The sequence below is a fragment of the Magnolia sinica genome, chromosome 4 (assembly GCF_029962835.1).
Source record: "Magnolia sinica isolate HGM2019 chromosome 4, MsV1, whole genome shotgun sequence".
Taxonomy (NCBI): Eukaryota; Viridiplantae; Streptophyta; class Magnoliopsida; order Magnoliales; family Magnoliaceae; genus Magnolia; species Magnolia sinica.
The window spans coordinates 26,169,474-26,241,562 of record NC_080576.1 but is presented as its reverse complement, the minus strand read 5'-3'; the positions used below and the strand labels follow the sequence as shown (position 1 = coordinate 26,241,562).

The window sequence follows — 72,089 nt, the reverse complement described above, 5'->3', positions numbered from 1 at the left end:
AGTCCACACTTTTGTTGCGTTTGAATTTTGATGACGAAATTATTATAAGGGTGGTAGAATGTAATGACCCGGGGTTTTGGTGTGCATCTGTACTCGTGCGTGCGTACAACTTGCTTTATCTAAACATACATACCTAGATTCATCCATGCATTCATACATGCACGCATCCTTAAACTTTTGCAAGTAGTAGCCATTAATGTGTGTGGTAGATTTGCTTAGTGTTAACCATTAAATTTTTGTAGTTAATGAATATATGATTATGTATGTGTGTCTATATATATATATATATATATATATATATATATATATATATATATATATATGGAAAAGGTACTATGCGCTCGACCTCACGAGTTCGTCCCATGAGGTCGAGCTGTGTGGGCCCCACCGTGATGCGTTTCGAACATCTACCCCATCAATCAGATGCATCATTCCATCATGGGCCTAGGTGTCAAAAATCAAGTCAATCCGTGACTTTTGTGGGCCACACCACATACAGAAGTGGGGAGGGGCCGTGCACCATTAAAACATTCATAATCATTTTTTGGGCCCACCGAGATGTGGTTTGCAAATCCAGCCCATCCATTATGTGTGTCCCACTTGGATGAGGGTTCAGACCAAGTTTCAGCAGCATTCAAAACTCATGTGGGCCCCACCAAGTGCTTTTATATGTTTTAACGGTGTCTTCACATGATTTTAGATGGTATGGCCCACCTGAGTTCCGTATACGGCTGATTTGTGGGATATCCCATAATTTAGAGGGGACCCATCAAATGCACGGTGTTGATGGTCGACACGCATCACGGTGAGGCCCACACACTCAACCTCACGGGAGCTTATCATGAGGTGGAGTGCATAGTACCTTTTCCATATATATATATATATATATATATATATATATATATATATATATATAGATATATATATATATATATATATATAGACTCTCACGAGGTCCCGGGCGAACTCTTTGAGAACTCAACGTACAAATTCGTCCAATCTTAACTGTTGAACATGCATTAAACTCACCCGAGCATCCACTTGTCTATCCATGCACACGATCATAAGTATATTTCTCTAACCATCAATCTAAACCTTTCATTCAATGGACCATTCGGCTAATCCATAAATTAAAAAAAAAAAAAAAAAAAAAAACCCCACTTTACACTTATTTATTCGTGAAAGTGATCATATAATGACCCAATTATGTGATCATGTTTCTAAATGTAAGATTATCCTACCATATGTCCCATTTAACTGTAAATCACCTTGCACTCGCCAACCAATCCACTCAAACATAAAATAAATCATCTACCTTATAACTCATGAAGTATACTTCAAATCTAATGGTTAGCTTGTATATAATATACTCACACCCATCGCAGGATCATGGAAGAATGAGAATTGTTGAATATTCATTTTGAGCCATATTTAATGATCATGGGTTGATATTGGGCTTATTAGATATAACACATCACAGAGGATCCGAGCATCAAGCTTCTTCTTGAAAGGACAGTTGGATTAGAGTCTACACACATTTCCATCCTAAAGGTTACTAAGAGAGACCTTAAGCCTCTGTGTAAAATATAATAAAATATTATGTCAAGGTAGAGGCATGTGTACTTTAGGATACACAACTGGCCTTTTGTAGGGCATCTCAGTCTCATCTAGACATAGAAATGTGGGGCCCACTAGTCAACTCATTCATCTAATATCAAATTTAGACCATTCAAATCTATCTTGACCACCATCATTACTAATATTTATGCCCTTAGATCAACCCAAACCATCAAATCCATTCATGCAACCAAACATCCATTTAAACCACATAATCTTCTTATCCAACCATGTATACATGCATGCATCACAAAACACATATACAATACGTCACACATACTCAGTGCACATATATTGATCTCATAGACGTGACACACATATACAACTCATATGCTTATGCACACGTACACCACACCGGCATGCACCCACCAAACCAAGAATTTGGAAGTGATAATCCAAATCCCTTATTTTCCTCCAACCTAAAACCCCAAAGTGCTTATGTGCTTCATCTGCTATCCCAAATAATGTGGGGCCCATTCAACATCCATTTAAGACAACTCGTGAGAATGCACGACACGTGAAATCTTCTCACATCTTCTAGTCCTCTACTCCTTCAACTACGGAGTTATGAATCAACAACCATCGATCATAACCATCTATTCCTTAAGCCTAAGTCCATCCTCATGACCCATTCAAAACCAACATCACATACCTAATTGCATAGGATCTCCAACGACATTTAAAGCTAGAAACCTCAATGACAAATGTTGAAGATAGATAGATAAAGAAAGAAATGGTATAAGGAGACCATCGATATGGCTATTTTCAGGTTGAATCCGAGTAAACTATGGGTCGTGTTCAAATCAATCCAGCGAACTAGGTGGGTAATCTTACTTACTTCTGAATTTTCTAACTTTATGTATTTTATGAGATTTACCTTTGAAATAATTCCTTTAGATTGACATTTTCAAAACATTTACACTCTTATGTTCATTTTTAAATTTTAACATTAATTGATCTGATTAGTTCATAAAGTTCAATTTTAATTTGATTTTATTTCTGAAATTTGGTTTTATGTGTATTAAATTAATTTCACTAAATTTAGACCTTAAATCTGATTTAAACTAATTGATTTAAAATTAGTTTGATTTATAATAAATACTAACTAATTTTATTTTATTGCTTTGAAAAAATAAAATAAAATAAATAATTTTGCTAAGTATATATTTTAATTTAGAAATTCTATAATTTCTTTTGTTAAGATTAAATTTAAATATAAGTTTAATCCAAATTTTAAAATTAAATTATTAAAATAAATTAAGTTGGAATTAATCTATGAATTTAACTTATAAATTTTAAGTTTTAAACTAATATATATTTAATTTCTTACACAATAGTTAATTTAATTTAGATTGGGTGTAATTACGAATGTTAGAATAATTGATTAATTTAAATTTAATGTATGGTGGTTATAATTAAAATATTAACCAGTGGTTAAATTTAATTTATAATTTTTTAAAATTTGAAAGCTATTATCAATTATTCTAAGTGGGAATATAAAATTATTTTTAAAGTGTATCAAGTAAATTAATCTAAATTTAAATCTAAGATGATCTTTGAAAGTTTTAAAAAATAATTGTAATTCAATTTTTGGTTATTTGGTGACTAATTTGAACTCTAATTTATATGATTATATAAATTAATTAAGTTAAAATTTAAAATGATATTAAATTAAATATTTAAGTTTTGTATTAATGTAAACTCTAGTTTAAGTTAAAATAAAATAATAACGATATAAATATAATGTCCAAAGAAATTTTTATAAATTATTAAATAGGAATTTAAATTTTAAATAAAGCAATCAGTTCATATTCACAAATAAGTAATTAAATTCAAAAATCAGATTTTGGGGACAAAATCGGTATTTCAACATTTTTCAGGAGTTTCTTTGTAAAATTCCATCACTATTACAGAAAACAACTTGATATTTCAGGAATTACAAGGATTAAATTTTAATAGTATCAAATTTATACACCTTGTATAGAATATACATTATAGTGTAGAAATCTGATTTATTAAATTATTTTATTGCTGATTTTAAAATCGCTAATACCATTCGTGCATCTCTATTGATTATGGAATTGTGGAAAAAAAAAAATGAAAGAAATGAAAGAGAATGGTAAAAGCAAGTAGTACAATCGTGTCCCTCGAGTGAAAAAACCTAAAGCTAGCTAGTAGGACAATTATGTCCTTTAGGTTAAAGACTTTAAATCCAGCGAGTAGGGCAATTGTGTCCATTTGGTGAAAGACCCTAAAACTCATTAAATCCTTCGGAGTCTCCTTTATGTATGACATATAAGTACAATTGTGTACGTAGACATACGTCATAAATACAACTTGAGCAGCAATTTGACCAACTAATGTATAAATGAGTCCATTACCATGAGATACCAATGCATAGGTGTTAATGCAACTTGGTCATCCACTTGAGTACGGTGTTATGAGAAACGATGGTTATTTGATCTTATTATTTTAATAGGTCTCACTAGGATGCAAAACTAAATATAAGCATTTCATTCAACTTATCGTACATATGTGCACCATCTGCAATGAAAGTCGTTGCCTTGAAAGTTTGGATTCATTTAACTATACATGAAATGCAGAGAGACTGTGGCCAAAAATTGAATCATATCCCAACCAGTGGTTGGCTTGGCAAGTGGATTGAGTGGTGACCCCAATATCCCTCTCGAACGGACTCGGTAGGGCCCACTTTGATTTATGTGTTTTATCCACACTATCCATCCTTTTTTGCAGCTCATTTTAGGTCATTAGCCAAAAATTGAATCAAATTCCAAGCTCAAGTGGACCACACCATAGGAAATAGTGGGGATCAAATGCCTACCTTCCAAAACTTCTCGGAGGCCACCAAAGTTTTGATCAAGCTGATATTTGTGTTTTCCCTTCATCTAGGTCTGTGTGAACCTATGAACAGGTTGGATGGCAAATAAACATAACTGTGAGCTTTAGGAAGGTTTCAAAAGTGGTGGATGTCATTATTCCTAATGTTTCCCATGGTGTGGTCCACTTAAGGATTGGATATACTTCAATTTTGGGTCCTTACTTCAAAATGAGCTGAAAAAACGGTTGGACAGCGTGGATAAAACACAGACATCACGGTGGCCTCCACAGAGCCAGGTCACCAGCGACATCGGTGGTGTTGGGTCCCCACCCAATCTGATTCCGTTGGTTTGCGGCTGTATGTAAAAAACAGTTGTCTGACAGTTGGATCTTGGATAAATGGGACACATCCATAAACTCAGATTGATCAGATGAAACTAACCTCTTATTAATGGACATTCTCCAGATCGCCGAATAAGTTTCATTTTAGCCATCCAATAGTTGTCCACCAATCATCCACTTAGGATCATGGGTGTCACTGTAAATTTTGGTATATCACCAAGTTATAATAGCCCTTTTAAGTGGACGGTCTGGTTGGAAGTATATATATTCCACGTGTACACTATCTGCGTGCATGATCACAGAGCATCACGGTCTGGCAGAGTATCAAGTTTTTTCACGTGTAAACTAAACAATAGTAAACATGCTTGCTTTCTTCTTAAAAATAAATAAATAAAGCGTTGATACTCCGGCAGGATGTGATGGATGATACTCAGGCACTTAGGAATTACTCGGAAATTGAGTAAGTTGCATACAAGTAATTTATATTAATCTGTCCAAGTTGTGGGCCCCGATTTAGATGTACCGTGAACCAAAATGAAGATCATTTGATTATCTGAACTATCGGATTGTTGGACATTTATTTATTGGACGTTTGAAAATAAAATATTCAATGGGCCCATTTCCACAAACAAGTGTTTACGAATCCGCGATGAGGATTGTTCAATGAATCTGATTTTCCTATTGATAGTCGCCTTAGCTTATGTAATTTATGCCAAGTTTATAATTTCGGAGTGCCTGTGTATGAAGCTACATGCTCTGCCGTTTATCAAATAACTACCTTTTGCTCTTTCCGACATTCCCGCGTTTAGAAGACGATCTATCAGTCGCAACTGACCGTCATGTGGGTCCTATCATGGATGGAAAATGATTCAAGATATACGTAAATCAGATGATCCTGTCCATCACAATAGTGGCCTACAATCCAACGCTACCGAAGAAAAATGGTTGATGCCCAGTGGTGGCTACCATCTTCTTATAAATATGTTCTTTTTATTTTAGAAATGGAAGCTGATTAGATCTACTGAGATGGGTGGGACCCCTAACTGTGGGGCCCACTGTGATGTATGTTACTACATCGACTCCGTCCATCTGTATTGAAAGCTCATTTTAGGGCATGATCCAAAAAATGAATCGGTTTCAAATTCCCAATGGGCTATAGTACAGGAAACAGTGGTGATTGACCATTAGAAATTTCTTGTGGGCCACAAAAGCTTTGGATCAAGATGTATTTGTGTGGTCTGTTCATCTATGTGTTTGTGACCTTATCAACTGGTTGGATGGCCAATAAACATTCCTATGGAATCCATGAAGTTTTTAATGGTGGGGATTCAATTACGACTGTTTCCTATGGTGTGGTCCACCTAAGATTTGAGTCAGCTTCATTTCCAAAATCATTGACTAAAATGATCTTTCAAAATCGTTGGACAGTGCGGATTTAAGGCACATACATCACTGTGACCCCCCGCAGTCAGGGGTCCCACCCACCTCGGTGGATCCCATTTTTCTTCACCTTCCTGCGCTTTATGTTGACCGTTAAGCATTTTTCTTCATTACATTATTTAGAATTCCATTAATCTGATGGCCAGGATCATTCAGTTTATATGTATGTTTAATTAATTTACATCCATACCATGGCCGACCAGATAGACAGTCCCGATCGGTGCATCACCCTTGCGCGTATACTGTTGAGCTATGGCCATACGATGTTCCGTTTCTTCAGTGCTCTACCGTATTATCTCAACCGCATGTCTTAGTTTAGATGCATCACAAACCAAAATTTTAGTTTATTTGATTATGTCACTATTGGATGGTGGACATTTATTGGACGGTTAAGAATGAAAAATTAAAAAATGGTCTTATTTCAAGAAACAAGTATCCACGAATCAGAGGTTAGAATTATTAAACCCATATGTTATTTGTATCTTGAATTGAAGATTATGAGTTCCACAACTTAGACGGTTTTCTTTGAGTTAACACATCCAATGTGTCCAACTTTTTAGTGCCTGCGTATCAAGATTCATATGCTGCCAGAGTATGAAACACATTAATAGCCTACGGTGGATGCTGTTGGTTCCATTCATTGCAGTCACCGTCGCCTATTAATGCATGCGCACGTAACAAAATGAGAAAATGATCCGGTACTTCCTTCAGTAACATAAGCTTCCCGTACGGCACCTTTTTTCCGCCAATAGATTATACATGTAGAACATCCTAGCCATTAAAAAGTTCTGACTCATAGCAAAGAATAGATGGTGTGGAAATCAGACCTATCATATCACCAGATGGGGCAAACCTGTATGTCAGTTCAGATCGGTGGCTTTCCTTTGACTTCTACGGTGTGGCCCACCTGATGATAGTGTAGTCCCAACTTCCACGCCCGATTATTCATGTTGTGTCAAACGTTTTTCACGGATTGGATGTTCTCCATGAGGTCTAACTAACTTCATGGGCCATAATGCTAAAATAAAACCCATGGCATGATCCTGTCCATTGGAGAACTTTAGCCTTCTTTGTTATAGCAAGCAGTTCTCTAAGAAACGATGGAAGTGTCAGGATATTCCTGTCAAGGTTATTCTGACCTTAACCAATTCAATCCAAGGAGGACTAAATGGACGGTCTCAATTGACAATTGCTACGTTTTAGATTGTTACAGTCATCGGATCAGTGTGATTTTTTCTGGGTTTCCTACAAAATGTCTGAAAGCTATAATGGACGGTTTGGATTGCTCGATTGCGCTGTCAACGTATCAAAACTCAATCGATAGCACCATATCTCACAGAATCTCATATGAGTAGTTAGTTGTGACTGTTGATTAAGCTCACACCAAAAGCCAACCTACCCAAAGCTCTTTTGCATGCACTCTCAGTTCACGAATCTCACGCAAAAAGCCAACCTTCCCAAAGGCTCTTTTGCATGCTCTCTCTCCACACATTTTCACTGTGTATACTCCTTTCAGCTCACTTGGGTCACTGTCTATCTTTCTTTTTGTATATACACGTCTTCGGCTCGACAAGCCACGTTATGATGGAGATAGAGTCGAGCAAGCCGGCAGGGAATGGCATTGCCGTCGGAGGATTGAGTCCTTTGAGTGAGAGCCTTTGGAAGGAGAAGACAGACACTGAATTCATCGGAGACGTGTCGGCAAGGCTGAAATGGAAGGATTTGACGGTTACAGTATCTCTCGGCAGTGGAGAGACACAGAAGGTCTTGGAAGGTCTCACTGGGTATGCTGAGCCTGGAAGTCTGACGGCTCTCATGGGACCGTCGGGCTCAGGGAAATCTACGCTACTTGATGCATTGTCCAGTCGGCTCGCTACAAATGCATTCCTGTCTGGTACCATACTCCTTAATGGCAGGAAAGCAAAGCTCTCATTTGGAGCTGCAGTGAGTTCTTCGATCTAATCTGTTTTATGGAATGCACACAGCTTCTCTCTTCTATCTTACTCTGGTTAGGAATGGGAATCTCATTTCAGTTTTGATTCATGTACATTTTCCTGATTTTTGATGCCCGGTTTTTGTTGGTTTTTTTTTTTCCTCTACCTGTTTTTCATCTTGAATCAATTCCATTATAGCAATTCATCCAATATGTTGCGAAATATTTCCAGCCTATTCCCTGTTTTTCTCTGTTTCAGGTTTTGATGGTAGTGAGGAAGTTTCTTGTATTCTTTCTGTATTTTTGGATTCTAAACAACATGAATCTTGTTGGGCTTCTGTGAATTTGCAGCCTGGATTTCTATACAAAAGCATCTTTCTTTTACCGTTATTTTGCTATTCATAAGATGCAGCTTTCTCTTCCCTGTTTTGGGTTATGATAGTCAAGCAAGGATGCATATTATATTCTCTTTTCAGAGTTTTTGGGCTTCTAATCCGTAAGAATTTTGTTGGGTTTGTATGTTTCTATAGCCTGGATTTCTATATTGAAGCGCCTTTCTTTTACTGTCATTTCACGATATGGTATACATACAATGCAGCTTTCTCTTCTCTGTTTTGGGTTTCCAAGACAGGCGAGGATGCTACTTGTATTCTGATTTCTGAGTTTTTGGGCTTCTAATCCATAAGATTTTTGTTGGGTTCTCCGTTTCTGTATCCTGGATTTCCATAAAAAAGTGTTTTTCTTTTACGGTCATTTCACAGTATGGTACACATAAGATGCAGCTTTCTCTTCTCTGTTTTGGGTTCCGAAGGTAGTGAGGTAAAGAAATTCCTTGTATTCTCTTCTGTGTTTGTAGGCTTCTACTCCATATGAATCTTGTTGGATTTCAGTGTTCGTGTATCTGACTTTTTCTATGAAAGTGTCTTTCTTTTACAGTCATTTCATACGGTATATGTGCGATGCAGCTTTCTCTTCTCTGTTTTGTTCTGTTTTGAAGGGTCCGTCGCATTTCTGTTTTCCTTTCCCTCCTTTTACCTAAAAATTTCATTATTTTTACTACACTAGTCTTGCCTTGTTTACAGATAGGTTGATAACAAAAAGAATGTAATAACAAGATCATTTTGTGTCCAACATATTCGTATGATATCATAAATTTTTATTTGATTTAGAAGGAGATGCCACCGGGCAACTGACACATCTTTTGTGCAATCTTAGGCATATGTGACACAAGACGATAACTTGATAGGTACTTTGACGGTGAGGGAAACGATATCATACTCCGCTCGCCTCCGTCTGCCCGACAAGATGCCATGGTCAGAGAAGCAAGCTCTGGTAGAGAGCACCATTATTGAGATGGGCCTTCAGGATTGCGCCGATACAGTGATTGGCAACTGGCATTTGCGCGGGATCAGCGGAGGAGAGAAGAGGAGAGTCAGCATCGCTCTTGAGATCCTAATGAGACCCAGAATGCTCTTCCTCGATGAGCCCACGAGCGGTCTTGACAGGTAGAAACCAAACTGCGCAACCTTTTCATTTTATTTTATATATATATATATATATATATATATATATATATATATATATTGAAAGAAGACGCCATGAGCATTCGCCAACTGAATCAGACACCATTGCTATTTCTTCTTCCTCTTTTTGTCCTCCTATATATATTTTTGGGTCTTATCTGACTCTTAAAGATCCTTGCTTCGATTCATTTCTCTTCCGGTACTTTTGGTTGTACCAGATGTCATGATGTTTAATGATATGAAATTTATGAAATTTCTTTCATATCATGAAATATCATGATATTTGGTCAACCAAACGCACCCTTCCTGTTCAAATTCTATTGCATTTGTAGTAAATTACTTATGTGGAAACAGCGACTTCTCTATGAGGTTTATTTCTTCAATTTGAGATTAGTTTGATCTGTTTGAATTCAGTTGTCCTTCATCTGCTTTCATGGTTTGGATCCTTTTTCCTTCAAAGATATCTTTATCTGAATCCTCTCTCTTTCGTTTTGGACTCCTGCTGTTCATGGGCAGTGCTTCAGCATTCTTTGTGACCCAGACGCTGCGTGGTCTGTCTAGAGATGGACGGACTGTTATAGCATCGATTCACCAGCCCAGCAGTGAAGTCTTTGAGCTATTCGATCGCTTATACTTGCTTTCCGGAGGCAGAACAGTCTACTTTGGGAAAGCTTCAGAGGCATATGAGGTAAGAAATGGGTAGTGTTTTGTCTCCTTTGATTCCCAACGAGAGCTATGATCTTGATTTTTATATGTAGTTTTTTGCTCATGCCGGATTCCCTTGCCCGGCGATGAGAAACCCATCCGATCATTTCCTGAGGTGCATAAACTCAGATTTTGATAAGGTGAAAGCTACTCTGAAAGGTTCAATGAAATTGCGGGTACGAATAGTTTCTTTTCATATCTTCTTTATTTTGATAGCCATTATTTGATATTTTGACCTCCGGGCATACTACAAATCCATGAACTTGGATTTTTTCCTTCCATCTTCAGTTTATGATGAGTGAAGATCCTCTAGAGAAGACAACCACAGCTGAAGCGACCCGAATGCTGATCAGTTTCTACAGTTCTTCTCAATACTACTACACTGCCAAAGAGAGAGTCGAAGAGATCTCCAAAGTGGTAAGTTCCATTTACCACTTGCAATCTTTGTTATACTCAGATGGGTTTTTGTGAGCAGACAAGAAACAATGATTGGCCTTGTTGCAGAAAGGAACCGTGCTGGAATCAGGAGGCAGTCAGGCTAGTTTCTTAATGCAAACCTTCACTTTAACTAAACGCTCGTTTGTAAACATGTCGAGGGATTTCGGTTACTACTGGTTGAGGCTTTTGATTTACATCGTCGAGACCATCTGCATCGGTACCATCTACTTCAACGTTGGAACCAGTTACAACTCCATTCTGGTATTTTTCGAGTCTTTTAAGTATAGTTATAAGAGAGAGTCGAAGACCATCTGCCTCGTCCAGTTACAAACATGCCGAGATCGCCTCTTTTGAATGGGTGATGCCAAGAATTCTCTAAAATGTTGAAATGAAAAAACACATATGCCACCCAAATTCAGAACAAACTAAAGAAAACTGGATGAAGATGAGCTCAAAACAATTACAAACATGAATCATAAATAGATGTCTTGAAAACTTTACATACTAAACTATAAGGAGTAACATATATGATGACTAGATTTGAATTTTGAATTTTTGAAGCAGCCCAAATGACTAATCTACCCTGAGAAAATTTCCCAATTGTCAAAACTTCTGTTAAATTTTCCATGGTATGCACTTCATGAGAAAGCATAGAAGATAAACAGTTGGGAGTGCCTTTAATGGTGTTCTTCATAAATGAATGCAAACTCGCATACTGATCGATTTTTTCACAACATCGATCATATACAGGCAAGAGGTTCATGCGCTTCCTTCGTCTTCGGTTTCGTCACCTTCATGTCAATTGGAGGTTTCCCTTCATTTGTGGAAGATATGAAGGTTGGTGTGAGAATGCAATGCTCTTCCAATTATCCACTGTAAATCCCAATGCAAATCTAAATTGATCAGTCTAACCATATGATCAATTCGTGCAGGTTTTCCAAAGAGAGAGGCTCAACGGCCACTATGGTGTGATGGCGTTTGTCATCAGCAACACAATCTCTGCAATGCCATTTCTAATCATGATTACCATAATTTCTGGGACCATATGCTACTTCATGGTCCACCTTCATCCTGGATTCATGCATTATCTGTTCTTTGTATTGTGCCTCTACGCAAGTGTAACTGTAGTTGAAAGCTTGATGATGGCCATAGCTAGTATTATCCCCAACTTCCTCATGGGAATTATTATCGGTGCAGGGATCCAGGTGAATTGCATTCATTCCTTTTACTACATTTCATCCTCAGATCTTTACACTTTCTGCATAAAATGTACATGGAAAATGAAAATTTTCCAAAACTAGGATCGACTAAGTGATTGAATCAATGTAGTGACTAAGTGATTGAATCAATGTAGTAAGGACACCCCATTTTTAAAACAGGCGTGGGAGCATCAACTTACAGGGTTTTGTTAACCATCTGTACCTGGGTGAAGTGTTTTAACCTTCATCAGCACTCATCAGTGAAGATGCTCATTGATCCAGGCCATGCACTACGTCAGCCACCTGCATATTGATTGGATGATTTCAACCATGAAATAGTTGCCTACAATTACCACTAAGTGGACAGTCGAGAAAATACATGCTAAAATTGTAGTACCATCAAATTAATGGATGTTGTAGGCTATTTTTGGATGGTTGGGGGCTCTGACCATTCTGGGTTTCTGGCAGCGGCCTAACCAAGATGCGGACGTTCCGGTGGAGGACAAGTATCAATGAGCACATTTTGACAGTAAGCACCCCTGTAGGTTAGTGAGGGTTAATGCACTTCACCCATGCTATGAAAAGGTTAACAAAACCCAATTATTTAAAAATACCTCTTTATTACCATCTAACTTATGGACTGGACAAAGTGATTGATTTTTCAAGGTCATCATGTCTGACACTTCGTGTCCATGTCCAAATTCAAGAGATCAAATGCTATCTACAATTACCAAATTATCATTTGTTATGGGATTTTCAAATAGCAAGATAAATGTTGGACTATTGAGGAGTTCATGACTATTAAACCTAATAGTGAGAAATTGAATAATTCAATCATGGTTTCTATTGTCTCAATTGTAGATTTGTAGGTTCTTCCTCTTTTTTCTCTGTGAATTCATGAACACTACCACCAAATTCTAAACCCAATAACCCATTTTAGTTGGAATCATAGAAAACATTGCTAGCTTATGAAATTTCCACATCAATCTGGACTTCCAAAAGACTATGAAAACCAAAATCGATGCAATATGAAGGTTAATGCTTTGCAAGAAGGGCAACTTGGTCATTGACTTAGAACTCAGCTGAGTCAACTCAATTTAGTCAGGCTTCAACTACTTAATCCAAATCCTCATCTTCTTTTATAAAATTTCTGAGTTTTCGTGGAAAAACCGAGTGGAAATCCAAGCTTCAAACAATGAATCACAATGGAACAGTAGAGAGCAGCCAAAAAAGTCAATTCCATGGTAAATCCCCCCATTTTCCTTTTTGACAGGAAACTGAATTTGTAGGTGTAGAAACCTTTCAGATCATTTGATGAATCCTGAAATTTTATTTTTATTTTTTTTCGTCTTTCAATTTCTGGATACATAATGTTTCTTTTCTTAATGGTTAAGCTGAAGTTCTTAACTGCATCTGATGAGTTGATGACGGTTTCGTGTTCTAAACATGGACAGGGAATTTTTATGCTGGTTTCTGGGTATTTTAGGCTCCCAAAGGACATCCCAAAACCCGTCTGGCGCTATCCAATGTCTTATATCAGTTTCCACTTCTGGGCACTTCAGGTACTCAAGAACCACTCTTAATTCTTTAGAACATGGCAGTGGCACCATTTTTTTTCCCTTCATCATCATCATCTAAGCCTTGCAGATGATATAGTTTTGATTGAAAAGATGAAGGAGGGCATAAACACAAAGCTAGATTTATGGGGGGTGCTTTGGAATCCAAAGGAGTTAAAATTAGTCAGACTAAAACTGAGTATGTGGAGTGCAATTTTATTAACAATAGGAATGGGAACAGGGAATTTGTTAAGATTGCGAACAAAGAAGTTTCCCAAAATAATCACTTTTGATATCTTAGGTTGATAATTCATGAGGGTCGAGAGATTGAGAAGGATGTTTCCCATAAAATTCAATCATGGTGGAAGAAATAGAGATGTGCCTCTAGAGTTTTATGTGATCATCATGTACCACTCACACTGAAAGGAAAATTTTATAGGATGGCTATAAGACCAACCATGCTTTATGGAAAAAAATGTTGGGCAGTTAAGGAACAACATGTCCAAAGGATTAGTGTAGCTAAAATGAGAATGTTGAGATGGATGGGTGGCAAGACAAGGAAAGAATAAGAAATGAATGCATTCGAGAGAAGTTAGGAATAGCAAAAATAGGTAACGAGATGAAGGAAAGTAGAATTAGATGGTTTGTTCATGTGCAATAGAGACCAAGAACTGCACCAGTTTGGAGTTCATACAAAGTTGAAGTACTTGAAAGGGCAAGGGGAAGGCCCAAAAGGACGTGGGTGGAAGTATTAAGAAAAAACTAGATTACTTATGGTCTAATTGAAGTTATGGCCCTTGATAGAGTGAAATGGCCCTTGAAGATGATGGTCATCATCCAAGCCTTATCCCAACTAATTGGGGTCAGCTATATGAATCCTTTCCGCCATTCCACTTTATCAAGCACCATAACTTCAGTTGGGCCATAGGTCATCAAGTATTTTCTTAATACCTTCCACCCACATCATGATCATCATTTGGGCCTTATCCCAACCAATTGGGGTCGTCTACATGAATCATTTCCCCCATTCCACTCTATCAAAGGCCATAGCTTCAGTTAGACCATAGGTCTTAATACCTCCACCCACATCTTTTTGGGCCTTCCCCTTGCCCTTTTGGAGCATTCGACTCATAGAACTCACTCCTTGCCGCAGTTCTTGGTCTCCATTGCACAACCAAACCATCTAAGTCTACTTCCCTCATCTTGTTACCTATCAATGCCACTCCTGAATTCCCTCAAATGCATTCATTTCCAATTCATTCTTTCCTTGTCCTGCCACTCATCCATCTCAACATCTTCATTTCAGCTATAATCATCCTATGAATATGTTGTTCCTTAACCGGCTAACATTCTGTCCCACAATGGTCTTATAACCATCCTATAAAATTCCTTTCAGTTTGAGTGGAAGACGATAATCACATAAAACATACCCTCTTATATCCTCTACTTTCTTTTCCCACATGACCTTTTTTTCCCTTAATTTCTAAAAACAAATCAGGAACTCGGCAAAACTCACCTAGTCAACTTGACTCTATCAAGACTTGGATTGAGTTAAGTACGTTGGTATATGTAAAACCTGCGATAACTCAATCTCAGTGCTTGAAAAAACCTGAAAAAAAAATAGAACATATCAAAACACAATTTATAAAGTTCTCTAAGCTTCAAAAATCAGACTACAACATAAGATTTTTAAACTCGAAACTGAACTCAGCCCCTTCTTGGGTCAGTGTTTTTAGTATTCTTCTTTTTTTCAAAGCCGTATAATATTTGTTGTTTCTACTCCTCAGGGCCAATACCAAAACGATCTGAGTGGCCTTCTATTCGATAACCAATCACCGGATCTTCCCAAGATCCCGGGCGAATACATACTAGAAAACATATTCCAAATAGACGTGAACCGATCGAAATGGTGGGATCTAACTGTCCTCTTCAGCATGATCATCGCCTACCGCATACTATTCTTCATCATGATCAAGATCAGTGAGGATGTCACTCCATGGATAAGGGGATACATCGCGAGGAGAAGGATGCAACAAAAGAAAAGCACCAACAGTCCTGGAACCTCTTCAGCCCTGGGCCACCTCACCCAATCACCTTCCCTCAGGACCTATGCAGCCCACGCGGGCCACAAGCCCGAGTAAAATTAGGACCCAATTCAGATTTCAGTTTAACAGTTAGCTAAGAATGGTGTGAATGATCTTACTGTAAAATTCAGAAAAAACTAATGCATTGCATGCAAATGGTGAAAGTAGAAACGGTAGGCAGCAATTGAATTGCTGAAAATTGACACAGGTTATTGTGTAATGCATAAATAATAATTTCAAGAGAATTTTCAGGACGTTTTCCACATTCTACATTGTGGGTAAGGATCAGTTCTGGCTACCTATCAATGCTATGCTTTTTATTCACAATTCTTTCCTCGGTATACTGAGGACCATCAAGGCATTGGCCAGTGTTTTTTCAGAGGCAGGAGTGTGCATCTCATGAACATCATTTGGCAGCAGATGAATTGGTTTTGGGTGGGTGATGGCAGGTAGAGGAGAAAGGATTACTGGCAAAGTTGCAGTTGATGACTAGAGAGCAAGGTGGCTGGTTGGACCAATTTATGGAGAAGTGTAACGTACCATTTGGACTTACCCCAAATCACTGTTGGATAATCAGACAATACCATTTGCAAAAGTTTCATTTCTGCCCCAAATCAACATCCAGATAATCAGGCAGTTATCTAAATCAGAACTGGTCCAAATCACCCTCACAATCATTTCAAATCCAACCTGAAATGCATGGAATTGTGCTTAGGTTTACAGCTATCATCGAGAAATAAAATGGCAACACACCCACTTGGTCATTCGCTCTTATTGATTTTAAAATTAATACCATTCAATTCAATTGAGCATCCAAACAGGCACCTTAGCCTAGAAGATAAAGCAAGTTTCTTGGCAAAAATAAAAGAAAGCTTCTGAATTTCCTACCGTTTGATCATTACCCAAGAGATGACATTACTAGAGTAAGGCATTGCACTTCACTAGATGAACAGGAGAAACGATCATTCATGATTCTTGTTTCCTATTTCAAGCCTACTGCACAAGGCCATGGCTGTCAATGATCTTTGACTGGCCACAGACTTCAGTCTCCAGAGCTAAAAGGCCAACTGAACCATTTTTTATCATTTCATTTCAAGCAATAGATGAAAAGATGAGATCTGTTCTACCATTAGCCAGTTATCAAAATAGAAACAGCTATGGCAAATGTGCAGACTAGAGGTGTCTCATCTTGACCAACCCAAAGTATAGGAAGAAGAAATGAGATGGCTGCTCCAAACACTGTCCATGTAGCACATGCTCCCAAAATCCACTGTTCATCTGATTCGCTCAGGCCGTCTAGTCATCGGGTGAGCCACGGAAGTGCAAATGGTAAAAGAAATCGACCAAAGGTTTGCGTTCGATGTGTACGCTTGTAGCCCATCGAACAATCAACCTGGCATGATTTTCAAGCCACATCACATACAAAGCTGGACTCAACAGAATGAATGATCTAGATGCGGAAATCGAATAGGTTGGCCAAATTACCATTCGAAGAAGCAACTTCAGCCAAGAGTGGGGGCCACCACCGTCTCAGCAGTAAGTGTACCAAACTTGAAAAGGGAGCCAACATCAGAGGAAGTGAAACCCATCCCACTTGGAAAACACACCCATACTATAATGGAAATACTGAAAATTAATTTACCCAATCCATATCATTATGATTTCCAATCTCACAACCTTCATGATTTGCAGAATAGTTGCCACGAAATGGCCTAGATCACTCATCTACAACTGAATTAACTGCCGACCCAGTGACCCATAAGCCCAATACAAGCTCTACTAACCACCACAAGTTTCATGATGCATTCTCCATATGGCTGTATAAAAGATAAAATTAAATTATTCTAAAAAAGAAGGCAAAACAAAGGTCCCTATAATAGAAAAAATGATTTTCATTTCCTCAGGTTCAGGGACTTGTTGAAGAGATGTCCTTGAGATGGTTGGGTTGGCAATAACACCACCCAACTGAATACAGGTTTCATGGTTAGGTTGGCAATAACACCTCTGTATTGGAAAGGTGGAGTGGTCTTGATGGAAAGTCTCTCTCAAGACATGGGCTTTTTGGCTTTTAGCTTTTGGCAATTACACCACCCAGCTGAAAACAGGTATCATGTTGGTTCTGCTACCAGAACAACGGGTTTTCTGGCTAGGCAATTCTGGATTATGCTAATAAGCCCACAGGCACCTCCCTTCAACATCTGAGCTGTGCATCAGGCTCGGTCCTAAAATGCACATGGCCCAGAAATTAGGCCAAACAATCATCAGTAGGGCCACCCTTGTTCGTTCCCAAATTCTTAAAAACATTCTGAGGCATTTCACAGTTTTTTCTTCTTAAGCCACCCATCATTTTTGTACATGTGAGGCATACAAAGCTGATGAGTTGACCCACATAGCTCCTTGACTGGGTCATTTGCATGGTGGGGGCCCACCTCAATCAGTTCGCAAAATCGGTTCCTACACAGTGGGTCATGCAGTGGGGCCCACCTCAATTAGTTTGCTATATCAGTTCAGTACAGCCGTACAGCAACCATGAAAGCAACAGAAACCAATCAACAATTGAATTCAGACATGGCATAGGTTCAGTAAATGCTTTAACCAGCTTCTTTTATTTTATTTTTTTTCTTGTTTTTTCTTTGTTCCTGTAGCTCTGCTGCATTTAAAGGGAAACCAAAACCTCCGGATCGTCCATCACTATGCAACCAGACAAACGTCAACAGGCCTATAAAACAATGGGAAAAGGAAAAAAAAAAACCAACTAAAAGAACAACAAAATCAAAAGCCCCCACATCGTGAATATGTATCAGATCTGATCTCTCTTTAATATCTGGCAATAATAGTACAAGTAGGCGAGCATCCTACTACAAAGAAAAAAAAAACAGCTGAAATATCCACCAAATGCTTTGCAAGTCAGGCTTGGCCATTGAGCTACGAAGGCGAAACCATCGATCCAAGGGCAGGATGAAACACAGCACGGAAATCGCATTTCATAAAAGAATTAAAAAATTGATGGGAAATGATTCCCTGCAAAACTTGAATAATATGTGAAAGCTATATACTTCATGTCGCCGCCCTATTCCTTCTCATGTGTTTGAAGGGATCAATCCAATCCTCATCTTCCCTCACAGCTCGATCCCACCGCTGCCGGAACATTTCAAGCTCCACTGTTGACTGTCTCCTTACCTATAGTTTTTGCAAGTAAAAGCCATGGTGAATGTAAGAATGTAGAATTTGTGAACACAATCCCCGCCATACATTTTCAATTGATAAGATGTATTTTCTGTGAATTAATTTCTGAAAACTTACTATTGGTTGGATGAAAATGACAACCTATGAAGAGAAATTTTCTTTTTCTTTTTCCAAGTCAAGAGGGACTATTGTTTGGTAGAGTTCTATGCTTGCTGGAAATGTGGGTACTTCTGAAAGGATTCACAAAGATTTTCCAATGGCAACCATTGCTGATTATTGCCCTTCATATAGGTAGACAATGGCTAACATATCCTTAAAAAATCTGAATTAACTCCTTGAGCTAAGCCCGCAGATGTGTGCAACAAAGCTCATGTACACACCACACGTGCCAGTATGGCACATCCATGCTAGATCAAATCCATTCAGCAGGTGGGTCCGACCTTGTACATGTTTTCCCAAGAATAAAATCTGGTCCAATCAACATGTAGGCCCCAATCTTGGAAACAGGTGGATGGGTTAGAAAACTTCAACCGAGTTTTTCAGATCTGCACATTTGTTTTGCAAACTGTGGCCCACCTGACCAGTGGATAAACCTGAGTCTTGGGCTGGGGCACCAATATAGTGGTGCCATCCTGACGGATGGATTGGATCTCGGACCTATTATGCCATGATGGCAGATGTGGCATGTACATGAGCTTTATAGCACATGTATGTGGGCTTAGCAAAGCTCTAACTCATTATATTAATCACTAAAAGAAACTTATTTTTTGGGTTTTTTTAGCATTTAAGGGTATTCCATTATCAATTTTAAATAGGTTAAAGATTGTGAGTGCACATATCTCCCACTATCTAATGATGGGAAATTGAACTTCAATGGGAGTTCTAGAGGCAATCCTGGTCTTGCAGGCATCGGACTGGTCACCAAAGGAGACCATTGTGTTATTTGTAATGGCTATGCTGGTCCTGTTGAGTTCACTGACTCAAATGAAGATGAGGATGCTGGAGAATTGATGAATTCCATCTAGGTCCCTCCCTCTCTCCCTCCCCCAGTCCCTGTTTTATGATTTTCTGCTTTCAATAATAGTTTGCTTATCCCTTTTCTGAAGGAAATAGCCATGGCCCTTCCTCCCTCTCACCCTTTAAAAAAATACCCATGCCATGTCCAATTCCAATGCATGTGCACATATCCAAGTTATATAGGAAATAGGCAGCCAAAAACGATACCAATGCAGAAATGTTTCTTACATGGGATCTTGAATCGATGGATCTGTCGTTTTGTGCCTGTGTAAAAGAGAAATAATGATGCATGCATTATTTTTGAGCAGTAAAATATTGTGATCACATAGAAACATAAACATGAATTATTTATAGTGCAGGAATGAACTGCATTTAAAGGATCTACCTTCACAGCTGCACGTTCTGAAGAACCACGACGAGAACCACGACGAGCACTATGACGAGAACCACGATGAGAACCACGACGAGAAGGCTGCAGCAATCCAAGAGCAAAGTTTCATGATCTGGGGAAAGCACAAATCCTGAGAAGGGAATTGACACGTCCACATTCGATGGAAATTTTTCCAGAGATTGAACAGATGATGGAAACTTTCATGGTGTTTGGCACTGGCAGACATCATCATCATCATCATCATCTATGTCAAATTGTTCAGATTCATGATGAAAGTTATTGCATAAGTTTGATGCCGGCTGCCAACCTGATGCACTCCTCCTTTATCAGGGCTGGGGCCGGCAATAAGGACACGAAACTCCCACATGCGTAATGTAATAGACTATTACATCAGTTGATTAGAATCTACCGCTATCTAATAGTTTATTACATAGGTTGATTACAATCAACGAGTTTGGCACTAGCAGACATACAAAGAAAAATAGATTATGTAAAAATGAGCAGATATGCACATGCAACAAATTGCAGATTTCTGGTCTTGAGTTACATACACCATTACAAAAAGAGAACCTCATTTATTATTATTATTTTTTATTTTTTAAAAAAAGAGCCGACTAAACAGGGCTTGGAATGGTAGGGAAGGAGAAGCTTGAGAGTGTGGTCAAGGCGATTGTGGTGCAACTCAATGACCGTTTTCAGTAGGCAAACCTTCCACTTTCATAGCAGACCATCTTAATATGCGGTGCGTGTAACCTGGTTATCGATTCAATGAGATATCAATACCTGAATGTAAGAATGCACAAAAGTACAAAAGTACACCCATATGAATGTTTGAGTACAAAAGAATGAGCAATTTTATTGAAATTGAAATTTCTCCTTACAGTGATATCAACTAAGACTAGTAAACTTAGAAATGTTGAATGCCTACCTCCCACCACACCCCTTTTATAAACCCCAAAGACAATTCCTATGCATCTTTAATGAACATCCCCCCAACTATTAGATTAACTTCAAGTTGAGCTATAATTTATTTAAGATAATAAAAATCCCGTTAAAAAATTTGGCCTAAAATAGCAAAAACAAATCTACTAAATACCTCTAAAATTTTCAATCATATCTTCCACATCAGGCCCCCTATCTTCCAAAAATGGCAAACAATCCAAAATCAGCACATGTTGCGCCCCATGGTGAGACATGGGCCTACATCATTTCCCCCGTGTTGGAAAGAACTTGACTCCGGCCAGTTGGACGCTTCATACTAGTAGAGGTCCGGATCCAATCTTTTCAATTCGTCATCTGCGATCCATGTGCATTTAGAATGGGCCTCGTTCCTCGATTTCCCAAATAATGATTGTATCTTGTCGAGTATTAGTAGTCTTCATGCGCAACACTTGTTCAACTTCTTCCTTCTTTTTCTTAGGGAATTGTTTACCCATATCAATAATGATTTCATCTTGCACATCAAACATCTCACCATGGTATCCGAACAAATCCTTCATATTGAAAGTCAGCAAGATATCTAAGTCATCCAGCAACTTGATCTCATAGATATCATCACTCAACTTCATCTTGACTCGACATGGGCCAATCATCTAGTTTGAGCTTGTTATAAATTCCCCTCAGGAACTTTTCTTTGTGAAAATAAACCATAAACAAGTCATCTTCTTTATATATGTTCTTGTAGAGATGTTCATTTGCAACTTCTGAGTAGTTGGTTCTACTCATATCCTCTATTTTCTTTTTCTTCTCTCTTTCTTTTGAACTTTTTTATGCCAGACCATTTAAACAATAGAGTTTCACTTGTTTGGTTAGACTTATTCGATAATGCGCAAGATTCGGCATATACGTACATGGCGCCAAGTCAATACAATGTTGAATGTTCCACATAGGAGGAAATCCAGTTAGGAGCTCTTAGGGCACCAAGTCTTGATATTCATGAAAGAGCTATTGTATAGGAAGCAGAACATATGATAAGTTTGTATCTTCTTTTGCGACCAAGACATAAATGATGCCAGTCTCCTTACTTTCATCTTTAAAATTTTCTACATTGATGAACAAAATCTGACCCTTGTCTTTATTAGATTTGGGTGTTGGAAGATGTTTCATTGGATACAATGTAATATTAACACCACCCTTGACGAAAGAATAGGTGTTGGCCCACGTTAAATGCACAATATCTCAGTCCCATAACCAAGATTTCCCTAAGCACTTTAATTCGAAAAAGTTCCATCAATCTGTAGATCAACCTCTAAGCACTCTGACGTGAATTTTTTTTCAACCTCTAATTGCAAGTTAAATGGGTGAAATGGAAGAAATTTCGGATTTCCCCCACTTTTCCAAATTCGAAAATCGAAAGACGAAATTCTTGATTGAGCACGCAAAACATCCAAAATCATGAATTACGAACTTCATTCCATTGATTCCAATGAATTTAAATGAGAAAAAACTGTTCAATTTTGCAAAAACACACCAATTTGGGTTCCAATACTAAACACTCTCCAATTTCGGTTTCCACCACCAAATCCCCTTTCCTTTCAAAATATTAAAAAAGTTGTCAAAATTTTCTTAGGAATGTAATGAAAGCAAAACGTTTCTTTAAAAAACAGATTTTGGGGGATTTTTGGCAATTTTTCTAATATTTTCACAAAGGGGACTAACGCACTTAAGGTATTGTTGATATATTGTGATACATGGCGATGCATTCCTTGTAATACATTTTAATACATAGCAATACAATATGATACATAACGATGCATTGCGACATATCAACCGATGCTGGGAAGTTTCCCAACTAAAGCCCAATATTGTATCGGTACCATGTAGTATCAATAATAACGAGCCATATCATGGATACAACAAACATTGTGTTCAATTACCTCAAGAATTGAAGATTTGGCTCAAGCACATTCACAAAATATGTGCAATGCCAGGAAAGGGAAAAAAAGTTAATCATCTCATTATTAATCACAGGTGGGTATTAACTTACTTTCATTATTGTTTTGGAGTTTGGAATTCATGGCAAAGATAGAATTTGACTGGAATTCAAGGTAGCTCAACCTATTTTGAATTTCATCTCATATAATTCTCTCACCATCATATCATGGCTTCTGGTCCTCCTTTTCTGCTATTTCTATGCCTTCACATGTCAAACAAGTTCTCACAACCTGAGTGGAAAGGAGCTATGCTGGACACAATGCATGACCTAAAAGAGAATCAAACCTAGGAACTTGTCCCATTGCCTTCAAGAGAAAAGGTTGTAGGATGTAAATGGGCTTTCAGAATCAAGGACAAACAAGCCCAATGGAGCAGCGGAGCCCTACAAAACCCATTTAGTAGTACAGGATTTACTCGGCCCCACGATTCACAAATTGAATTCTATGCATGTTTTACTTTATTTAGCTGCAAATCTCTCTTGGCCCTTACATCAACTAGATATAAAATGCCTTACTCCATAGGGATCTATAAGAAGTGTACATGGCACCCTCACCATGATTTCTTCTTTCTTTTGGAAAGGTAACAGTTCACAAGCTCCACAAGTCCATTTGAGTCTAAAGCAATCACCAAGGGCATGGTTGGTGTTATTTTTCCTTATCTTCAGCACGTGTGGACCCCAAATGTGGTGATGAGTGATCCATTTTGGTTGGTCCACTTCCTATGCTTGGGCTCCATATGTTTTGGGTTAAGTTTTAGGCCCATAGGCCTTAGTTTTGTAAGGGATTAAGTAAGAGGGGCAATTTTGTAATTAAACATTACTATTGTTAGCCCGGATCTAATAATACAAGGGGCAGGGGCATGAGAACTACTAAGTTGCTCTCACCTATCTTTTCCTTTTCTCCAATCTCTCCTCTTCTCCGATCTTCTCCCTACGATTCTACATTAGTATAAAAGCCTTGTGATCCAATACCTTTCTCTTCTCTTTCATTCCTCTCCCTCCTTTTATTTTGATCTCTCTCTTTTTACCAAGGTGAAACCCTAATGTGTTTAGGCTGATCTAACCTAGTCACGTTTTCTCGTTGTACCACCACTCGGTGGGTAGTGTGATCATGTTCAACAAAGGCAATGTAAGGCCCACTTTTATGCTCTAACCGTGTGATGGGTCAAAGTTGGCCATCTCTTATCGACGGTTGGATCTATGGTCAGATTTGAAGGTTGTCGTCAGATTTGAACACTGAAGTTGTGCCATGAAGATTATTGATGATTCAGATTGAAGGAAAAAGGTGTACAAATGGAAGCCAAAAAGGGTAGGTAATGATTAGTTGATTACGTTCTACATGTGTGGCATTCAATCCAATTGAATCCTTTTCCCTAATGTGTATTTGAAGTTCTTCTCCCTGTCAAGATGGATACTAGAAATGAATCAAAGAACAATGTTATGTTTGCACCTGAGATGATGCATTTCCAAATCACAACAACTAAACTAAATAGAACAAAATATTTACGGTGGGCCACATCTGTAGAGGTCTTTCTAACCGAGGAACGAAAAGTAAATATCTAACTTCCCCCAAACCTGATACAACTGCAACAAATTATGATGATTTGGTAGCCGAAGACACGCAAATTTAGGAATTTTTGTGGAACAGTATGGAACCACATATTAGCATGAATGTTATCTTCTTCAAGACCGCCAAAGAAGTCTAGGATAACTTGAAGAAGTATTTGAGCAAGAAGAATCTCACACGTATGTATGAACTCCTACAGAGTATATTTTCATTCCATCACAGAGATAAGAGTCTGGGGAGTACTATTCTGCCTAACAGGGCATGGGAGAAGAATTGAATGTGTATAAACCAATGTCAACCAATATTAAGATTTAAGACTAGGGGTTTCATGTTGCAAAATTCCTCTCTGGCCACCGTCCCAAATTCGAGCCGATGAGATCACAAATTCTTGAAGGGAGTAAGATCCCATCTATCACATAAACATTCGCAAGAATTCAAAGTACAATCAGTATAACCACACAGAGCTCCTCATCTGATCGGTATGCATTTATCTCTGCATCTAGCAAAGGAGATGGGGAGAGTAGTGGCAGTCAAGGTCGAGGTCAAGGTGGTCGATTTAGAGGTAGAGAACCACAGAGATGTCGTGGAGGCAGAAATACTTGGGGTGGTCATAGCATAGATTTTGGAGGTGGTCGTGGTCGTGGTCATGATAATCAATACTGCACACATCGTGGCCTTAACAATCACACAGTTGATACTTGGGACCTAGTGGGAAAGCCCTCTTGGGCTAATCAAGTCCGTTTAAAGGATGGTTCTAAAAGGCATGTGAACAAGTCTACCACTCATGCTAAACCAAGTACTTCAGGTGACAATTACGATGTCAAAGGAAGAATATGCCAAGCTTCTAAGAAATCACTTCACTCATGCCTCTTCCTCTATAGCTACTTTTGCTCAGTCAGGTACAACATGTTTTACTTCCTCTAACAATTTCCTATGGATTATTGACTTTGGTGCTTCCGATCGCATGCTTGGTAAGCGTAGTCTGTTGTCTCAATTAGTTCAGTCTTCATCCATCCTCTCTATGACCCTAGCTACCCTAGCTAATGGTAGATCTACCAATATATTTGTTGTTGGTACTATCTATCCTACCCCAGAGCTCCCATTATCTTCAATTTTGTATATTCCTAAATTTCTTTTGAGTTTGTTATCTGTCAATAAACTAACCGAAGCCCTAAATTGTTCTATCAAATTCTATCCTTCCTATTGTGTTCCAGACACTAAAGACGAGGAAGATGATTAGTGGAGGACATGAATTAAATGGACTCTACTATCTCGATCGTGGAATAAAGGGAATTGAAGCAACTTTGCAGACCAACGTTTCACCTCATTTCAGGCATAGTCACCCATCCCTGAATAGTTTAAAGAGTCTTGTCCCATCTTTGTCAAGTGTGTCTAGGTTAGAGTGTGAAGCTTGTGAGTTAAGCATCATAAAGTGTCTTTTCTTTCTCGTGAAGATAAAGTCAGGATAAACCATTAGTACATTTAGATGATTGGGGTCTAGTTCATGTTTTTTGTTTGTCTGATTTTAAATATTTTGCTATCTTTGTGGATGATTGCTCTAGAATGATATGGTCATACTTGATGAAAGACCGTTCTAAGTATTTACATGTTTTAAAGAATTTCATATGCAAATGCAAACTCAATTTGATGCTAAAATATGTATTCTGAGATCTAACAATGCTAGGGAATATAAGTCGAACTTCTTTCATTCCTATCTTTCCTCCCACAGCATCATTCATTGAACGTCATGTGCACACATGCATCAGCAAAATGGAGTTGTGAAGCGTAAGAATTGTCACTTACTTGAGGTTGTTTGAGCCTTGTTGTTAAATATGAATGTTCTAAAAGGTTTTTGGAGTAATGCAGTTTTAACTGCATGTTATTTGATAAACAAAATGCCTTCATCAATCTTTGGTGGAAAATTTCCTTTTTCTATCATAAATTCCCAACGTCAGCTCTTTCCTAAAGTTTTTTTGTGTGTGTGCTGCATACATCAGTTTGACCATGTTTTTTATAAATTCGAACCCAAAGCCGTAAAATGTGTTTTTTTGGGTTACTCTTAGACTCAACGAGGTTACAAGTCTTACAATCCAGTCACTCGTGGGCGGTATGTATCAATTGATGTCACATTTTTCGAGAGTACTCCATACGTTTTTGAGCGAGAAAAATCTTTACAACTTGAACAAGGCTCTGTCACCCTTCCTTTGGTGCCAGACACAACTTCATCCGTTAAGCAAGTTCATGTGTAACATTCATGCCCTTCTCCACTACAGTTCTACTCCCTGTGTTCCAAGAAAGGTGATGGAGAGCATACCAACATGTCCTCTATCAATCAGGCCACCCTACCTAAAGATCCTTCTCTTGAGTCTTCACCAATACAGCCCAATGACGAAGATCTGCCCATTGCTCTCCATAAGGGTATATGTTCCCGTACCAACCATCTGATCGCTAATTTTGTTTCTTTTAATGGCTTATCTCCTTCTTTTCGGCAGTTTACTGTCTGTCTTTTGTGCCTATTCTTCGTTCTATCAAGGAGGCTCTTCACGATAATGGGTGGAAACGAGCATGTTATGGAGGAAGAAATGGCTACTCTTCATCAAAATCAAACAAATGGTAGTTGAGTTACCTACAGGGAAATGTGCAGTAGGGTACAGATAGGTATATACTGTCAAGTACAATCCCGATGGCTTAGTGGATCGTTTAAAGGCTCGACTAGTTGCATAGGATACACTTAGACATTAAGGGTTGACTAATCTGAGACCTTTTCCCCCGTGGCCAAGCTTTATTCCGTTCATATGGCGATCTCCATTGCTGCTTATTTAGACTGGCCTCTGCAGCTACTTGATGTGAAGAACATGTTTCTTCAAGGTGATTTGCTTGAAGAGGTGTATATGGAGCAACTGCCTAGCTTTGTTAATCAGGGGGGGTCTAATAAAGTTTGTTATCTAAAGAAGTTAACTTATAGGTTAAAACAATCTCCCCATGCGTGGTTCGATAGATTTTGTGAGGTGGAACTTCAGTTTGGGATGAAATGCAGTCAGGCAAATCATTTTGTCTTTGTCCGTCGAAGCATGACTAGAACTATCATCTTAGTTGTATATGTGAACGATATTATTGTTACTAGTGATGACAATACAAGTATCTCTGAGTTAAAGAAGTTCTTGCATAAACACTTCTGCATGAAGGATTTAGGCTATCTTCGAGACTTTTTGGGTATTGATTGTGACAAGGTTGAAGATGGTAATCAACTTCTTATAGAGGAAGTATGTGATGGATTCGTTAGAAGAGGCAAGTTTGTTGGGGATAAGCCAGTTGACTTTATGGATATTAATGTGAAGCTGAGTATAGATGAAGGGAATTGTTTAATGATCCAGGGAGATACCGTCGGCTTGTTGAAAAATTGATCTATTTGACAATTACATGACCAGATATCACATATCTAGTCAGTGTAGCGAGTCAATTTATGCAGGCTCCTCAGGTGTCTCATATGAACTTAAAGGGAACCCCTAGTTGTGGAATTATTTACAAGCATAATGGACATCTTCGAATAGAAGATATTCTGAAACGGACTAGGTTGATTCCGCCTATGATAGGCATTCGACCACAGGTTATTGTACGTTTGTGGGAGGCAACTTGGTTATGAGGAAAAGCAAGAAGCAAAATGTTATTGCACAGTCAAGCACAGAAGTAGAGTACAAAGCTATGGCCCATGAAACATGTGAACTCATTTGGTTGCAGACATGAATGTGTAAGCTTGGGTTCGTGGTGGATAATACCGATGTGGTTGTACTGCAATAACCAGGCTGCATCTCACATTGTCAACAATCCAGTTTATCACGAAAGAACCAAAAACATTGAAGTTGACTGTCACTTCATTCAGGAAAAGGTGGCTAACAAGGAAATATACATGTCGTATGTCAAGTCCCAAGATCGTAGCGAACATGTTTACGAACGCTCTCTGTCATGCTCATCTAGATCAGTTCTTTGTCGAGTTGGGTATTATGCTCTAGCTTGAGGGGGAGTGTTATTTGTCCTTATCTTGAGCACGTGTGGATCACATGTGAGGTCCACAAGTGTGCCACGTATGGTGATGAGTGGTCCACTTCTTATACTTGGGATCCATGTGTTTTGGATTAAGTTTTAGGCCCATGGGCCTTAGTTTTTAAGGGATTAGGAGGGGTAATTTTGTAATTAAACATCATTATTGTTAGCCCTAACCTAATAATACAAGGGGTGAGGGTGTGAGAGCTCTTAAGTGCTCTCTCCCTCTCTTTTCCTTTTCTCCCATCTCTCTTCTTCTCTTCTCCAATCTTCTCCCTACGATTCTACAATTGGAATGCCATAGTAATGCCATATTGCAATTTGGATATTGTTGAACTTGAACTAATGCAAATCATACTCTATTCTTCAAGATAGGTGTTGGTATCACTGTTGTCATTGTTTGTGTTGGTGATATTATCATTATGGGAGTTGATGTAGAGGGTATTCAGTTGTTGAGGAAGTTCCTAAGTAAGGAGTTTGATATTAAATACCATAGGTCTCTTGGATATTTCTTGTGCATAAAGGTAGATCAATTGCAACGAGACATCATTATTTCTCAAGGGAAGTATACTCTAGATTTTCTACAAGAATGTGGTCATTTCGGAGCTCAACTAGTAGATACACCCAGAGTTTTAAGCATCAACGATATTGGCCGATATATCTCACGATATATCTTGTATCCCACCTGTGCGATATGAAAAACACTAGTGGGATATATCCCACATGTTCTATCCAGTGAGCATTTTCGATTTTCAGTCATTTTTTTCTATAAATCGTGTTAAATAAGTGTCAAATTGTTACATATCCATGATTTTTCACGTTTTCCATGAAAAATCATGGATTGGGAGCTTCAATTTCTAGATTTGGAGGAGATGGGCCAAGTGGCGGAAAATTGAAAAAAAAAAATCAAAATTTTCCAATTTCTCGCAAATCAGTTGCAATCTTTGTGTCCAAACATAAAATCAAACATGTATGTAACCTGATCTAGTGATTCTTCCTTTGCTTTTGAATGTATTGCTTGTGTTTCCACACATCTTCTTACATGTATAAATTATATGAATAGACTTTGAATATACTTGCATCAATTTAGTTAGACAATGCATAGATTAGGACCCCATACAAAGAAAACCTATTAAGTTATCGCGTGTGCATTGATGTCTTTTTTAACAATCACTGAAGTTTCATTGAAAATTTTGATCAATTTCTCAATGTTTCCCCATGTATCCAAAACAATGATACATTATGCAATACAACAGATATATCCCACGCGATAACCAATATGTATTTGTATCCCAGGGGTGCGATACATGACGCGAAACCGATATTTCGAACACTGGATACACCTATTAAACAGAATCATCATCTTCAGTTTGATAGTTGCAAGTTACTACTTGGTGCAGGATTATATCAGCAGTTAGTTGACAAGCTCATATACTTGACAGTTACTAGTCCTAATATCGCTTATGCAGTCAATGTTATTGACCAGTTTATGTATGTGCCTCGTACATTTCATTTGGATGCTGTCTACAGCATCTTGAAGCTTTTTAAATGGATCTCCTAATAGAGGACTCTACTCCCAAGCATGGTCATACTTGTGTTAAGACATATACAGACATTGTTAAGAAGGATCTCTCATAGACCGATAGTCTACTATGGAGTTTTGTACTTTGGTCGGTGGAAATCTAGCTACATGAAAGAGTAAAAACTCATTCTAGTGCCAAGGTTGAATACCATGGCTCATGGGGTGTATGAATCCCTTTAGTTGAAGACATTTTTAGCCGAGTTTATCATATCCCTATGACTCTTCCAATGAAATTCATTGTGACAATTTCGCCACCATTCACCCTTGAAAAGAAAGAAAGAAAGAAAGAGGGGGGGGGCTCTTTGGCATTTAGCTCTTCTCGCCACCCCATGGTCTATCTAGGGAGAAAGGAATAGTAGATGTTTCCAGAATGTTTCTTCAAAGACCAGAATTGTTTTGATGCAGGACTAATGCATGAACTAAGTAACATGTGAGATCAAATAGCCGAATTAAAATATTTAACAAAAAAACACAAAAATCGCTATAATCATCACAAATATCATGAAAATCAAAAGAAAACTATGCATAATCCCAACCTAAGTTACCAACATCGTAACACAAGATCAATAAATAAATAAATAAATAAAAACTATGATCTAATGGATGTAAGGACATCCAATTAGCATAGGTTATAGTCTATTTGAAAATAAGAAACCTAATACAACCTAAGGTGAAAATTAGGGTTTGGGTAATTTAGAAAATTAGGAATTTTAGGTTTAGGATTAGGGTTTCGGGGATGGAAGAAAGGGGTGTTGATATAATGATAGTAGGAAACCAAAAAGAGCAGGTAGGATTCACACGTGTGGCCATACGGTCACACGTGTAGCATGGGAGGATGGATTTAGGTCGGTTAAGGTTTGGATTGTGGATGGGTATGGGAAAGTAGGGGTTGGAAGAAGACAAAGATATGTGATGGAGATAATGAAGAACTTGAAGAAAATACCTAGATGGAGAAGAAAAGATAAGATGGTGTGGGGATAGATGGAGACATCGTACCTTTATTGATGAAGATTAGCCTCGCACCAATCTTCCTTCCAAATCGCATGGAAGTATCTTCAAATCGCATGAAGATGGGAGAAGAAAGCAAGAGCTTTTTCCTCTTCTTTTTTTAATCACAAAATCCAATGGGGGGAAGTCACACACCCCTCTCTTTTTATGGATCCAAGAAGTTTCAAAAATTACAATAATTCCCCCGTCTTGTGAATCTTAACGAAAATAACCCTAGTCTAAATAAAATCAATCAAAACACTCATAATGCGTCCAAATATAAAATAATAAAAAACTAAATCCTAAAAGATGATAAAGTCTAAAACTGATGTGGATGATCAACGATCAATAGCCCGATCATGTAATCCATACGATCCAATGGCCCGATCGTCGCGTCCCTCCAATCTAACGGTCTGGATCACTCCATAAAGTAGCCCATTTGCATCTTCCTAGTGTGGGGTCTTCCAGATGCCCACACATGCACATGGGGTCTTTAGCACGATCATGGGTACTCGCCTAGCCACAAGGAAATCAGTGCGGCCCGCCTCCTCTGACATGCACGTAAGGGTGTACGTGACATGATGTCCTCATCATGTTTCCTCTAAGGTTTCTAATTCTAATTGTGGATTGGGCTTCTTGTATCTCTCTTCTCTAAAGGATTGTAATTTTTCTATTCTTTTCTTTCCCTTTTTTTTTTTGTAAAGGCAATAATTTATTCGAAAAAGGCCGAAGCCAAAGAAAACAAAAAATAAAAAGCAAAGAAAAGAGAAAAATGAATGAAACTAGCTTACAACTTTACAAGCAATCGCCCACTCCATTACATTCAATTTAGCCCTATTAAATACTTCCACTACCTGGCTTCTTCGATTCCAAAAGAACCTTTATTCCTCTCCTCCCGCACAACCTAGATACTGGCCAACAAGGATAACTTCCATATTGCCTTCCCTTCGTTACCAGTTCATCCCCTGTGCCATGCCCTAAAGAAGCTTTTTATAGATCCTAACATAACCCAAGATATTCCAAGAACTTCCAAAAACTTTTCCCATATGACTCTTTCAAAAGAACAATGGAGGAAAAGATGATGCACCAATTCTTCATCTTGCATATGCATCAGACATAAAATCGGTCAAGACCATCCTTCTCTTTTGAAGATTATTGATCATGAGCACCTTATTCCTTGCCATAGGCCAAGCTAAAACCGCCACTTGGAGGGAAGCCCTATAATGCCACACAAAAGTTGTTTGGCTTAATTCTCTCACCAAAGAAAGCCCAAACGAGAAGTAATAAAATGATTTAACTAAGAATTTCCTAGATGTATCTTTACTCCACCCCATAGAATCTCGCCTCACCCACCAATGGCTTAACCTTTTGAAGCATTCCCAATGAATTAATCATTGCCTCCACTTCATCTTCCGATAAATTCCTTCTACATAAAGGCATCCCAAGAGGCAATGACTGGATTGGATTTCAGTATACCCCTACCACAATGGACTGAGCCTCATAGCCAGCCATTAGTAGCAACCATCAAGCCATGGGTTCAATCTCACAGCCTACCCACCAAAAGATATGCCAACTTCATATACACAAGTTGTCACTGAAGATTCTGGGCTTTCTGCCTATATTGAATCATCAGAGTCGCTTCTCTCAGGCTCACCACCGTTCATTCTTGCCTCCTCCGGAGCCTCTGGCTTCTATGGCTTCTACATAAAGGAGCTCAAATCACCTCATTTCCTACGATAGAATAACAACAAACAACCGGGATATTCAGATCCATCAATATTCTAGCCAAATTAGGGAAAGCTTCTTGAAGGAGCTAATTCCCCCAACCAAACATCAACCCAAAACCGAATACTCTTTCCATCCCCTAAAGAGAAACCCACCCCCTCCTCAAATTGCTCATTTAGCCTTGCTATTGCTTTCCAAGCCCCCGATGCTTTATATGAAGAAGACACTCTAAACCTTCTACCTCCTTCCTCTATCTCACATTTCTTAACAATGACCTGTTTCCATAAATAACCTTCCTCCCACCAAGCCTCCATAGCCATTGCCCCAAAAGAGCGGAGTGCATCAATTCCAAACTTCTTATGCCTGCTCCCCTCTCTTGAAAAGGCTTGCAATCCTCCTCCGATTTCATTAAATGGAATTTATGCTTTTCTTCGACTCCTTGCCATAAAAATTCTCGCCTAATTTTTATCAAACAATCCAAAACTGATATTGGGCATCTTGGCACTCTTTTTTGTTTCAGATGTAGCCAGGTTAAACATTTCACTTAACCTCATGAGGAAGGAATCAAATGAGGTAGCTCTACTTTTGGTGAGAGGGCTCTAATCACCCAGATTTGTATATTGGGACTTTAGTTGGCCTTTGATTTTCAACAAGATGTTTTCTTTGATTGCTTGTTCAAAAAACAAAGTGCAGCAGAAGAAATTTAAATTTATATAAAAAAAAAATCAAAATGCAAACTTCAATTGACAAGTGAAAATATAGAAGCATCCAAATTACATAACCGAATGTACATGAGTTTCTCTATCAAATGCCAAACATCAAATTGAGTTGCTCTAAAATGCAGAATATTTAGTACGTTTACATCCCTTACATAAAAATAAAATAAAATAATTTAAATAAAAAAAATTAAAAATTAAAAAAAAAAGCCCTAACATCTATAAGTAACAGTCAATGGGGGAAAAAATCCATATAATTGCCAAGGCCATTTCTACTTCTAATTGAACCTTATCTGCAGATGATCCTCCCAAAGATGGTATCCCCTGATGAATAATGAATTCACTATCAATCACACCAATTTTCTTTGTCCGATCCCCCTGAAATTCATAGGTATATATCATTTAGCACATACATGGAAAGTGAAGGAGGAAAGATAAGGAGCAACCAACTACAGCTACATACAGCCTGCAAGTTTTGAACTCCACTGAGAATATGTACAATTATATGCTTTGTTTACAATCAAGCATAATAGCAAACTGTATACAAACGACACAGGACTGATGCATGAAATAAAGCTAAACTTATCTGAATTCAGGGACATGATAACATTTTTTCTTTTATTATTAGCCCTTCCAGCACATATTAAAAAATAGAAAACTTGACCACCAAAAAAATTTGACATTTCCATCACCTGATTGCAATATTAAATTAACTGTAATTGGTCTATTGCCCTGACCATCAATTCGCATAATCTGATATGTGCATCCATAATCAAACTATATGGACAACAAGCCTCACCTGAGCACAATATCCAAGTTTCATGTCCAAGCCCCATCCATGTATCAGATCGTTCTGCAAGAGATAGAAGGGAACATTCATTAAGTGACTGCTGCAATTTAATGAAAATGATGCCATTCCTTAAACTCACAACAAAATAAACACAGCATGCTTTAATATGAACATAGAGAAGAAGGCACATTTGTAAGAACAAAAAAAAAAAAAAAAACGCTAAAACTGGGAAGAAACAGATCAGTAGACATCCAATGAAAGGATCTAGATAAAGTCAGGTATGCATCAATACTGACTATATCGTTAAAAATATATTATAGTCACCAGCATTTCCTCAGTCCCAGTGTATAATTCAACAGGATTTGTGAATGTATATGCACTAATGAATTTATTTGCATCTTATGGAGCTGAGATCAGCATAATTTACTCAATTTATTTTATTTTATTTTCAATTGTTATCAGTAACCATAATAGCTGGGACAAGGCTATTATGGTGTTGGTGGTGGTGGTGGTGATGTTTATGATGAATAAACCATATGTCCCAAGTATTGCCTAATTAGAGATCTCACACCATGTGCTGTTCAAGCTTCAAAGTCTAAACAACACATCTGACTTCATCAATAAAGGGCTTGATGTTTTTTGTAGATCTGACTTCCTGTCAAATGCTTTCTTATTAATCCCCACCATTTCTAGCAAAGTTATTCCACACATCAAAGTCTACCACTAACCTGCATCTGTTGGCAAGCAATATCCCACACTTCAATATATCAGCATCTTCGCTGAGATCAATATCAGATCCTTACCATATTCATAGACACTACCAACCATTATACTTAACAACTTAATTCAGAAAATAGAACCGGTCTTTGCGGATCCCATTGAAATGATTAGTAAAACACCAGTATACCTTTTCTGTCAGCAGCAAGTACCAAATCTCTAGTCCTTGTATATTCATTAACAAGATTAAGTGTCTGTTTAATGAATAAACAACAACAACAAAATTGGGGACTTGAAATAAAATCAGTGGATTTGATTTTATTTTTTTGTATTTTTATGATTGACACTTGAAGTTCGAGTTGGAGCCTGCTCGCCTCTTCTCTCCTTTTTATTTGTGACCTCTACTTCTCCCTTTCTCAGGCAGAATCTGCAGTTGATCATCTCCCACCGCATCATCAATCAATATAAATAAATAAATAAATAAAAATAATTTGTTGAAGTCTGTTCTCCCTTAACCACAAAAGCCCCATAGCCTAGCTTCTTTCTTGACATCACAAGAAAATGCCCAGGCTCAAACTTAATGGATGACTCCTGTGTTGGCACCTCTCCCCTGATTAGACACGTGTAGATAACTGCTGAGGGCATAAACCAGTTCAAGATTCACCCCTTCATACTGAGGACAAACAAAAGCTTTGATTTAAGGTATCCAATCAATGAACCGTGAATATGTTCTTGTTTAAATAGAGGACTAACATGGACTGCAACTTGTAATAGAAAAGGGTTCAAAAGAGTGGAGTCTAGAATTAAATCACGTATTAGTATCTGAGAGAACGACAATTGGGGAGTTCCATAGAGAGATGCACAATACCGTACAGGGGAGAAACAATTGCTAAAACGTGGTTCAGAAGAATCAAAACTAAGAATCTACTACAGATACCAAAATACCAATAGAACTTCTAGCAAGTACCCAATAAAGACGTCTGCATTTCCTTGACAAAAGGCAGATGAAAGATTCATTAAAACCGAAATTTTTGAAGTTGAACCTGGATGAGATGCCACACACAACGCCAGGCGGCTCGAGAAAACACAGGTGCCATCCCTTCCACCCATCTGTGCAAAATATAAATTTGTCAGTCATCAAGTTCACATAATTTCATAGCAAAACACTTTCAACAAACAGCCGCTGATTAACATTTTGCAAAGATGCTCATTATTAATCTTAGAAAATGACATTAACACACTTTAGGAACTATACCTAAGCTGGTAAGTCAGGCCATACTGGAAACAGAAAAGGAAGCAAAACATCGGTGAAAAACAAAAAGTCTTTTGTTTACAAGTAGAAGCATAGGTTGTGGTTTTCATTTTATGAGATCCTGGCTACAACAAAGTGTTAAAACAATTAACTCCAAATGTATCTAGCCAAAGTAATATCAAGAAACCCCATTAAGTGTAAATTTTGTGCACCAGCTCTGTAGAAAAGGGCCAGCCAAAGCTGATAGGTTAGTCATGTCAGTGGGTCCACTAGCAACCATTGGCACCTGGAACCCAGCAAAAGGACTGCCAGGAGTCCTGCACCCTCATTATCCTACAAATCCATCATTTTTTTTCTTTGTAAATTAATAAGACCAAACATCCAAGTTACAAATTCATTTCTATAAAAACCCATACACCTTCATGTGTATGGTCAAGAACATATAATTTCAGTTCAGCTCCCATATAATACTTCTCAGCCTACCTAAGTTCCAGTTTCCTGAATTACACTTGCTTCAAGGAACCACCACTGATTACACCCAGCTTGGTAGCTGAGCTAGTAGTGAACCAGCTCTCCCAATGTGTGGTCTGGGATCAAGTCTCTTTAGTATTGCATTCAGGGGAGTGGCTCTGATGCACTATGTGGAGAAAAAAAAAAAAAAAAGGACAACCGTTGGTCCAAATAATTGAATGCCGCCGCACTCAAACCATCACAAAGGGTGAATGGGATCGATCCAATCCTAGAGACATTTTTGTTTTCTTTGGAAGATCTATGAAACATAAAACCACTAGTTCAAGCTGTAGTTTTTGTCAAATTTCTAGTTAAAGAATACCATCCAGACCACATCACACCATTAAAAAATGTCAAAAGCACCCTCCTCATGCACTCACTTTGGACCACCTTATCACAACAATTAAGGACTCAAATAGTCTCCAGCATGATACTGAAAGTGTATTAGCTCAGGGCCCCCTACATTCCTTGCAGATCAAGAAGAACAAGAGTGATGCGGGGACATGTGATGACCTAATCCTAAATGCATGTATAATCAAGTTAGAGAATGTTCAAATAAATACACCAATTAACTAATTGTTTTCAATCAAAGGGATTAAGTAAACTTCAAAACAAAGATGAGGTCATTCCGTCAGGATCATGCCCCTTATCATAAAATCGTGTAAACAGTAAAAAGGGAGGACCTAGGGATATGAGAATATCCCGGATCTAGCATAAGTCAATCCACAATTAAGTTTGGATCTAATTCTACTGACTAGCCATCCCTCTTTTCCGTTTAAACTAGAAAGGGGATATCTAGAGAAGAACAAAAGGGGTGAAGAATGAAGGGTTCGAGATGAAAAAAGTACAACGTCAAAAAAAAAGAATGATGATGATTCTTACCTTTTCCTACACCTCGAAGATCTAGAAATAAAGAAACCTGAAATCGGGGTAGAATCCTCAACACCCAAGGGCCAATCCTAAAACCCTAATCTCTTGAATAAAGAGAAAGAAAATAGACGATTTTCTATTCATTTAATAATGATGAAAATAGGGTTTCTCACAATGCATATATAAGCTATGGAAAACGTAAAAGTGCACCCAAGCCCCTGAAAATAAGAAAAATAACAAAAAAAAAAAAAGACGAAAAGTAAAGAAAGTGCAATAAAGCCCCTAAAATAATGAAAAGACCAAAAACGCCTAAAACTAAAACACTCATGTGGTAGGGTGTGAAATCCAACCCATGGATCTATGGTCAAGGTACGCTCATGCCGCTCCTGCACTCGTAGCGTGTCAGAAAATGGGTCCCAATAGACCCAACGTCCATCCACATCAACTCCTCCAATCCAATACTCTGGCGGTGATGCCTCGTCCTCTGGTACACTCTAAAAGGTGCACCACTGATGTCTGCATCAATTCTCCCTGGGTAGGAAGAATTCGTTACTGGCGAAAGTGAACTCCTGTATCTCTCGGGCAAATCGAGGTCGATGCGTTGCAGCTCTACCTCTGTGATCCAAGAGTTATCTGTAATGGGCCTGTTCCTCCATTTGACTAAGAATTTCTGGAAACCCCCGGAGCGAGCGGAAACCGCCTCGAAGTCCAAAATTTCCTCTACCTCGTCTCTTCTCGGTGCAGGTGGAAGAGAAAGCAAGATGGGTACAGGAAGATCAGGCCGTGGCCAAGGTCCATATATAGGGAGGGTCTGAGAAGAAACAGGGGAACCAGTGAATAGAGGTAATGGCTCGTGAAAGGAAACTAGATCTTCCATGTTAAATGTAGAACTGATGCCCATGGTAGCAGAGATATCAACAACATAAGCATTAGACCCCAACCTTTTCACAATTTTATGTGGGCCTATGCTAAGGGCATGAAGCTTCTTCACGGATCAAGGTGGAAACCAATCAGACTTAATACAAACCATGATGTCATCTCCATGTTGAAATTTTCTAAATCTCCTGTGAGTGTCAGCAGAAAGTTTATAATGTTCAGTACTTGAATTAATCTTCCTCCTGATCTCATTATGCAATGCATGTATATGTTGGGCGAAAGACTCTCTTAACACTGAAGAACGTTGTGGGGTAGCCATGGGGATCAAATCTATGGGGGCTCGGGGTCTAAGACCTGAAACAATTTCAAACGGGCTCATTCCTATGGACCTATTCACTGAAGAATTATACGTGAACTCTATTGTGGGAAGAGCAGTGTCCCAAGTCCTGTGGTGGTCTCCAACCAGACATCTTAACAAATTCTCTAGGCTACGGTTCACTACCTCTGTTTGACCATCTGACCGGGGATGATATGTTTAAGAAAACTGAAGCCTCGTACCCAAAAGATGCCAGAGAGTCTTCCAAAAATAACTAGTGAACCTAGTATCTCTGTCAGACACAATGGATCTAGGTGCTCCATAGAGTCGCACAACCTCCTGAAAGAATAACTTAGCAACATGGGAGGCATCTGAGGTCTTATAACAAGGTAGGAAATGGGTCATCTTAGAAAATCGATCAACAACCACGAGTATGGAGTCATACTTACGAATAGTCTTGGGAAGCCCAAGCACGAAGTCCATACTGACATCTTGCCACGAGGCATGTGGAACTGGCAAAGGAGTACAAAACCTGTATTTTGCTTCCTCTGCTTCGCCAGTTAACATGTCCGACACTGCCCTACAATCTTAGCCACATCTCGCTGGAGATTAGGCCAATAGAAACGATTAAACACAAGGACAACTGTTTTATCTCGACCAAAGTGACCTGCCATCCCTCCAGCATGCAGTTCCCAAACTAGAAAATTGCGGAGGGATGTTCGTGGGATACAGAGCTTGTCCCCTCTAAAAAGATATCCATCTGTAAGGACGAACTCCGCACTCCTCGAGGGCGGGTCACTAGACAATGACGCATAAATGATCCCAAAATCAGGACAGTTTGAGTACTGACCTTTAAGTTGCTCAAAGCCTATAACTTCAATACTAATGGACCACAGCGTCATAATACGATGACTAAGCACGTCAGTAACCTTATTCTCTTTTCCAGCCTTGTGCTTAAGCACAAATGTGTACTCTTAAAGAAATTGTGCTCACTTGGCATGCCTAGAGCTCAACTTCTTTTGAGAGCTCAAATATTTCAAGGCCTCATGATCGGAGAACAGGACGAATTCTTGCAGTAATAAATAATGCCGCCAATAGCACAATGATTGCACAACCGCATAGAACTCCTTGTCATAAGTGGAGTAGCGTTGTTTAGCCTCATTCAGCTTCTTACGGAAAAAGGCCACAGGATGTCCCTCTTAGCTTAACACTCCGCCTATGGCAATTCCTGACGCGTCACACGCTACCTCAAAGGCTTTGGTAAAGTGAAGTAGACGCATGACTGGTGCTTCCATCATCTTCTTTTTAATTTCTGAGAAAGCCCTTGCCGCGGCTTTAGTCCATTAAAACTTCCCTTTTTCGTATGCAATATGTGATAGGAGTCATAATCGAGCTAAATCCAAGGATGAACCGCCGATAGAACATAGTTAGGCCGTGAAAGCTTCGCACATCGTGTATGGTCCGCGGCTCATGCCAATTGACAATGGCATTGACTTTCCCGAGGTCTGCAGACATACCCTCTGACGATACAACGAACCCCAGGAAGATAACACAGGAGGTCAAGAAGGAACACCTCTTGAGGTTCACATAGAGTTTTTCTATGCGCAAGGCGTTGCAGACCTGCCTCAAGTGCTCGATGTGCTGGCTAGGGGACGTACTATAGATGAGAAATCATTAAAGTACACAACTAAAAACTTGCCCATAAGGGTCGCTGTACCTGGGTCATCACCCTCATAAACGTACTTGGGGCATTGGTTAACCCGAATGGCATAACCAGCCACTCGTATAGCCTGTCCTTCGTCTTGAAGGCAGTTTTCCATTCATCTCCCAGGCAAACACGAATTTGGTGATAACCACTCTTGAGGTCAATTTTCAAAAAGATAATAGAGGTGGCCATCATGTCAAGCATGTCATCAGTCTTGGGATGGGAAACCGATACTTGACAGTGATCTTGTTTATGGCTCTACTATCAACACACATGCGCCGCGTGCCATCTTTCTTAGGCGTAAGAAGCGCGGGCACGGTGCACGGGCTCAGACTCTCACGAATGAATCCCTTTTTAAGCAATTCATCCACTTGCCTCTTCAACTCAGCATGCTCAATGGGGTTCATTCTGTAGTGAGGGAGGTTTGGTAGGGTCGCCCCTGGGATGAGATCTATCGCATGCTGAATGTCTAGCATCGGTGGAAGCTCATCTAGAAGGTCCTCATGAAAGACATCCCAAAACTCCTCTAGGACCGGACAAGCATCCTGGGGTATCCCCATAGCAACCTCAGGTGTACTCTCCCTAGCCAGTAGAGCATACACCATAGTCCCTGCCTTAGTCTCTCTCTCAAACTCCTTAGCATCTATCATGTGGAGAGACTTCGACTGAAGCGCCCTTTGACTCTTAGGACCGCCTGAGGACGCAACATATTTAGCTCTTGTTGACGATTTGGGAGGGAGCGGGCTTAAGACAAGCTTCTTTCATTTATGCTTATATACACAATTATTCGTACGCCCGAATATTGTGACACCTTTGTCATAGAGCCATGGCCTTCCCAAGATGATATGGCCAACGTCCATCGTGACCACATTACACCACAACTTGTCCTTGTATGGTCCAAACTCAATCGGAACAAGGCATCGCTGGGTCACAAGAAAGGATGTCGCATCCACCCAAGAAACTCTGTATGGGTCGGGGTGAGGGACTGGCTTCAACCCCAGGTGACTAAAAGTAACTAGGGAAACTACATTCTCATAGATCCCGCTGTCTTTTATCACTTTGCAGCTCTTTTCTCCGCAATTGGCGTAAGTGTGGAAAATGATGGTTCTACACCAATCTTCACTTTCCTTCATCTGGGTCAAGGCGCACCTCACCACTGCAAGTGGGATAGTCTCCACAATATCATCCTCAACATCACTAGCCGGGTCAAGGGAGGGGATAATGATCTCCTCATCACCCTGGTCACCATCAACTTTATCTGCTACTTCTTCTTCTGTGGGGTGTTCGGAATCAGATAGTCACAAACCCCATCTGTTTAACCATGCCGAGATGATTCCAATGCCGAGATGACTTCGAAGACGAAAAGTAACAGATCAAAAGATTGCTCAATCGATCTAAGGGAGAGTATTTCAAATGAAAGACACGAGGAGGCAGATGATCTTCTCCTTGCAGAGCCTCAAGACGCAGAAGAAGGAGAAATACTTGCATCTTCTGTGAGAGGAGAAGACAGTAACTGGACCCAGGTGACCAGAAGAAAAGAACGAGATCCTAAGTTCCTGAGCAAGAAGAAGGATGTGGCCAGTCACCCAACTCTATTCGTTAAAGGGTTTCCAGAAGGATGGTTACCCATCAACTTCTCGAGAGCATTCGGGAGAGCTGGAGAGGTGATGGATGTTGTGCTCCCCAAAAACAAGACTAATGGGTCCCTCCGTGGTTTTGTGTTGGTGAGGATGGGTTCGATGAAAGAACATCACAGGGCGATCTAGATCCTTAATGGAGAAAGTCTCGGCGGCAACAAAATGCTTGTCCAAAAGGCGAGATATGGTCCGGAACTCAAACGCAAATGTAAACTCCAAGTATCCCAAAAGTCCCATAAGTAGTATTGGGTAGCCTCGAACCGACAGCATCAGTCGGGATCCATCGCATTCAAGGAGGTGGGATCTATTTCTTTCAAGGAGGCCCTTCTAATCTCAGGAAAACCCAGCATCACCCATCATAAAGATAGTCATCTTCGATCCCAGTCCAGTCACAGAAGGGAGGAAAAAAAGAGGAGACGAAGACAGAGCCTCCAGAGGTCGACACTATTCACATCCATCAAGAATCATTAGACAATTACAGGAGGGCCCTCAAGGATACAATGGTGGTTATCACCAAAGAAGGATCTTCGATTACAGCGGTAAGGACGTGGTTAGAGGAAATCCGGGGGTTATCAGCAGATGCATACGATCTAAAACCCATTGGTTTTAACGAGCTTTAGGTTACAGTGACTCCGGGTCTTAACACGGATTTCCTTCTAATGGCAGGAGCTCTTCATTCCGACGGCCCGGTACTCAATATTTTGAGAAGGGATCAGTTCTCAACTTTCGGTTTCGAGGAGGTATGGCTCTTAGTCTAGTCGATTCCACTAGAGCTATGGAACAAAGAGTTCTTTCTACAAATATCTTCTCATTTGGGAGATCTGATCGAGCTTAATTCCAAAACAAAATTGGGCGAAGAGGTGGGAGTCATCAGACTCCGCATCAGAAGAAAAAAAGGCACTCCATCGCCTCTGTTCATCAAAGTTGTTGCAGATGAAAGAACTCTGCTTCTGCCAATTCAACAAGAACCTAAGCATCATCCTATTGCCAGATGGGGTGATATTTGGAAGAGCAGAGAGAGGGTTTCCTCTCATCCTCAGACCGCCTCCGAGCTCGGTAGGGAAGAAGGTGTTCATTCTCAGAGATCTGCTGGAGCACCTAATTACTGCGAGTCACCATTTCCGAAGTCCCTCGAACTACCAATCTTCACACGTCGCAATCCTGCAGCTCCTCCAGCGTACGACTCCGATACGTGGCATCACACGATCGAAGCATGTCCACGAGTTTTAGACACGCTTCCACCATCGAGCAACTCCGCTCTAATACCGCCTACAATTGCGTCCATCTCACGTCGCAATCCTTCAGTTTCTCCAGTGTACGTCTATGATACGTGTCACCACGAGATCGATATGAGCGCTCGAGAAGTAGCCGCCATCGAGCGTCTCCGCGCTGTTTCAGAGCTGGTGTTTGAGACGAGAAGTCCTCCCAGATCTCGAGACTGATATGTGTCAAGTAGCAGCTATTGACACGTGTGTGAATACTTACGGGTTAGGCTCGGATTGCTGCCATGTCGAGCATCGTGAGGTTCGGTCGGGCTTCGATAGCCCCGATTCCCTTTTCGGGTCTCAAATCGTAGCCTCGAACGCTGACCTTTTGAATCTAAACCTTTCTCTGTTTGACGAACCTAGGCCCGACCATAGTATCATTCCTAGCATTAGCCCAAACTATTCAGCCGGAAAACCTCCCTCCATCCAATTTCCGTTCTTCTCTTCGGATCATGACCCTTTCGATAGAGGTTCTGCTCCTTCCCCGCTATCCTCGGAGAGGTCGGACTCCTTGGACTCTCATTCCCCCCGATCCACAACACTCTCAGAAGCGGACCAAGACCTAGCCGTTCTATTTCAAGAAGACACCAGTGAAGATATTATCGAAGCCAAACCTCTGCAGATGAGGGCAGGCAGTCCTGTAGTTGATATGGGAGGAGTCAGTATCGCTAACCAGGATTTGGTCAATCAAAAAAATCAGATCGCAAGAAATATTCAGAAGAAGAGATGGATCAGGGACGCACTGAGTCATATCGAAAGGTCAATTGGCCTCTCCTTTGGAGATCATTCGGAGGATTTCATCGCCTTATTTCATTGTATAGGACTCGGGGCCGTCCTATATCTCCATCCATTTCTCCAAGACATAACCGCCTCAAGCTTAACTCTAACAGAGAACTTCAAGGCCTCTGATCCGATCCTAATTCTAGTGTCGGGATCGACCTGGTTATAGCCAAAGTGGGTCGAAGGGGTAGATCAGTTTCTTAGATGATTATTTTATCCTGGAATGTGCGAGGGGTGGGTTCTAGTCGGAAGTGTAGCATCTTCAAAGATAAATGTTACAGAAGCAAAGCCAGCATTATTTGTTTACAGGAAACAAAGGTAGCTAATTTCAATGATGCTCTTATGCATTCCCTTTGGAAGACTAGAGACGTTAAATGGGTGGCCTTAAATGCTATTGGTAGTGTGGGAGGTGTCGTTATGGCTTGGAACTCCACTGTCTGGTCCCTCGACCACAGCTGGGTGGGTAAGTTCTCAGTTTCGATCCTTCTTAAAGATGCCAGTTCCAATTTTTTGTGCCTCTTTACTTTTGTGTATGGTCCTAATCTAGCGGACAGAAGAATCGATTTCTGGGAGGAGCTCAATCAAGTCAGGATGAATTTCAATGGCCCGTGGTGCATCGGTGGGGATTTCAACATCATCCGTTATACAGAGGAAAAATCCAGTGGGGGGAAAGTCTCTTCAGCGATGAGAGAGTTCTCGAAATGGATCAATAACCAGGCTCTGATTGATCTTCCCCTTCTTGGAGCTAGATTTACATGGTCGAATGAAAGGGCTAATCCAATCTGTGCGAGATTAAACAGATTTCTCGTTTCGTCAAATTGGCTCAAAGCTTTCCCTCTCATCTCCCAATCTCTACTTCCTAGGCCCACGTCAGATCACAGCCCAGTTGTCCTCAGCTCTATCGAGGACAATTGGGGTCCAAAACCATTCAGATTCGATATCTCCTGGCAAAAGATTGAGGGTTTTCATCAGATGGTTTCGGATTGGTGGAAGGGTTTCTTAGTCGAAGGGTTCGCCGGCTTCAGATTATTTAAGAAACTTAAGCTCCTCAAGGGAAGAATCAACAGTGGAAGAAAGTCGTTCTGTGTAAAAGACAGCTGGAAACTTCGGCTATTCTAGAAGAACTTCAAGCTATAGACTCAGCAGCTGAAGATGCTTCTATGTCAGCTGAGAGTTGGATCGAACGGACCAATCTCATTCATAGCTATTCCTCTAGAATTTTCGAAGACGAAATCTCCTGGAAGCAGAAATCGCGGAGCACCTGGGTTTCAGAAGGAGACAAAAACACGAAAATTTTCCACAACATTACAAGTGTGTGATAGTCAGGAACAAATTTCTGAAGAAGCAATTGGTTACTTCAGAAATCTTCTCCTCAAAGAGGACTAGTCCAGACCGAAGCTCGATCATCTCCAATTCGTCCAAATTTCTGAAGAAGAAGCCATTCTCATCAAAGCTCAGTTCTCAATTGTTGAAGTTAAGGAGGCGATCAGTTCCTTATCAAGTGACAAAGCTCCAAGCCCAGACAGTTTCCCGATATCCTTCTTCCACTCCTTCTGGGAAGTTTTACAGGGGGACATCATGGCGTTTATCTCTGAATTTCACGATAGGAGTTGTTTGTCTAAGGAGCTGGGAGCAGCCTTCATCACTTTGATTCCAAAAATCCCGGGTGCAGTGGCCTTGAAGGATTTCAGACCGATCAATCTTTTAGGAGGGCCTTACAAAATTTTGGCTAAAATCCTCGCTTCTCGTTTAAGAGGGGTTATGGGCAAGATTATTTCAAACAACCAAAGTGCCTTCATTCCAGGTAGACAAATCATTAATAGTGCTCTGATTGCTTTCGAATGCCTTGACTCAATTCATAAAGCCAAGTCCAAAAGCATCCTATGCAAACTAGATATTGAGAAGGCCTACGATCGTGTAGACTAGGAATTTCTTCAGTATATGCTGCAGAAGATGGTTTTCGGTGCTAAATGGCACAGTTGGATCAAGGAATGCATGGGGACAGCTTTCTTCTCAATTCTCCTCAACGGATCCCCCAAAGGATTTTTCGCTAGTTCCAGGGGCCTCCGTCAGGGAGCCCCTCTGTCCCCTTTTCTATTCTTAATAGTGGGAGAAGCCTTATCCAAGATGCTGCAAAAAGGTTTAGAAGTTGGTATGATCGGCGGTTGTCCTATCAGAGGCATGCCCCCCATATCCCACATTCAGTACGCAGATGACACCCTTCTTTTCTGCAAAGCCAATCACGAAAAGGCAAGTAATCTTCGCACCATTATTCGTTGCTTCAAGGCGGTGTCGGGTCTCAAAGTCAACCTGGCTAAATCCACTATCATTGGTGTTAACATGGAAGAGGCGGAGGTCTCTGAGTTCGCTGGCCTCTTCAACTGTTTGATTGGTTCTCTTCCCACTACGTTCGTTGGTCTCCCTCTTTGTGTGGGTAAGCCTCCAAAATTTCTGTGAGATAAAGTCATAGATAGATTCGATAAACACCTCGCCTCTTGGAAATGCAAATATCTATCTATAGGGGATCGTCTCACCATGATCAAAGCGGTCCTCTCCAGCTTGCCGCTATACTTTGTCTTTATTCAAATGTCCGAAATCAATCATGGATAAGCTTAAAAGTCTAAGATGGGATTCCCTTCGGCATGGCAAGGGGGACAAGAAAAACTTCCATCTGGTCGACTGGAAAACGGTGTGTCTTCATACTCGAGATGGTGGTGCTGGTGTTAGAAATCTGAAGTTGATGAACCGAGCCCTCCTTAGTAAATGGACTTGGAGACTCGGGTCTGAATCCGGATCCCTGTGGAATTCCTTGGTTAAATGCAAATATGGTCATTCAGCTGGAGGGTGGTGGACCAGAGATTCCGCAGCTTACAAAGCTTCAGTGTTATGGAAAGGAGTGCTAGAGATGAAACAGGTAGTCCTTAATGGGATTCGCTTCTCGGTTGGCAAAGGTAATAATATTTCCTTTTGGGATGATATCTGGGCTGGTGAAGCTCCTTTAAAAGAAACGTTCCCATCCATCTATCAGCTGGCTCCTTTTCGGCTCATCTCAGTTGCAGACAATTGCACGGTTCTCGGTTCTAAGAATGTGTGGAATATCCCCTGTCAAAGAAACCTTCTTGACAATGAAATCAATGAGCTCGTGGCTCTCCTTTCTCTTCTCAATAGCAGCAATCCAGATCAGCGGGATTCTAACAGACCTATATAGCATTATGATAAAAAGGGCATCTTCTCGGTCAAATCATTATACAACCGCATATACAACATCTTCTATGTCTCGGCAGATCCATTGTCTGAACAACTTTGGAAATACAAACTCCCTCCAAAGATTGCGGTATTCAACTGACTAGTTAGTATCAGGAAGGTGCTGACAATAGATAACTTAAGAAAAAGAGGTATGTGCATTCCTAACATTTGCCTCTGTTGTATGGCGGAGGCAGAATCAGTGGATCATCTTTTCATCCACCGCCCTCTTATCCATCAGATTTGGACAGTTGTCTTTTCTTGGTTCAATATCTCTTGGGTTCTCCCCTATTCTTCTAGTTGTTTGCTCAAAGCCTAACATGGAGCAGACTTTGGTAAGCAAAAAAATCTGGTTTGGAGAATGTCCCTTGCGGCTGTTTGGTGGGCGGTATGGGAAGAACGTAGTGGGAGATGCTTCAAAGGGGAATCTCACACAGTAGGGTATCTAATCAAAAGAGTCCACTTTCTTATCGTGGAGTGGGCCTCCCATGTTCTGCATTTCAGTAATTGTAATTTGCTTTCGTTTTCGTTTTCTTAGGTGTTTTGGCCAGCCATCTCAGCGGGCCAAAAACCTCTTTCATAATCCTTTTCTCTTAATATAATTTTTGTCGCTTCTTTTAAAAAAAAAACAAAGGCAATGCGCCCACCCTTCTTTGAACACTCGGCAGCGATGTGACCCATGCCACCACAGCGGTAACACTACCTTGGCATCGCGAGCCTACTACTTGGTTCAGCCATATTATTACTTCGATTTCTGTTGACTGGTTGGGTACCGAGATGAGCTCTGGGTTGAATTCCGACCTGGGGTCTTACTCCCTGTGGAGCTACTCTAGGCATAGTAGGTCGAAAATCAATCCCCCTCACATTGGACTGGCGCACACAGTGCTCCATTTCCTGCACCTAGTAAGCATGTTCCAGACTAGTGACCATGTGAAGCGTGAGCTCCCGCTCAAGCTTAGGCCTGAGGCCCATACGGAAACGGGAGAGAACCACAGCGGGGTCTTCATCTACATCGCACCTCATCATATATTCCTCAAACTTAGCAATGTATTCCGTCACTGTCATGGATCCTTAGCGCAAAATGTGTTATTGATCCAACAGTCTCTGCTTATAAGAAAGGGGAACATACTTCTCTCACAACAACTCTTTCATCTCAATCCAAAAGAGAACTGGCCCCTCTCCAGATCGCTCACGGCGACGCTCCACATTCCCCCAATATAGTTTTGCTTGGCCCACCAATTTCATCTTGGCGAACCCGACTCGTCGTGGGTCTGGCAGACCGTGACACTTAAAGAAGTGGTCCATGTCTGCTAACCAGTCAGAAAAAATTTTGGGGTCCAATCTCCCATCAAAACTGGGGGCGTCAACCTTGATGCCCTTCATGACCTTAGAAACAGGATCCTCATGCTCATGATATCTCTGGGGGTGCTGACGACACACCCCATCATGGCCCTCCCATTGGGCAGAAAGAACAGGATCACGATTATGTGTGGGTAGGGGTGTACATCGAGTCGAACCGAGTCGAGCTGGCCTCAACTCGACTCGGCTCGGCTCGGCCACTAGCTGATCTCAGCTCGAACTCGGCTCGGCTTGGTCCTCGAGCCTAACTGGCCGGCACGGCTCAGTTCGATCAGCAGCTCGGGCCAGTTCAAGCCAAGTTCACTTGTAAAGCATTTCCACAAACATCTGGACTGCACCTTCAAAATCCCACTGTATGTAAAACAGCACCAAAGGTTTTTCAGGTATTTTATCAAACACCTTCTAAGCAACATAAAAATCAAAAAAAAAAAAAAAAAAAACGGTATTTGTTTCATATACATACCTTCCTTGCCACCAGCTACACGTCGTTGAGTCATTTCATCAAACACTTGGTGAGCAACATTAATATCAAAGTAACCGAGTCACCAAACTGGTTCAATCCAAGTCGAGTCGAGTTGAGGCCAACTCAAACTCATTTTCGGGCTAAAAAAATCAGCTCGACTCAACTCGAACTCAACTTCAAACCGAGTCGAGTCGAGTCGAGCGAGCTAACCGAGCTAGCTCAATTCGTGTACACCTATATGTGTGGGTGGTAATGGATACACCCCATCGTGTCTGTTGCCAGGCCCATAGGCCTGGCCTGCGCCCAAACCATCTTTAGGTGGATCAGGGCCCACAACTTGGGACTGATCAACAACCCCAATGTCGAGGGTCGCCTGGGCTCCACTTACAGTGGCAGTTGGAATACCAGCCTCTAGACGCACAACACTCTCCTCTAGATGCGTGAACCTACCATCCTGATGCGCAAACTGCTGCGCGATATTATCCCTTAAGGTTCGAAACTATTGATCCATTCCCTTAGTTAGGCCCTCCATAGCCTTGGTAAATTGATCAGAGTCCATGGTGTAATGGAGACCGAACCCACGACCAGTGTGCGTGGGCATACACCAGGAATGACGAGTGAATGGTCCTAGATCTATGTGCGAGAAAGGGTAAAAACAATGATACCAATGCAATACAACTACCCTATATGGCCTAAATCTATATGGAGACTCAACAAAACCTAGGAAAAGGGGCTAAATAAATTCAACAAAATATGCACGCAGGGGGCGGTGTGCCCCTTCCTAAGGTTCGGGGCGGAGCGCTCGAAACCTAAACGATTTTTAAAATTTGGGTAAAGGGTTTCTGTAGAAATTTTTACTATAGACGGATTGACAATAAACTAACCTACGCTAAAACTGATCTCTGATACCAAATTTGATGCAAGGACATGTGATGACCTAATCCTAGATGCATGTATAATCAGGTTAGAAAATGTTCAAATAAATACACCAATTAACTAATTGTTTCCAGTCAAAGGGATTAGGTAAACTTCAAAACAAAGATGAGGTCATTCCGTCAGGATCATGCCCCTTATCATAAAATCGCGTAAACAGTAAAAAGGGAAGACCTAGGGATATGAGAATATCTCAGATCTAGCATAAGTCAGTCCACAGTCAAGTTTAGATCTGATTCTACTGACTAACCATCTCTATTTTCCGTTCAAACTAAAAAGTGGATATTAAAAAATGAAGGGTAAAGAATGAAGGGTTCGAGATGAAGAAAGTACAGATCATTTTGTCGTCAAAAGAAAAGAAGGAGAATGATTCTACCTTTTCCCGTACCTCGAAGATATAGAAAGAAGGAAACCTGAAATCAGGGTGGAATCCTCAACACCCAAGGGTCAATCCTAAAACCCCTAATCTCTTGAATAAAGAGAAAGAAAATAGACGAATTTTTATTCATTCAATAATAATGAAAATAGGATTTCTCACAATGTATATATAAGCTATGGAAAAAGTAAAAGTGTACTAAAGCCCCTTAAAACAAGAAAAATAACAAAAAAAAAAAAAGACAAAAAGTAAAGAAAGTACAATAAAGCCCCTAAAATAAGGAAAAGAACAAAAACGCCTAAAATAAAAACACTCGTGTGGTAGGGTGTGAAATCCGACCCATGGATCTATGGTCAAGGTGTGGTCATGCCACTCCTACACTCGTAACGCGTCAGAAAATGGGTCCGATGGACCCAACGTCCATCTGCATCAACTCCTCAACTCCGGTACTCTATCGGCGACACCTCCTCCTCCGGTACACTCTAAATGGTGCACCACTGATGTCCGCATCAAACAGCCATCTTCTTTATACAGCTTTCTTGGATAAATAAGTAATTCTTTTATTTATTTATTTGGATGTTTGGTGTCTAATGTTTTAAACTCAGCTAACACAGTTCATTCTTTTAGAATGTTGAATGCAGCAATTACAAACATGATGACAAGATGCTTTCGGTGCACATTCTTCACAATAATATCGAACTGCAAGAAGGGAAGCAAGTCAACGACCTTTTTCGGTAGGTCCATTGTTAGGGAAGTAAATCAAGTTACCTTACCCTACCATACTTCAAAGGCTTCAATGACAAGTTTCGATTTAAGGAGCTGTAACTTGTTGGGCTTTCGCCTGTGACCCAACTCAAGGTGGCAATGGGTAGGGCCAGCCAAATCTGTCCCACCACTTTGTCAGGCCTAAAATTCAGGCCTGTGCCAAAGATCAACATGAACAAGACCACATCCAGGTATTGTCAGGGCTCAATTGGAAAAAAGACATCAAACCTCTTGAAAAAAAAAAAAAAAAGTTGTCAAACTCGGGCCCGAGCATTGTTGTTAAAATCTTACAACTCAATTGAACGACAAGTATCATGGTTGTAGGCTAAACCATGGCCTCTCAAATTGTTATTTGCTTTCCTTCTTTTTTTTCTTTCAAAGTTATTTTGGGCCCTTTTAAGTCTAAATGACATCTATTGCATTTGCATTAAGCACCTGTGAGGGGCATTTTTTTAGTTTTGTATCTTGTCAAATATATCATACATGTATGACTCCAATGATGACGGTTGTAGTGGAGATGAAGATGTTGAAGCAACTTAAATGGATTAACTATTTGACATAAATTGAGATTTGAGTGTTTGCTTTCATTCACTTGGGGCTTTAAGTTTTGAAACTTGAAAAGTACAAAAACATTATTACTGTGTGTTTTAAGCAACAAAAGATAATTTGTTGTTGTATTGTGTTGATATTCTGCACGTAACCTGATGTAGTATGAATGTATGATAGAATTTAAAAGAACTAATCATATCCTATTTTTTTATGTTTTGATATTATTGTGTAGCTTTATCATTTGAAAATATTATTTTATATTTTCTATATTTTATGAAACAAAACAATAAATATCTTACAATCTTGCAATTTATTATTTATGATCACATCCCCAGTGTTCGAAATATTGGTATCGCGTTACATATCAAACCCTTGGGATGCAGATACGTATCGGTTATCGCATGGGATATATCAGTTGTATCACATAATGTATTGTTGTTGTTGGAAACATGGGGAAACATTGGGGAAATGGTCGAATTTTTCAATGAAACTTTAGTGATTGTTAAAAAAGACATTAATACACTAGTAAATCAAAACATTACAAAAAAAAAAAAGTGCACATAATAGGTTTTCTTTGTATGGGGTCCTAATCTATGCATTGTCTAATTGAATTGTTGCAAGCATATTCAAAGTTTATTCATATAATTTATAAATATAAGAAGACATGTGGAAAAACAAGCAATACATTCAAAAGCAAAAGAAGAATCACTAGATCAAGTTACATACATGTTTGATTTATGTTTGGACACAAAGATGGCAATCGATTTTCGAGAAATTGGAAATTTTTGAAACTCGGCCCATTTCCTCCAAATCTCGAAATTGAAGCTCCCAATCCATGATTTGCATGGATTTGTAACAATTTGACACTAATTTAACATGATTTACAACACCTAAAAAAAAAAGGATCAAAAATCTAAAATGCTCACCGGATGTGCATTTCTTATCGCACAGGCGAGATAAAAAATATATCGTGGGATATATCAGCTGATATCGTCGATACTTAAAACACTGCTCATCCCTCTTACGATTTAGGATCCGATACAACTTTCAAAACATTGGGCCCAAGCCCAGCAATTAAAACGCCAAAATTGGCCTGAAACACCTCTCTTCTTTTCTCATGACGATCCCAGCATTTACTTGTTAAAATGGTTTATGTGATGCCAAACTTCCATCATCATGGATATGAGCATATGGTTGGAGAAACGGAGATGATCTACAACTTTATTAATTTGACAAGCAAAAGAAACACAGTCACGTTCTTGCCTCCACTTGAAATATTGTTACTTAGAATAACCAACAAAAGACCAACAAAACCTCATCGAGCTTTCTTTTGTCACCAATGGAAGATGGATATCATTATCTAAACCTTATCCCAACTAATTGGGCCGGGTAAAGGGGAAAGATGGGATATATTAGTTGTAAAGCCTAATCAATCAATTTTCGAGGTGCCACCCTAACGCAACAATTTTCTACTTTGAAAACAGTTCCTATGAAGAATGCAAGTTGGCATGGTTTGGTATTCTTTAAACAGAGGAAAGGAGTAGCACCAATATAAGATGAGGGAAAGCATATTTAGATGGTTTTGTCATGTGCAACGGAGACCAAGAACTGCGCTAGTTTGGAGTGAGTTAGTGCAAGTTGAAGGCTCTAAAAGGAGGGCAAGGGGAAGGACCCAAAAGGCATGGGTGGAGGTTGGAAGTAAGGATTGATGACCATGGTCTAACTGAAGTTTTGGCCCTTGATAGAGTGGAATGGTGGAAAAGGATTCATGTAGCCAACCACAATTAATTAGGAGAAGGCTTAGACGATGATGATGATGATGAAATAGAGGAAAGGACAAAAAACATTCAAACAAACCACTTACTTTGTTTCCAATTCAGTAACATAGCATCAACCAAAACATAAAAGCATTCATTGTTGAACTTGTTTTCCGCATGATTGCTTCATTGTTATGGTAGAAAGACATGGATGTGTATTAGTTATGCGGAGTACCATATTGGTCTCCAGCAATTGTTAAATTATGATTAGGGTTGTTAATGGTGTAGGTTGGCCTGACGGGCTTCTAGGCCCAGCCCGCCTCAGGCGGGCTTGAGCTAGAGGCCTGAGGGCCACGCTCGAGCTTAAAACTAGGCTGATTTCTTGAGGGGGCCAGGCTTGGACCTAGCTGTCCAAAAGCACGTCAGCCTGGCCCGGCCCTTTTTTTCCAAAATTTTAAAATTTAAACCAATTTTTCCCTCCTTCCCAAAATTCAAAATTCAAAAAAATACTCCATTTAAAAAATAAAAATAAAAATAAAAAAGAATGATCAAGAAGAATGATTTTGCTGGGAGGAAAGCACCAAACTCTCTCTCTCTCTCTCTCTCTCTCTCTCTCTCTCTCTCTCTCTCTCTCTCTCTAAGATTTCTTATACATAAATATGGGGATGGTAACCATATGGAAGCCCACCTCAGTTCATTTAGTTAACAGCAGTGTTCAAAATATCGATACTATCGGCCGATATTATCGGTATCGCAGTCCAGCGACCCGATACCCTTCAAAAGAGACCAAGTAAAAAAAAAAAAAAATTACGCAGACGGCATCATTATTCGAAAAAATCGAAAAAAAAAAAACAGAGAAACTGGATTTCGGTACCTGTGCAAGAGATCGCCATCATTGGAAGCTTCCATTTGGTGGGCCATTCGAATCAAAGCTTCTTTCGTAGGTTAGTGGAAACAAAATCTCCGAGAAATCTGTCAAAATCCGAAGAAATCCGAGTATTTGGCGACATCCGGGGAAATCCTCGTTGAAATCTGGAGAATCTTCGCCGAAATCCGAAGATCTTGGTGATGTAGGAGAGATTTTAGGGTCGGAACCCTCTTTGCTTTGAAAAAAAAAAGGGCGTCCGGGTCCTTTTTTGGAATAGAGTGGTGTACCACACACCACCGACTGGTGTGTTGACGTCACCAAGTTTTGTGGGTCCCATCATGAGGTATGTGTTATATGCAAACCATTCGTCCATTTGACGAGCTCGTCGTAAGGCTTAAGCCGAAAAATAAGACAGATCCAAAGATCAAGTGGACCAAACTGAAAATAGCAGTGGAAGATTGAACGTTTACCATTGAAACCCTTTTGGGGGTCACAAAAGTTTTGGATCGATATGATATTTGTTTTTCCCTCATCCAGATCTGTGTGACCTAATGAATGGATTGGATGAAAAATAAACGTTATGGTGGGCCTATGAATGTTTTAACGGTGATAATTAGTCCCCACTACTATTTGTGGTGTGGTCCACTTGAGCTTTGGATATGACTCATTTTTAGGCTCATGATCTAAAATGATCTCTCCAAATGCATGAACGGTATAGATATAATAAATACATTACTGTGGGGCCCATTTAACTTTGAACCGTTCATACAACTCGAGCTGGAGGAGCGTCTGCGCCCGCTTTGCAGTGTAGTGGGAAGCGCATGACGTAGTGAGTAAACTCCGTCTGGCCCACTATAATTCATGTATTTTATCCACTCCATCCATCCATTTTACCATATAATTTTATGATTTTAGCCCAAACAATGAAGCATATCTAAAGCTCAAGTGGACCACACCACAGAAAACAGTGCGAATTGAACGTCTACCGTTAAAAAATTCTTGGGGGCCAAAGAAGTTTTGGATCAAGTTGATATTTGTTCTTGTCCTTCATCCACGTCTTCGTGATCTTATGAACAGGTTGGATGAAAAATAAACATCACTGTAGGCCCTAGGAAGGTTTCAACAGTGGAAATCATTATTCCTATTGTTTCCAGCGGTATGGTTCATTTGAGCTTTGGATATGTTTCAAATTTGGGCTCAACCCCTAAAATGAGCTGGAAAAATGGATGGCCAATGTGGATAAACCATGTACATTCGCAGTAGACCCAATAGAGTTTACTTAGTACTATAATAGCGTATTTGAGTGGATTAAGTGAGACCCCGGCCTCACCCAAGACCGTACAGCCCCTGGGGTCCAACTTGACGTGTGTATTTTGTATCCACTTTGTCCATCCATTTTTTCGAATCATTTTACAGCATGATCCCAATAATTAAGAAGATCCAATTATCAGGTGGACTATACTCAAGGAAACTGTGGTAGTTGAACATGGTACTATTAAAAACTTCTTAGGGTGCACCTTAATTTTCCCTATATTTTATTAGGCATCAAATCTGCTGATAACTTCACATAAGTTTGAATGAAGAGAAAAAAGAATTATTAGCTTGATCCAAAACTTTTGTGGCCCACTAATGGTCAATCACCATTGTTTCCTGTGATATGGTCTACCTGATTATTGGATCTGCTTAATTTTTTGCATAATGTCCTAAAATGATATGGAAAAACAGATGGACGAGGTGGATACTGGATATAGTTGTCTTAGTTCAATCGGACAACGCATAGCTTAGGACCCTATACAAAGGAAACCTACTATGTGCCCTTCTTTTTTGAGATTTTATGATTTAAAAGTGTGTTTTGATGTCTTTTTTAACAATCCCTGAAATTTCATTGAAAAATTCAACTATTTTCCTAATGTTTCCCCATGCTTCCCAAAAAGTGCGATAAATTATGTGATACAAACGATATATCCCATGCAATAACCGATACATATCTGTATCCCAAGGGTGCGATACATTGTGCGATACCGATATTTCGAACACTGGTTAACAGTAATTGTGTATAAGAAATCTTCAAAAAAAAAGTAATTAAAAGATTTTAATCTCTAATACATTATTTCAATTAACATGAACTCATCACGAATTTGAGATCAAGATCTCTAATATATAATTATTGTTAACCAAAAAGAGCTACCAAACAGGGCCTAAACCACTCTGTTCAAGTATTCTCTCCCTCTATCTGCAGTGTATATGAAAGAAGAGAGCGCAAATAACAGCAAAAGAATCATTTCCTTCAAATGCTAATATTGCTTCAACTCATGGTACATTCCACCCTCTTTCTTCCCTATTTTCCCTTTTTTACTGAGAAGTGGCGTATTCAATGCAAAGGGAAACTAAATAGTCATCCAAATCTTGAATGAGATGACTTTTTTCTTTGGGATTACACGATCATTTCATGCAGACTGTAACCAGGACATCAACAGGACTCAAGCCTGGATCTCCCCTCTGAAGGAGTGTGACCCACCTAACCAACTCTCATAGCGAGTGGTAGACAATGAGTTTAACCAATATTTTGTATTCAGGAAAAGATTCACGGAGAAAATTCCTGATGTCTTCCAACTTTTCTATTTAAAATGTTTTCTCTGAGAGAATAAAAGACTTTTTTCAGATTGCAACTGGGAGTGGAAAGTATAAGCTGAGGAACGGATTCCATTAATGTTGCTTGCTTCAATAAGTCCAACAAAAATAGAAACTTACCCAGTGCATGGAGGCCCTCTACTATCATCTGAGCAATTCAAACTCCCATGAAAACCGTACACTCGCCTAAGCATCATATAGAAGAAATAAGTAGTTTCAACTGGAAGTGTCCCTATAGCCCATCAAGCCACAGCAGCAAAAAAAAAAAAAAAAAAGTGTTGGAAGGTAGCTTTACTAACCTGTGAACCTTCCCCGTTCTATTGCGTACAGTAATGCGATGATGAATTTCGGATCGACGCGGATCCAAAGCAGGCTGTGAAATCTCTAAACCTTCAGAAATCATTATTCTCAAATACCTGAACATCCAGCAATTGATAACTTTAATATAAAACTAAATATATGAGATTATTCACAGAGCGTGAGAAACAAAAAGAAGAGTTAGCTGATAATCACCAAGAAGAAATGCAACTGAAAGGGCCATGTGCAGAAAACTGAAGGTGAGAAACCTGAATCCACATGTATCTTCTTTATGGAAAGGCTAATCAACCAAGTGTTTAGAGCTCCAACTTCTAGCTAATAATATTTACGGTGGCCAATACTTATTGTATGACATTGCATTGCCACTGCTTGGGGTGGAGGAGAGGATCATATACTATATTACGAGCTGGGCAATCCATCCCAAGAAGTTTAAAGGAGTTAGCATTTAGGAATCGAGCAGGAATTGGGTTTCAGTCATTTCAGATTATTATGAGCCCCATAGGAATCATTAGGATTGAATACCACCACCTCCTAGTTGGATGAAATTGAATATCAACAGCTTATCAATGTGCAACCCTGGTGACATCAATGGGATGGCCAGGGATGAGGAAGGTCCAACCCACTATTGTGGAACTTAGCCCTAGACAACACGATATCAAAGAATTATAAATAATCAAAATGATGTGATGCCTTAATTACAATATCCTACGGTCTTTAACTATGACTCATCATGTCATGTTATTACTCTTCAAATGGAGGAAGAGGGTCCGGCAAAGTTAGGAAGAAGTTTCACTGACGCCTTGCTTGAGGCGTGCCAAACTGGGCCAATAACCTATGAACCGGGGGGAACCAACATCTATGCCGATGTTTTCTTCTTCTTCCGTCCATCAGCCGTGACAAGCTTTCACCAAAGGCGGTTATGTGTATTTTCCTTTGAAACCCATCTGGGCAAAAAGGGTATCGCTGTTATGATCCCTCTTCTTGGGGAGAACGGGAAAAAAAAAAACAATATAAAAGCAGTGACACAGATTACTGGTCATCCTGTGGTTATTGCCAAATCGATCGAGAATCTTTCTTTCAATGAAAATGGGGCTATGGAGTCAGGGGTCTGGGGGGACGTCAGTCCTTTGCTTTTTAAACTTTGAAGCCAGCAAGCAATGGCTTTGAAGCCTATTAGTAAAACACCTACAGAATCTTTTTGTTACGAGCCAGCTGAAAAACGTAAGCGCCCCCTTCGAATGTTTGGGTCAAACAGATAAAATTGACTTGGACTTTGCAGGGTCAGGGCCCATAAAATATTATGGGCTCCAATCATGTCTGCTTTTACATGAAGGCTCCCTTTTGGGTATTGTGCAATCATTAGGTTACAGTATTTGGCCTGACCAAGTCAGCATATGAGTGGCATTCAATAAAACATGTACCAGTGAGCTACCTGCTGTACCTTCCAAACAAATAAGTGAGCTACCTGCTGCTTTTGCAGCTAACTAATTGAACCTTTTTTTTCTTTTTCTTTTTTTGAAAGAGAGCATGTCATTTCAATTTTTTGTGGTACATTTGTGTCGATTTGGGTACTGGTGTTTATTACATGATACAAGGGAACTCCATGTGTGCTCAATGGTATATCTAGCAACTCCCATCCATAATCCCAGTTAGCTTGTTTGCCATTTGGAAGATGCTTGTATTAGTTGGGCTAGGGGTTAGTACTGGGTGGTACTGTGTTGACATGCGAGCATTGTCCATGTGAGCCTCTACCATGGCCAACCAGATGTAGAGCCTAGGCCCCAGGTAGAAGAGGAAGGTAGATGTCCAACCAGTAGATGACCATATTTTGCCAATCAACCGTTCAAAATTGGACCTCGAACTGGGAAAAAGGCTAAGATGGTGGTGGTGGTGGTGGTGGTGGTGGTGGTGAATTTTATGTATGTCAATAGAGAGCAGTTGGGAGGTGCATTACCAGAAGACATGACAAAACCATTATATATCTCATGCTGCTCTGTATTAACCCCAATGCATGTGCCAAACACATTGCTATGTTTGCATGTCATTTGTCTGTATATTATGTAGTTTCCCTGTACTTAGCTATATATAAAAATAATAATAATAAATAAATAGATAAATAAAACCAACACATACTGTCATACTCCGACATATCTTGAGATACTGTCATACTCCGACATATCTTGAGTCTTGTAAAGCTCTTTTTTTTAATAAGTTTGCAATGTTCAATAGAACGCTTCTAATCCATATCTGCAATGTGCTGTATCAAGATTAGACAACATGAAGTTTGTGTAGTTATTGAATATATTCTCAAGACAAAATGAGACTAAAATGAGAATATCACAATATTGCGCACTAATGGAAAAAATGCAGTGTCTCATTACTAAGACAATTTCCTAGTGAACATTTTACTAAGACAATTTCCTAGCGAACATAGACAAGAAAAACAAATCGTTTCAACCACATGTAGACTTTGAGAAGGGGTCAAAACCTCATTTATGAACATATGGAGAACAAAATTAAGAAAATCAGTTGGAACTTAGAAACTATGTAAAAAAGGAAAGAAATGTAAAAGCTGAAACTGCTCCACATAGTAGATGAAGAAAGGCGCCACAAAACCCAAGGTAATATGTGGAAAGCAAGCTCCAGGAGGTATGCATAGTGTCATAAAGATTGGCCCATCTTGGCAAAAAAATTAGTGCTTGGCTAGTTCAATTTATGGAATTCGTGCTATAGGCAACTCCCGAAACTACATGAATTGAAAATTTCTACCATTTTGAAATCCGCATTGCTAACGTACACCCTTCCAGGTGTCAGGTACACGTGCACAATACTGGATCGATGACGATGACATTGATAGCCAGACCAACTTCGGAAAGATTAGGTGTAGCCAAAGTATCATAACAATTGTTACAAAAAGTTTGTCGCACCATGTGGATTACACCAATTTTGTAATATATCTTCGGCAAGAAAGAATAAAAGCAGTTGGTGTTGCAGCCTTGCAGGTTTGAATGTGTCCATTACCCAGCCAAAAGAGGATTAGCCCTACTAAATGCCTTCCTATAGCCATCTACAGCTCCAAAGGCAAGGTTACTACTAGTCTATAGGGATGGTGTGATGGTCTTCTTCAAGTAAGAGTTAAAACCCTATTGGCACTGTCTCTGCCATATAGCTAGATAAACCTGAAGTGTTCAACAAATGCCATCTCAAACTTGTACAGTTGAGAGTTCTATGAAATGGCAACCAAATGATTTGTCACAATGTAGTACTGGGAAAAAACACAGATTGATCCTGCAAGGTAGAACAAGAAGCAGATACTAAACCCCACAACAACAACCAAATACTTTGAATGGAATTCAACTTTCATCTATTGCTAAGAAGGTAAAATAGATCTCAAAAATATGCATCTTCATCAGTAACTTAAACAAATACCTCCCAGCATGAAAATTCTCCACTCCTAAATCTTCATCCCATAGAAAGATATAGTCATAAATATCCACAACATCTGGATGTAAAAATCGCTTAGCAAACCACCTGTAGCAACAAATGTATTAATCACATAGTTGCATCCTAACTGAACCTTCATCAAGAGCTATACAACTGTAGAAAGTAACACCCATGCTGACATTAATAAATAAATAAAAAATAAACCCACATGCACATGGATTGTAACACTACCTCCAAGGCTGTCAATGAGTACCCAGACCCACAAGTATCTGATGGACCCGACCCAATTCTAATGGGTAGGGATCCCATCTTTTGGACACATTAAGAATTTGGGTCGGGTTTGGGTCTCACCTCTTGGGACCAGCTTAAATCGCATCTAGTCTGGTTCGAGCAATTAAAGTCAGGTCTGATTGGGTCCGGATAGGGTTTGGTTGGTTTTTTATAGTACAATAATATACATTTAATATATATATATATGTGTGTGTGTTGACAATTTTAGCAACAAAATGAGGTTTCCTAAGAAAAAGAGCCCATTTACACACTATACAAATGTCAAAGTGGCACATGTGTGCGCGAACTAATCCATCCATTGGGTGGGCCCAACCATGTAAATGCTCTTATTTTTCCCAAACCCAACTAGATACCTAGATCAAAAGACGTAATGGGAACCTGATGGGTACCCAATCCCGATTAGATCCAAGTGTGGGTATTCAAGAACTAGACCTAGACCCAGCAAGACCCGAACTGGTTAGCCCGGGGTACTACGGGACCTGACCGGCTGACAGCCCTAGCTATCTCCCAAAACCTTTCTAGTTGCATCAAAATCAATAAGAAGTTGAACCAGAGTTTTCAAGATTTTGTAAAACATTTTTTTTTGAAACATAACTCAATTCATTGAAGGAGGAAAGGAAACACAAAAACAAAAGAAACAAAAGCCTGCCGAGATGGCAGACAGTAGAAAACAAGGGAGAAAAAGAAAAAAACAAAAACAGCAAAAGAGAGACACTAAAACATTTGGAAACCATAAAACAGTTACCACTTTGTTTGGTTGAGAGCAACTATATGTATGGCCTTGTCACTCCATACAAGATCACGCCATCCGTCCACTTTCCCATCATAATGAAAAAGAATAACAGAGCAGTTCTCTGAAAGAAACTGAACTAAAGACATTAGATTAATAATTAGTGATTCCTAAATTTCAGATACACAGAATATCTACTTGGATTATTCAAGTTAAAGATTGAGCTTCGAGTTCACGAAAATACCTTCCTAACCACTATGTCCACATTTTTCTTTTGCTTAATGCCGACAGGTATTGCCAAGAGAGCAGTGTAAGTCTCACTACTACCCTACAAAATCAAAGTTGGAAATACATCATCGGCCAATATTTATCACAAATGAAGATCATAAAGTCCACTTCTTTCATTATTTCTTTTTTCTTTGTTTGGATACATTAATTCTTTGACCATCCAAACCATAGCCCCATCGTGGATGGATCATAGCCCATAAATCATACCGATTAGGCAATCTGGAACGTCTACTTTGAACAGCTAATAATTTTTTGTTTCAAACATCCATTTGATGGCCACTGGCCCACCAATTGGATGTTTACTGTCATCCAATCAGTGTTATTTTTGAGCTACTCTGGAGCCAACAATTTGGGTTTGGATGGGCAAGCATATATCCCACATGTACAGTGGATGGGTTGTAGGACTCTAGTGAGTTATAACTGGGTGGATTTCAACTTTTCTTATGCATGAGAGTGCTATATAATAGTATAAGGTGCAACAGAAGATTGTTAAATCAAAATGAATTATGCAAAATTCAGCCTGGAGCTTCCCTTCAAACAAAGAAACATTACAAGGTCATGATGCATCAAAACATGGATAGCGTCCTGATGCATCGGTTCATGAAAGTGGTGCCCATGGTCAGATGATCTAAACTGTTGATCTGATGAGTACTATTGTGAATGAGAGAGACTCTAAAAATTTACCAAGTTTGAATACCCTAACCCTTTTATAAGCCACCTGAAAATGGACAGTTCGTAAACACAACAATGGTCCCCAAAAAGAAGCCCAACACGTCAATGGTTGTGATCATCTAACCAATGGCCGATTCAAAGGAAGTACAACCATCAAAACACCATTCACGTCTAATGCATCAGGACCCTTTAGTTTCTCTGAATTAAGTAACGTGGTCAATTTTAAAGAACAAAGATGAACAGAATAGAGCATTTGACAGCTGTAGGAATGGAGATATAGCCAATGCTCGGCCATAAGGTTGCACAATACCATCCAAGTGGGAGTAAATGGGCACATGCTTCAGCAATCCAAACACGATGTTATGGATCACATGCTTTGGATGGGCCATGTGCCAAAAATCTTCAATATTGGAAGTATGCTAACCTTCAATGGCAGTCCACAAGTAGACGTTTAATAAAGAAAGTACAAGAATGGTTCACAGCTAGCCAAGACAAACACCTATTATCTTCCAATCTGGGGTGGTTTCAGTGCATGGACTATCAAGGCGATGCCTGTCACATCAACGGTTTGGATAATTAGACAATGGGCCCCACGTGTACGAAAAACTGAAAACTGATAACCCCAAACAGCACTTTACAACCTTTCAGCCCAAGCATTGTATTATATATCCATAGCAACAATGATGAATCAGCCATTAACAGTACACAATTAGAGTGGGAACAGAATAGTTACTTTTAACCTTGGGTTCTCCCACAAAGGTTTCAGTTCCATATCAGAGGTTGATTCCACTATCCCACGAGGTAGCGAACCCGATAATTCAAGCCGATTATAGTCCGGATTCTGAAATAAATACAAGTAGCATACCATCAATGAAAAGCTGAAGAATAAAAAAATTAAAATGGCCATCCATTCCAACTATTCGCTCTAAGTCGCTTACATTGGTTGAGGTGAGAGGCCGCCGCTGACTGTCAATCTGAAAACAGCCATTAAAACGATCGAAGAATTGACATTTAAAAAAATAAAAAAAAATTCCAATATAGCTAGTAATAATCACTTACATTTGTTGAGGTAAGAGGCTGCCGCTGACTGTCGATCTGAAAACAGCCATTAAAACGATCGAAGAATCGACATTTAAAAAAATAAAAATAAATTCCAATATAGCTAGTGATAATCACTTACGTTTGTTGAGAGGAGAGGCCGCCGTTGACTGTCGATCTGAAACAGCCATTAAACCAATCAAAGAATCGACATTAAAAAAATAAAAATAAATTCCAATATAGGTAGTGATAATCACTTGCGTTTGTTGAGGTGAGAGGCCGCCACTGACTTTCGATCTGAAAACGGCCATTAAAACGATCGAAGAACCGACATTAAAAAATAAAAATAAATTCCAATAAAGATAGTTTGCACCGTACTACAGTGCAAATGAGTTGAGTAGAATTGGGTACGTTGAAAGTCCAGAGCATTGATCTGAACCATTCATCTAACCCAGCATAGTCTTCAAGGTCCAGCACAACAGAATCACACTGATCGGACGATCCTTAACCATCCTATCAATGTACGTCCATTTTTCCAAACCACCAATCTGACGGTTAGGATCGCCGGACCAAACCGTTTTCTTGCGAAACGTAAGTAATCAAATGCAGAAGCCACCAGATCAGCTATTTAGTTTGATGGATGGATTTTTGTGCAATAAGCTTATCCAGACCGTCCATTTTGCAGGGAGTTGTTCAGATGGCTTCGATCGTTCGGTAACTGTAATTTTAGCTCGGCACCCAGAGAATACCAGGTTACACGAAATGGACGGTCCAGATCAACGGATACATGAGCCACTTAAGAGTGAACGGATGAGATCAGAGAAGGAAGAGTAACCTTGGTGTGCTCGTAATGGAGTCTGATGAAGAAAAGGAAGAGGAGAAGAACGAATGTGGTGAAGAGGCTGAAGGAAGCCCGATATTTCATGGCGAATCTCCGTCGCTCGCCTCTTTTCTCCGTCGGGTCGAAATCGGTGAGTCGTGACTCGGAACGAGTTTTGGTGTATTTTTCGAGAGCGGGTGATGACAGAAATGGGATCTGGGAAAAACGTAGGCCTTTGTTCCCGCCTGGTAAAAGCTTCTTTTCTGAACTTTCCGCCGGAGACGATGGAAAAAGGAAATTAAAACCAAAGAGAGAAAGGCCATGAGAACGGCTCTTTCTCTCATCGATCCTCGGTACACGTGGCGAAACCAGCGATTATGTGGGGCCAAGCTAATAGATTCTGGACACGTGTTGTCTAAAAAAGCGTGGGAGTCTTAACTCATGCATGGACGCGGATTGCGTACTACCCCCGCCCGTCCCTAGCTCCGAACGGGCAGTTCTGTGGGCGGGGCCACTGTGATGTATCTGTACATCCAAGCTGTCAATCGCTTTTCTCATATTATTTTAAGGCATGAGCGCAAAAATGAGGCAGATCCAACGCCCAAGTGGACCACACCAAATAATAAGCTTGGTTGCATTAAAATACACAAAGTATAAAATGGCAGTTGCATTAAGGGCGCGTTTGATCTTCCAATTGGCAGGGAAATGCCCCGTTTATGGTAATAAATATTTCCCTCCTCATTTGCCGCACTCTACTCCATGATTGATTTTACGGCTAACTTTTTCAGTGTAAAAACGGTAAATATTATGAAATATTTGTGGCCCCACTGTGATGCGTATCATATATGTACATAGTTCATTTATTATGTCAGCTGAATTTATAATATAAGTCAAAAAAATGAGGCATATCAGAAGCTCAAGTGAACCATGCTGTAAAAATATGTAAATCAAAAACCTACGGTTAAAAACTTCCAAGCCCATTGTTTCTTTTGGTACGGGCTAGTTGAGTGTTGGATCAATCTCATTTTCCTTTTTATATCTCAAAATATTGTGATAAAATGAATGGATGGTACAGATATGTCATATACATCAAGATGGGGTCCTAAAATGGCCTCTACTACTTTTGAACCGGTTTTCAAAAATGAAATTCCATCAATATCCAAACAGATGAAACGGCAATAATAAGCCATTTCCAGGGTATTTACCTTTTTTTTCTAGTGAAATGATAAAAATCAAACAGCCCTAAATGCAAGAGTCATCTATGCTGTGGTCCATTTGACCGTTGGATCTGCTTCATTTTTGCTCTAATGCTTAAAATAATCTAAAAAAATAGATAAACAACTTGGATGTACAGATACATCACGGTAGGCCCACCCACTGAACTGCCCGTTCGGATCTAGGGACAGGCAGGATAGTAAGCAATCCGCGTCTCGCATGCATCAGGGGCGCCAGGAGGGGATGCTCTGTGGCTCGATCATGTAGTATGTGTTTCATCCATGCGGTCCATATATTTTATAGATCATTTTATGGTATGATCCCAAAAATTAAGTATATCCAAATATCAAGTGGATCACATTATTGGAAACAATGTTGATTGAATGTTGACCATTAAAAAGTTTTTGGGGCCATAAAAGTTTTTTTCTCAAGTTGATGTTTGTTTTTCCCTTCATCTATGTATATATGGTCTAATAAACAGCTTAGATGTCAAATAAACAGTACCGTGGGCCTTAGGAGGATTTTAATGGTAGATATCCAATCATCATTGTTTTCCTGTAATGTGGTCCACTTGAGATTTATATTCCTCTAATTTTTTGGATCAAGCTCTAAAATGATATGTAAAAATGGATGAACCGCATGGATAAAATACATACATCATGGTGGGGCCCACCGACCACCAACCACTAGCCATCCGGCTAGTGGCGTGGAGTAGCCAATCCGCTCCCGCCCGAAGGCAAGCCGGACGGTGCTATGTGGGCCCTACTATGATATATGTATCCCGCATGCCATCTAATTTTTTCGGATTATATTAGAGCTTTAGCCTGAAAATGAGATAGGACCAAAATACATCCAAATTTTATGTGAACTATAGCACATAAAATGGTAATTTAAAGCCTTCTATTAAAATCTTGGCATAAAAGTGTTAAATGAAGCTGATATTTTTCTTTTCCTTCCTAGAGGTTTGTGTGACCTAATAAGCAGGTTCTATGGTAAATAAAAATTACAGTAGATCTTAGGAAGTTTTAAATGGTGGATGTTCAATCACCACTGTTTACTTGTGGTGTGGTCCACTTTAGATTTTGATCAACTTCATTTTTGGGCAAATTTTTCAAAAGGATCTGAAAAAATAGATGAACGGCGTAGATAAAACACATACATTATGGTAGGCCGCACAGCACTGTCGGTAGCCACCTCGCTACTGGCAGCGTCTGTAGGCAATCGGCGTCCGCGCCAAAGCCTCTCCAAGTGTGCCGGAGGGAACGCGTGCGTCAGATCGTGGTAATTACCGTTCGTTAGAGTTCTTTAGACCCACCTGTGATGTTGTATGGAATCGAGACCGTGGATCAGGTTCACCTCATGCTTTTCACCGTTCATCCCAATAGCTATACTGATTCAAAACTCAGGTATGATACCTCATAATGATCAATGTATATTCAATTGTTTTGGCCTACTTAAGTTTTGAAATGCCTTAATTTTTATTTTTTTGCTAATCCTAGTGGGCCTCACATGATGAGTGGATTGGATGATATATACACGGCATGGATAAGCCCACATTCCATCTTGGAGTTTATACCGTGGGAATCCTCCACTCAATCTCACCCACGGTTCCCTACGTTGTGGCCCACCCTATTCATGAATCATGATGTATTTTGGGCTTAGGCCTGACACGAAGGCTCATCCAATGGACCGGTTGGATGGAAATGCACCTGAATCTAAACAATGGCAGTTATCATTACCATACTCTCGAACGGATGTGATCATATCCGACGATAGTCGCGGCAGCTCGCCCCAGCATCTGAAAGTTGGGCGGGCCCCGCTCGTTAGATTCAGTGTCCGGATGTGGATTGCGTCCTACCCCCACCCGGACAGTAATCCGTCCGGGCAGGACTCTGTGAGGCCCACCGTGATGTAAGTGGTTTATCTACGCTGTTCATCCCTTTTCTCAAATCATTTTAAGGTGTGACCCTAAAAATGAAAAAGGTCCACAGCTCCATTCGACCACACCAAAGGAAGCTGCAGTGATGATGACATCCACCCGTTGAAACCTTCCGAAGGGCTACTGTGATGTTTATTTTTTTTACCATCGAACCTATTAAAAAGGTCATGTAGTCGTGGATGAAGTGAAAAAAGAAATATCAGCTTGATCCAAAACTTCTCCAGCTTTGAAGAAGTTTTTAATGGTGAAAATTCAATCCCCACTTTGTGGTCCACTCAAGACCTGCACCTGACTCATTTTTTGGTTTAAATCTTAAAATAATCTCAGAAAAATTATGAACGGCATGGATAAAACACTTACATCACAGTGGCCCCACAGAGCCCTGCCCGGACTGATATGGGGGGGGGGGCAATCCGCGTCCTTCAGTGTCCCGAACGGAGACACACGATTAAGGCCGGTAGATTCAGCAGAGAATTAGGTGCGGGCGTTACCGTGGAGCCCACCTTGGTGAATGAATTCCATATCCACGCTGTTCATCCGTTTTGCAAAAACCCTTTTAAGGCATGAGCCCAAAAATGTAGTAGATCTAATCCTACGATTGACCGTAGCATAGGAAACGGTGATTATTGAACGCAATACTATTAAAAAATTAATAGGGCCCACCATAATATTTTTGGTAAAAATTATTTGTCATCCAACCTACTGATAAGATCAAGTAACGCAGATGAAAAGGAAAAAACAGCATTAGCTTCATTCAAAACTTTTCTTAGTCATTAATGGCCAGTCACTACTATTTCCTATTATATGATCCACTTGAGAATTATATCTGCTTCATTTTTGTGATTACGCCCTAAAATAATATTAGCATGGATGTAGACTACACACATCAGGGTGGGTCCCATGGCAAGGGCCGCACTTACTTGGGTGAGACTGGCAATGCACCCTACCCACATAGGATTATTAATTAAAATAACACATTTATAAATTGTAACTATTATGACGTTATAGAAATGATGACTTTAGTATTTGATGCCATTATTTTTTTAGCCTCCCAAGTACTATTGGAATTTTTCCGCAACAGAAAAGCTCATCTGCCAGTTATCCCCTTGTACCACTGTAAAATGTATTGGAAGTTGAGAAGGCCTCTTAAGACTGGGGTTTAGGCTCCTCTATGCGAACAAGTGGGACTATCCTCGACTGATTTGATTTGTTCACTTTTACGACTGTCATGAATCCATGTTAGGGTAATTTCAAACAAGAAAAAAATTAGAGTTGTCTATGGCTCACAACTGTACGAGTATCATGTGCTAATTTCAGAGTATTTTCACCGGTGTGGTCCACTCGTCATGAGTTCTGCACTCAAACTTCATCCTATGTCGTAAAATTAAAACATATTTCATGTGGACAGTTTAGATTTGTTCTGAGATAAGCCAATGGGCCCCACACAAGACGTGGGATTGGTTCAACGTGTGGGGCCCTTGGACGGGAAAGGCCATTTTGACATTTTCTTCTCTCTCTTTCATTCATCCTTAATGCAATGGTTTGCCTCGGAAGTTGACTAGAAGAGGTGATTTGTCAGTCCTACTCTTTACTTGGTTTGATCTATTAACTTGTTTTGGAAAATCATGGGACATCAGTGGGTGTTGATTTCATATTTGTCCAAGTTGTCTTCGACGTTGTAATAGAGATATAAGTAGACTTTCGGTCGGAGCTATTTCCTCTGTCGTGGTACACCCCTGACGTCTTCTTCCCTCAATCTTTGGGTCATGCCCTTAAACTATTTCCATGAGATAATGGTTAGTGTAGATTTAAAAGGAGATGCATTGTAAGCCACACAAAAATTATCCCTAGACGTGTATATAAGATAAGAATGACCCTATTTTAATTAGCGAGGAAGTTATTTTGGAGAGTGGGGACCACTGCCCAATAAGGTAGTTATGACTATTAATGTCACCTCTGTGGGATCCTGTAACACCCCGCACTTCTGGTACATGGGTATTACCACTTAAACTTACGTCAATGGAATCCAGAATCATCAAACCAAACACCTTGAACCCAACATATGCAGAATGGGACTTCCAGGCATCGTTGAAACCATCCATCAGAGGCCCTGGGAGCTGAGTCAAAGCCTACAGCAGTCATCAGGGTAAGTTTGGCTAAACTCCTAAAATTTAAGCAGTAAGTGAATCTTTTAGTCGAGGGGTATTGGAACAATATACTAATGATCGACCGTAGAAGGCTAATGAATAGCCAACTAAGTACTCATTGCCCCTCAGATTTCCAATTAACCATTGAAACAAATTCTCAAATCAATCCAACCATTGGAACAGTGCATATTAGGCCAGATAGGGCCTAGGATGTGTGATACGGCCCACTTGGGCCTCACCTCCGCCCCAAACTAAGCCAGGACCCCTAAGTGGGGCCCCCAAGATGATTGGATGGAGTGGATCTAACACAACCATCACAGTGGACCCCACACGGTGTGCGAGTGCACCTCGTGTACTCGTGCACGACGTGCACTGGACGTATCAAGCTGGTCAAACAACCTTTGACCGAACCAAAACACCAAAAGCCAAGATTTTCACCTGCCAACGGTTTGTTTGAAATTTACAACCGGTAGCCTCCTAAGTGGCCCACCCTGGGTACTATTTGGACAATCCAAACTGTCCATCTTGCTCGTGGGGTTCATCCAACCAAAACCGTATTGGGTTTCGGGCCCATGCATAGAAATGAAGAAGCTGGGACAGAACTGTTCGAAAATCCACGTACGGCTAGGATTCTTGGATAATGGGCCATCAGGGGGCCTCACGAATAACGTCAATTTGTCCAGGGGATCATAGCCGTCCACTCGACCATGTAAGAGAGTGTTCTCTCACTACCAAAAATGGTTGGGCAAACCATCTGCAACCAAAAAGGCAAAAAGGGAGTCTTTCCATTTCGGGAAAGGGGACGTTGGCATGCCTCTAGCCGTTCATTGGGTCACGTGGAGCGATCCTGGCCCACCCTTGAAAGTAGTATGAGTTAATGGAGAGAAATACCCCATCTCGTGAGAAACTAGAAAATCTCATGAGATGGATTGAAACTCACATTTGAAGTCCACAAAGTGGACCTCACGCTGATCAGAGGCTCCATCTGGTCCACTCAAATGGACCAGATCACGCCGAAATGCCCTGGGTAGTGATCTGTCATTAACGGTCAAGTCATCTTCCCCGTTAACCCATCCGGGCGTGATCACGAGATGGGCCCCACCAGGGCTAAAAACTTGCTTTTCTGGTGGGCCAGAGCATCAGCAATCCATCCCCAAGTATGGATGGGCCCCATGCATGGCCGTTTTTCAATCACAGCCGTTGCAAAAGGGGAGCTCTTTTCTAGCCGTTGGTAGCTTCTCTCCTACGCCTATAAGGGGACACTGTTGCCCTCTGGATTCATACCAGAGAAGGAAAGAGAAGGAAAGGAAAGAGAGGGAGAGGAAGAGAGAGAAGAAAGAGAGTTAGGTGATTGAGTCGGAGCTACCCAGCTCGACTCGGTCGACATCAGAGCAGGCTAGGTAGTGAACTCCCTCCCGTCACTTTCCTTCTACCAACAACAGCATGACTGTTAGAGATGCAATTAGTTTTGGTCGGAACCCAGTTTCGGCCAAACTCTGCTTTAGCAGGCATCCTACCTTCATTACTGCACCATCCACAGAATCGGATGATGGTCCACTGATCAGCAGTGGCCATTTCAGTCGATGGCTAAGATTATCTGAGGAGCATCACCACTATGTTCATATGTCATCTAGCCGCCCATTGCTGGGTCTCAGCCACAAGCCGTGGGCCGAAACCGGCCCACATTCTGGGCTGAGCATAGGACT

At 40.0% G+C, this 72,089-nt stretch overlaps 2 protein-coding genes across 6 annotated transcripts; one reads left to right on the top strand and one right to left on the bottom strand.

Moving 5' to 3' along the window:
* Nucleotides 1-7,800: 7,800 nt before the first annotated feature.
* LOC131242854 (ABC transporter G family member 11-like) lies at nucleotides 7,801-15,943 on the top strand. Of its 2 annotated transcripts, none has more exons than XM_058241773.1 (10): nucleotides 7,801-8,181; nucleotides 9,386-9,675; nucleotides 10,210-10,381; nucleotides 10,452-10,574; nucleotides 10,687-10,815; nucleotides 10,903-11,097; nucleotides 11,587-11,673; nucleotides 11,769-12,041; nucleotides 13,490-13,597; nucleotides 15,379-15,943. In XM_058241773.1, exons 1-10 carry the CDS (start codon nucleotides 7,819-7,821, stop codon nucleotides 15,730-15,732), a joined length of 2,094 nt encoding a protein of 697 aa, XP_058097756.1. In that variant the 5' UTR covers nucleotides 7,801-7,818; the 3' UTR covers nucleotides 15,733-15,943. The 2 variants fall into 2 exon arrangements, with proteins under 2 accessions (XP_058097756.1, XP_058097754.1); XM_058241771.1 differs by having other exon boundaries at nucleotides 8,130-8,245.
* Nucleotides 15,944-18,253: 2,310 nt separating this feature from the next.
* On the bottom strand, nucleotides 18,254-65,362 carry LOC131242852 (uncharacterized). Of its 4 annotated transcripts, none has more exons than XM_058241768.1 (15): nucleotides 65,098-65,362; nucleotides 64,284-64,559; nucleotides 64,163-64,198; nucleotides 63,958-64,065; nucleotides 62,509-62,592; nucleotides 62,280-62,398; nucleotides 61,229-61,330; nucleotides 57,781-57,897; nucleotides 57,602-57,667; nucleotides 36,370-36,436; nucleotides 34,619-34,672; nucleotides 34,108-34,197; nucleotides 20,264-20,350; nucleotides 20,107-20,142; nucleotides 18,254-18,855 (listed from the first exon to the last, which is right to left on the bottom strand). In XM_058241768.1, exons 4-15 carry the CDS (start codon nucleotides 63,994-63,996, stop codon nucleotides 18,733-18,735), a joined length of 984 nt encoding a protein of 327 aa, XP_058097751.1. In that variant the 5' UTR covers nucleotides 63,997-64,065; nucleotides 64,163-64,198; nucleotides 64,284-64,559; nucleotides 65,098-65,362; the 3' UTR covers nucleotides 18,254-18,732. The 4 variants fall into 4 exon arrangements, 3 of the variants coding, with proteins under 3 accessions (XP_058097751.1, XP_058097753.1, XP_058097752.1); XR_009169748.1 differs by having other exon boundaries at nucleotides 18,766-18,855; nucleotides 20,264-20,381; XM_058241770.1 differs by lacking the exon at nucleotides 34,108-34,197.
* Nucleotides 65,363-72,089: the final 6,727 nt, after the last annotated feature.

What these genes read in the sequence shown, in the direction of transcription:
- LOC131242854 (XM_058241773.1), top strand. Translation starts at nt 7,819, where the DNA reads ATGATGGAGATAGAGTCGAGCAAGCCGGCAGGGAATGGCATTGCCGTC. An exon ending in CCCACGAGCGGTCTTGACAG is followed by an intron (nt 9,676 to 10,209) that starts GTAGAAACCAAA and finishes GTTCATGGGCAG; the next exon opens with TGCTTCAGCATTCTTTGTGA. An exon ending in TCCACTTCTGGGCACTTCAG is followed by an intron (nt 13,598 to 15,378) that starts GTACTCAAGAAC and finishes TCTACTCCTCAG; the next exon opens with GGCCAATACCAAAACGATCT.
- LOC131242852 (XM_058241768.1), bottom strand. Translation starts at nt 63,996, where the DNA reads ATGGAACTGAAACCTTTGTGGGAGAACCCAAGGTTAAAA. An exon ending in GGGAGAACCCAAGGTTAAAA is followed by an intron (nt 62,593 to 63,957) that starts GTAACTATTCTG and finishes TTGATTTTGTAG; the next exon opens with GGTAGTAGTGAGACTTACAC. An exon ending in GAGGATCATCTGCAGATAAG is followed by an intron (nt 20,351 to 34,107) that starts GTTCAATTAGAA and finishes GGATTGCTGCAG; the next exon opens with CCTTCTCGTCGTGGTTCTCA.